The sequence below is a fragment of the Tenebrio molitor genome, chromosome 1 (assembly GCF_963966145.1).
Source record: "Tenebrio molitor chromosome 1, icTenMoli1.1, whole genome shotgun sequence".
NCBI lineage: Eukaryota > Metazoa > Arthropoda > Insecta > Coleoptera > Tenebrionidae > Tenebrio > Tenebrio molitor.
Genome location: NC_091046.1, coordinates 36,701,622 through 36,762,569, shown reverse-complemented (window position 1 = coordinate 36,762,569; position 60,948 = coordinate 36,701,622). Strand labels below are relative to the sequence as shown.

The 60,948-nt window shown below is 33.1% G+C and overlaps 1 protein-coding gene across 1 annotated transcript; it reads right to left on the bottom strand.

The window, feature by feature from the left end:
- Positions 1-15,349: 15,349 nt before the first annotated feature.
- LOC138127896 (uncharacterized) lies at positions 15,350-16,296 on the bottom strand. Its single transcript, XM_069044041.1, has 3 exons — positions 16,086-16,296; positions 15,790-15,956; positions 15,350-15,730 (listed from the first exon to the last, which is right to left on the bottom strand). Exons 1-3 carry the CDS (start codon positions 16,294-16,296, stop codon positions 15,350-15,352), a joined length of 759 nt encoding a protein of 252 aa, XP_068900142.1.
- Positions 16,297-60,948: the final 44,652 nt, after the last annotated feature.

Here is a 60,948-nt window from a genome sequence, read left to right as displayed (position 1 = left end):
AATTTATATACTTTACAAAATTGCCGCCGGAACATTAATTTTATTGCCGTTGAATTATAAGTAAATCTATGGGATTAATTGTACAGATAACGTATGCTTTCTATTTCCACATCTGTTATTTTTTAGCCTTGACAAAAAGTGTGCAAATAAAATACACCTTTTACAATAATTTATTAATGACCAGTTGAACAATTCTTTTAAATCTAATACAAATTTATGAAATAACCAGATTTTCTAACTTGTTAAGCAAGATTTTCCTTTATTTCAATCCGGAAACGAATGATTTACACAGGGATTACTGTTTTTCACACAATAACTGATAATGATATTTCCTACTATTGAAAAACTCAATTTTCAACATAAATCGAGTGTAAATAAGAAAATCGCAACTGTCTGGAAATGTCAATAATAAAAGTTATCGGAAGTAAGATCCGATAGGAAGATACGAGAAAGTATATTGCATTGCACACAGCAGCAATTTTTGATGGACCTTCGGTTTTGTTTGAAGTGTAATGTCGCGTTTGTGGGCCAAAATTAGAGTCGAATATTGTAAACATTTTTTACAACAAAGAAACAACAAGAAATGAATCTAGCTGTGATAAATAGCAATTTATTAGACGAGTTTTATAAGACACTATTTTGTCGCACGCGTTTTTTACAGCACGACGAGCGCAGCGAGCAAACAAGTGCGACAAAATGGGTTATAAAACGAGTGTAATACAATATTTCACTATTTTGCCCCTATTTTAAATTTTAAATTATAAAAAAGTTCAAAACATAATGACAATTTGTATTTGGCAAATACATGGTGTCCCTAAAAAAAAAAGACGAGTCCATAGCTCCCTTATTTATCGAAGGATTTTAATTATATATACGCCAAATTAAATGGTTGTTAATAGGCTACAAAATGGCTTAATAAATTCACGTATAGCTCCAAGGGCTTCAAGACTAAACTGTCAAAATATGTGATACATTGTTGTTTTCAGAATTAAAATCTCTATCAGAATTACTAAAAAAAATTTGTAATCCCATTTGAAAAAAAATATTTTGACAGCCCATGGGGCTATACTTGAATTTATTAGGCCATTTTGTAGCCTATTAACAACCATTTAATTTGGTGTACAGATAATTAAAATCTTCCGATAAATAACGGAGTTATGGACTCGTCTTCTTGTTTGAGGACATCCTGTATAAAGGGTTGAAACTTGACTTGCAAGTTTTGAATATAAAGTGTCGTGAAGTACAGTGATCACGCAGCAAACTACTCACTGTGAGTCATTGCCAATATTAAAATTGCAAGTAAATGTTCCTGAAACCGGTATCGAAAAGAGCTTCTTTTCGAAATCCGTTTGAGTGTTATAACTACTGGGTTAAAGGTGCAAAATAGAAAAAACATTATTATTTCTGTTGCAAAAACTCAAATGCACAAATAAAATAAATTTCACCATAAGAAGATATTTATAGTTACCTATTTATGGTACGAGTGTGTTATGTTGGCTATAAATCACGTGAGAAAAAGTTTAAAATAATTTTCTCAAGTGACTTATACAGGGTGATCCAATATTTTTTTTAAATGCTCTAGCAACTTTATTTCTTGTCCGATTTCAATAAGCGATACCTATATCAAATGAAAAGGCGTTTAAGGGACTATGAACTGCCATATAAAATTTATTTTTTAAAGAAGCAATTTAAGTGGGTTGATATTTAACTTTCTTATTTTAAATTGTGACATATGTTTTTCATTACTTTCGTATCCCACCTCCACCCGGTGGCACGGCAATTTTGCCGGAGTACATACACTATTACGGATAATACTATCAAGTCACTATTTTTCTAAACATTGCTGTATAAAAATATTATTTGTTTTTTGAAAAGTTATGAAGAAATAAAAATGTTTAATAAATAATAATTGACACATTTTAATGAAAAAGCGAATAAAATCAAGTTGCTTTCTACAGCATTTGTTACGCAAAGAATTTGACAAGTTGTTAAAATTGTATTTCCTCGTAATCGTGAGTAAAAATGAATACCTTTGAAGAAATGACCGACATGCTACAAGCGTATTTTGAGTGTGAAAAATATGCACAGGCCGCTGAATTGTCAAATTCTTTGTGTAACAAATACTCTAGCTGACAGGTCTCACAAAGCAACTTGATTTTAATCGCTTTTTCATTAAAATGTCATTTTTATTTCTTAATTTTTTTTCAAAAAACAAATAATATTTTTGTACAGCAATGTTTAGAAAAATAGTGACTTTAAAAGTAAGTAATAAAAAACATATGTCACTATTTAAAATAAGAAAGTTAAATATCACCCCACTTAAACTGCTTCTTTAAAAAATAAATATTATATGGCAGTTCATGGTCCCTTAAACGCCTTTTCATTTGATATATCGCTTGTTAAAATCGGACAAGAAATAAAGTTGCTAGAGCATTTTAAAAAAAATTTGGACCACCCTGTAGAACATAACATATAAGTGACATACAAAATTTTATCCAGCAACTTCAACAATTGCAAATAAATGTAAATGTAACTCAACAGTGAGTTACAGTTAAAATTCACACGGGAGTTATGACACACCCGCGACTTATAGACCACTTTACTGGTCTGAAATGAGAACAATTATTATAACTCTGGAAGAGCAGAAAATAATTAAAAACGCCTCAAAACCAAAGTTTATTATATGCGTCATTTTACTGAAAATCAAATCGGTGACTCTTAATTTATAAATTAAAATCATTAAGAAATAAAATTTAAATCGGTATCTGTCTTGTCTAAAAAATAAAGGACTTGATTAAAATCGAAGACTTCTTAGGTCTTGTAATTTTTTCGATAATAATATAATAAGACTTTGTTTTTTAATCGGATAACAAAAACTTTTTGGTGATAAGTTCAATAGAATTAAAAATTCCTAAAATACTACTTAGTCCAATCAATAGGGAGTTTTACCTTGCAAAAGGTACAGAAAAGTTTATACTTTCTTCTATCAGGCATATTATTAATATTGTTGAGTTTGCGACCTTGGGGGGTTGCCGCTCGCCCCGCCATACTGGAGAATAGGGGTGCAAAATCACATTTTTGCGAGAATTCAACGCACGTGTCAAAGAACCAATGAACGTTAAGAATTGTACTGAATAACAGCCAATTACGAGCGAGTTTTTTTGATTATTCTGTAGGTACAAAATAAATAGGCGATTATTCTGCATCTAACTCTTCAATTGTCACCAAATCAACAAATTTGCTTTTGAAAGTTTAAATTTGTCATTATGCAAGCAAATAGATGGGGGTCTACTTCAGTGGCAGAAATTTATATCCCACCTCCACCCGGCGGCACGGCAATTTTGCCGGAGTACATACACTATTACGGATAATACTATCAAGTCACTATGTTGTATTACTATCAAGTAATAGTGCAGTGCTTATCAACATAATTACCGGCGTCTCGTCTCCGCATTTTGACTTTGTTGTGTATTATGTTCTGTGTCAATGTTAAGGAACTTCCTCACGATGTGACATGAGTATAATAATATACCTTTTTGAATTTCAACTACCAATGTGTTATCTAAATCCAGAATTTTTAAATTTTTAAAAAGAGATTGCGGTACTATTCCCGTTGCTGAAATTACAAGTGGTAAAATCGAAATTTTTTCTAAACACCAAAGATTTCTCATAGCAACGGAGAGCTCTAAATATTTATTAATTTTTGTGTTATATGTCTTTGTTATATTATGTGAATTTGGAACAGCTATATCTAAAAGATATGCTTGCTTTTGTTGTTTATTTAAAATTATAATGTCTGGTCTGTTATGCTTAATATGAATGTCAGTTAAAATTGTTCTATCAAAATATAACTTCTAATTGTCTAAATGTCATTTTCCAAACAACTTTCTGGTGTATAACTATAATGTGGTTGTGTATTCTTTAATAAATTGAATTTAACAGCTAAATTCATGTGTATAATTTTAGCGAATATATCGTGACGTTTTTTATATTCGCTTTGAGCCAAAACGGTGCAAGAAGAAATGATGTGTTCAATTGTTTCCCCTTCAGTTCCGCAAATCCTACATTTATCAATTATCGATTGTAAACCGCATATGTGTTTTTTATAATTTCTTGTATTTATAACACGATCTTGTATTGCAAATATAAAACCCTCCGTCTCAGGGTGAATATTTGATTTCTTAAGCCATGCATGAGAGGCCTGAATATTAACTTCTGGTTGTTCCAGTTCTTTAAAGTATCTCCCATGTAAGGACTTCTGTTTTATATTTGCTATAGTGTCAGGTATATTTGGCTTAACAATATCTGAAATTATATTATCACTTAAATTTAAAGGTGTGTAGCCTTTATCGGCTGAAACCAAAGCATTAAAAAAGGTGTTATCACGAGCTCTATTGAGGAAATAATTTTTTAGTGAAACAATTTGATTATGTAGCAGTATTTCTAGATTTGAAAAACCCCTACCACCGTTTTCGCGTGGTAAATTAATTCTTTCAATAGCAGATTTTGGATGGTGTTTACTAAATTTTGTAAAAAGAACTCTAGTTTTAATGTTTAGGTTCTGTAAATTAGTTTTGGACCATTTTATAACACCGAAAGAATAGGTCAGTAATGGAACAGCATATGTATTAACTGCTTTAATTAAATTATTACCGTTTAATTTTGATTTTAAAATAGATTTAATTCTTAAATAAAATTGCTTTTCTAAATTTTCTTTTATAATTGAGTGTTGAATATGATTTGATTGATTAATACCTAAATATTTATAAAATTCTCCTTTATTTAAATTTTTAATGATTTCTCCTTCTTGAGTTATACTGGGTGCCCCAAAATTCGCGGAACAACTTAGCAGTACGTTGTTAAGTAGTAATTAAAATATCAGGTAAAAATGTTTAAAAAAATCAATCTTCGTTTTTGTCGAAGATATGGACCTATTCGTTACACTAAATGTGGCAACATTTAAAAACATTCTATGTATCCCAATAGTCTGCAAATATTTCATTTTTGTTGTATCCATGGAAATGGGGGAGAAAAATCAAAGCCATGTTGCCGTACGTTATTTTAGGTAAAACGGACATAAAATTACTATTTGGAAATGCTGGAAGTAATGAAGAAAATAATTGCAAACCTGATCACAATCGTTCAAAATTATTATGCCAATGGCTAGGAAAAGACAAATAATGGAAATCTTTTTTAATATTTAAAATAAATGAAATTAAAACTGCACCTTTTGAGCCCCCATATCTTCAAATTTAAGAGGTATAGAATTTTTTAATTATTTTTCTCATTATTTTCTAACATGAGTTGACATTGCCCCATTGAGTTGTTCCGCGAATTTTGGGGCACCCAGTATATTCTAAATGTTCGTAATGACCGCGACATATTGATTGCATTTTACACTTATCAATACCAAAACTCATCCCAATATCATTTGAGAAATTTTCAGTTATTGTTAGTAAAGATAAAATGTGATTCTTTTTTGATGCATAAAGTTTTATGTCATCCATATAAAGAAGGTGATTTAATTTGGATAGTGTGCTATTACTATTGTTGATATAATTAATAATTAATAAATAAATAATATTATATTATAACATAATTACATAAACAATTTTGTTTTATAATACAAAAATTTCCGATAATATTGCGGAATCTGGAAAAGTGCCCCGAATGCTTGCAGCGTTTCCACGTTGAATGGCAAGGGAAATCCTCTCGAAAAGGAATTTCTTTGATTTTGAATCGCCTGATTCCGCGATAAGTCGGTTTCCGATGACATTAAAGAAATCGATGGCTTCTTTGCACCAAGGGCCTAAGGTTTCAAATGCTAAACCTTTAAACACGTAGTTTGACGAAATGATTGAACTATATTGATATTTGGAAATACAACTCGTGCTACGCTTCGCTTCGCACTCGTTATATTTCCAAAATCATAGCAACTCGTAAAATTCAGTCGAAATATAATGGGCAATGTCCATGTCACTCGTTATATTACTACTGATTATTTCATGCGAGATACCTCTATCTAAGTTATAGAAAATGTAGAGCATACAATTCTCTACATTTTTTGTTCTTTATGTTTTTTTGTCAGATCAATAGTTTCATAGTTACAGCGTGTAGAAATCGAGAATTTTTTTTATTTTTGTACTTTTTACTCTTTTCCACACCACCACACAGGTAGAGCAATAGGGTGCGTTTTTTTTTTGACGTGGTGTCCCCAGTGGGCATAGTCCACGATGCAGTAGAAGTTTACTGTTTTACTCTTTTTGATCTCTTTGTAACCTAGACGGACCCGAATGATCTGGATCGAAGGGTATACGAGTAGATGAGCTGAATACATCAGAGTTTATGAATTCGGGAATTCCTCTTGAGAATTTTCCTCTTGTTCCTCAGGGTCATCATCATCATCAAGATCATCTGGCGTTTGCCAAAATAGAAATTCATTGATTTCAGGTATTTGTTCGGCTTGATCTTTAGATTCTGGAACGTCTGTGATTATTTCATTATCCGTGCGAGATACGTATATCTAACTAATTACAAAAAATGTAGAACATACAATTCTCTACAATTTTTGTTCTTTGCGTTTTTTTTTTGTCAGAACAATAGTTTCGTAGTTACAGCCTGTAGAAATCGAGCATTTATTGTTTGTCCGCCTACGGGTATATCGGATCCTGATGATGATGATGATGATGATGATGACCCTGAGGAACAAGAGGAAAATTCTCAAGAGGAATTCCCGAATTCATAAACTCTGGTGAATTCAGCTCATCTATACCGATCGATCCAGATTATTTGGATCCGTGTACGTTACAAAGAGATCAAAAAAAGTAAAACAGTAAACTTCTACTGCATCGTGGACTATGCCCACCGGGGACACTACGTAAAAAAAAAACGCACCCTATTGCTCTACCTCTGTGGGGGTGTGGAAAAGAATAAAAAGTACAAAAATAATAGAAATTCTCGATTTTTACACGCTGTAACTACGAAACTATTGATCTGACAAAAAAACATAAAGAACAAAAAATGTAGAGAATTGTACGCTCTATATTTTCTATAATAACTTAGATAGACGTATCTCGCACGGATAATGAAATAATCGCAGAAATGTGATTTTCCACCCTTATTCTGCAGTATGGCGGGGCGAGCGCCAACCCCCCCAAGGTCGCAAACTCGGCAATATTAATAACATGCCTAATAGAAGATACCTGCCAAGTATAAACTTTTCTGTACCTTTTGCAAGGTGGAGCCATTTTTATGTCTTTATTGACTGGACTAACTCTTATAAGTAGTAAATAATCATTTATAACACCACGAGTAGTCCAAATTATGTCGATTATTTTTCAAACTGGTCACGAATTATCATTTGTGCTTGGGAATGAATCCACGAGTGCGTCAGCACGAGTGAGATTTCCAAGCACAATTGAATGAGTGAAACCCTACGGTGAAACCAGTTTGAAAAATAGTCTACATAATTTGGACTACGAGTTGTAATCGCAGGACTATTCCATGAACCAACTTTGGCAATTTGGCAGCAAATCGGAAGAAGAAATTAACGCAGAAATCGAAGAAAATGTTCCCAACAACACAAAAAAGACACGTGAGTCGATTTGGAAGCAATTCTCAAGGCTGCATTCATTTGTTAAAAATCATCGCTGGGATCACTAGTGGTATTACCGATACCATCGTAACAAATGTGTAAAATTGTGTTTTTATTGGTCCATTTTTAACAAATGACAGGTGAATAGTCATAGTTTTATGTATTTGAAAATATTTCATATCACAAACAGTACAGGTTCATATGGATGTTAGTTGTTAGAAATGCATGTAAGTATTTACGTAGTGTATGTTCAAAATAGTGTTGTTTGAATTTATACATATCTATTTGAGGAAATTTGTATCATTTGTAAAATTTACGAACTAAATATCTAGAATAAACACAATTCCTACAGAATAATTGTAGTTTCTTTTTCTGACGAGAAGTGATCATAAAATACAAACTTTACACAAAACTGAACCAAGAGAATATTATTTGCATGAGATTAAACTGAGGTTTGCTTTATAAAATCATTTGTTTTAATAAAAGCGTAATTACTCAGAGATTGCCTAACGCAAAATTGTGCAAAGTTTTAGTTTTATGTATTTTCTTACCACCACTTGCTCTGGTATTCACCTACAAAACTGTCTAGCCACATCACTTTCATGGAGATAATTAAATTTTAACACTATTAAGATTATTAAATAAAGCATCTCTTCTCAGCTCAGAGATAGATCTGGTAGTCCATAATAAATTTATTTTAGCATCTTACACCAAAATAACTTAATTCGGAGCAAAAATATAAACAATACCTATTATCTTAGAATCTCATTAATTTTATATATATAACGGGTGTAGAATGGATTTTGGTACATAGGCACTTTATGCGTAAAAGCAAAAATCCTCGAATATTGGCTCCTCTAATTATTTTAGAACAAAACCTTAAATACAAAAGTTATAGAGTTTTCAAAATGGTTCCAAATTATTATTTTTTTCGTTTTTTAACATCTTCCGAAAGTACACAATAATGGAAAAAAGAATTGAAGAATTTGTTAAAGTAGCAATATCTGTGAAGTGTAACTGAGATGATAACCAAAGATGACAATGTGTAATATTCGACATCAAACTTGGAATTTGTCGCTCTGGATAGAATGCAGGAAATTTTATTTGCATGTCTCTAAAAGACAATCCGGACTAATACCATTTTACGAAGTTAACTTTTTCTTGTTTGTTAAAAGTGTTCATTCTTTCAGGAATCAGAAACTCGTTACGTTTGTTAAAAAATGAACTTTATTGTTGTCGGGAGTCTTGGGCTATTACTATTTTATCGATAGATTTTTAATATTTAATTTTTCTTGTCTAACAGAACCAGGTGTTAGAAAATAATGAGAAGGATTTAGGTACAATTTTTTTACTCTACAACTTCTGTATTTAAGATTTTGTTGGAAAATAATTAGGGGAGCCAATATCCGAGGATTTTTACTATTACACGTATAGTGCCTATGTCCCAAAATTCATTCTACACCCTGTATGTAATACTGTTCCAGACGAGGCTTTACTTTTAATTTAAAAATTAATTAATGATAAAAACTAAATATACAGGGTGATTTTGAAAGTTGTGCAGATATTTTAATCACGAGCTACTGGCTTCATGTAGAACTCGGAAAAAATATTTAAAAAATTCTATGTCAAAAAATAAAATGACATAAATTTTTTGAGCTACAATTTTTTTAAATTGCTTTTAGTTTTCTACGTTGTCCTACAACCTCGTAGGTAAAATTTCGGCACATTTTAAAAATACACCCTGTATACCTATCATGTTTATATAGCATGTACACCAATGCGAAGTAACCTATAGGAAATATGCTTTAAAACAAGGAAACTGCATTCGTGTACGTTTTATAAAATATGATATACAGGGAGTATTTTTAAAATGTGCCGAAATTTTACATACGAGGTTGTTTGACAACGTAGAAGACTAAAAGCAATTAAAAAAAATTGTAGCTCAAAAAATAAAAATCATTTTATCTTTTGACAGAATTTTTTAAACATTTTTTCCGAGTTATACATGAAGCCAGTAGCTCGTGATTAAAATATCTGCACAACTTTCAAAATCACCCTGTATAATTAAATTTTTTTAAAAAACAATTGTCAAAACATTGTCATGTTAGTATAAGCCAAACAGTGATTTTCATGATAATACGGTTAGTCACACAGAGTGTCACATTTTTTTAATGCATAGACAACAAAGCAAACCTGTAGAACGCAAACTCCTATGCATTTTCCCCGTTTTTTTGGAAACGCACCCACCACAAGCCGTCAGGGGACGCTGCCATTTTTTAAAAATCATAGATATTTAAGGGGAAGATACAGCCATTTTATATTTGTTTCCATATGTTTCCATACATCTGCACTTGAATAGAGAAGTACCTCGTATTCATCTAGTTGACTGATAATTGAGAAACGTCATCATGACAAATTAAGTGTGAATTATTTTCTGCTTTAAAGATGAAGACCTGTATTGTATGTTCCACTCCTTACAATTCTTCAAATAAAGAAATATCCTTTCATGGATATACAATACACCTAACTCATGGAAAACGCTAGAAATAATATATTTGTTAATTACATGCGTGCGACTGAAATAGAAACAAAAGGTACGTCTTGTCCCCAGTACTTGACCTATTGCTGTATCTTCTCCTTATACAGGGTGATTCTGAAATAAGTTTGGAAAAAAAAACGGTAATTGGTGATGATGAGAAGAAGTCATAGACAAAAAAATTTTCTTATAAAAGTTTTTTCGTTTTCGAGATACAAATCATTGAAAATTTGGTCAAAATTGCTAGTACGCTGCTGAGTTAAAGGTGATTACCTGATTATCTTGGTAGTTTAGCAACTATAACAATCAAAGATAAAAGGTGCCCATCAGTCACAAACGTAACATTACTCCTTTCGATCATTTCCGTACAAACATTTACAAAGCAGTGTGCTTACACCTACAAGGGTATTGTACAGTTGATGTAACAATGGTTGCTAATGAAGTGAACAAATTCGGACAAATTTTCCCAATTCATAGGCGTTGAAAATACAAGGATATAGGGTAATTTCCATCCTTTTGATTTCACCTCCAGAAGTCGTTTACGCAGAATTAATTTGTGTCAAGGATACTCTACTTTTTTTTCCAAACTTATTTCAGAATCACCCTGTATATCTATGATAAAAATAAAAATCGCGGAAACTTATGTCAAAATTTAAAAAAATATATTTTGACATACCTATCAAGTCATAAATAATAAATTTACTATTATGAGACTTTGCAGCGTGCAAAGGTATTATAAACCATGGAGCTTTCCAGTCCAGATTTACTTCCAGTAAGTAAAAAAATATTGATAATTATATTTTAACTGAAAACTATACTCGAAATGTTTTGGATATGGATTGTCAAACTCAAGGTCGCTTAAAACTTATGATTGAACTGTACATTAGTGAGATCTGTCATAAATTCCAATAACCTTATTGGCGCGCCTAGTTACTTTTGCTGGTAGTGCCAACTGAACGACAAGTCCCCAATCAACATCCATAACGTTCCGATTGTACTATACAAATTAGTCAGTTCTACCAACCTTAAAAAAACTATTGGAATTTGGGTTCTATAGGTTTACTGTGTTGTCTATGTTTTAATGTAACTGAGCCTGCGCGCTGACGAGCGAGAGTTTATTTAAAATTCGAAAAGCTTTCTGCTGATTTCTCATTCAATTTATTTTGAAAATGAATTCGCGGAAGAAAGGTACGGGAAGTTAAGTGAACATAACCTTAACTATGATTTGGTGTCAAATTGTTATGCAGCTGGTCCATATGCGCACATTTTAGGGTGGTACAGAGTGGTTTTTTACTTAATTCTGACACTGACAATTATTTATTAAAAAGTTTTCACTATATATCAAGGCGGTCTCTATTAAATAGAGACCGCCTTGATTATATACTTGTTTATATTCGTTATTGAAAAAAATGTATGGCGTAGAGATAGTGATTAAACCTTAATATGTAATACTTACTGACTGTCCCGGCACCTCCACCAATAGGGCAATGCTGTTTCAAATAAAAGAATGTGATTAAGCTACGTTTGAAGTGGTTATCGATGTTGTTAAAATGTAAATCAACTCGGAACATTCAAATTTGCTTATCAAAATGCTTATTGGCTGGGGTTAAAGAGCTAAAAATATTTTAATTTTGACTCCCCCCATGTTTAATCAGTAATCACATACCTATTTCTCATACACTTGTACAGGGTGACTGACGAAAAACCTTTGACGCTGTATCTTACTTATTCTTCATCCGATTTGAATAAATGACACATCAAATGAAATAGTTCGAAAAACACTTCATTATTATTCTATTCGATATTTTTTTCGACATCTATTTTTTGACAGACGATAGCCAACTTTTTTTTCAAATTACACTCTATATTTTTTTTATTCGTTCTTATAAAGAATCTCCTTCTGAATATTCTTACATTAAAAGAAAAAACAAAAAATTTATTTTAATTGAAAAATATTTAAATCAAAAATCAAGTAATCAAATTTGTAAACAATACAAAATCTATTCTAATTGCTCAAAATTTCCTCAATGCTGTTGCAGACACTGTCGATACCTTCTAGAAATGCCCACCTTTGCATTCAGTAAAAAATTTCGGGGCTTTTCCTGACATACTCGCACTAGCTTTTTTCTTAACTTTTTTGGGTACCTGATGGGGTCAAATAAACATTGTCTCGAAAGTTTCGAATGAATGTAAAGAAATCCAACGGATTCAAATCTGGGGATCTAGCGGGCCATCGAATAGCTCCATGAGCACCCATTCGTCGTTCACCAAAATGATATAAATGATTTAAAAATACAAAATTCATGCATGCATTATGTGGTATGGTGCCGTCCTGATGAAACACGACTTTTCTCAACACTGCTAATGGTATTTCATCCAGAAAATTGCTTATTTCGTTTGATAATAAATAATATGATATTTTGTTTGATTGAGACTGCTAATTTTGTTTGATTGAGACTGCTATCAATAAAAAAGGGACTCACTAGTCCATTCTATCTCCAAAAATGCCACACCACACGTTAAAACTAAATCGTCTTTGGTAATTTTCTTCCACAGCAACATTATTATTATCAAACTGTTTTGACAAATGAATACTCAGAGCTTACTTAGTCATTTCGAGCATTTAGAACAAACTTCTCTCTTGTTTATTTTGGTCACTTGATTTTTAAATTTTGTACATTTACTCTTTAATTTCTGGACTTTTGTTTAATGAATGGGTATAGTTCTTTGGATTTTTATATTTAGAAGACAAATCTCTACAATACTGAATAAAAAAAAATGTACAGTTCTATTTGAAAAAATGAAGCTGATGTTAATCTGTCAAAAATTGGACGCAATATATTTTTTTTATTTAGTTGGTATTGACTTTTTTTCAAAATTATTTCATTTGATGTGTCATTTATTCAAATCGGATAAAAAATAAGCAAGATACAGCATCAAAGGTTTTTCGTCAGTCACCCTGTATATACATAATTGCTAATTAATTGATTTGGTTTATAATGTGATATTATTGTAATTGTTGAAACATCAAATGTCGTATTTGATGTAAGAGACGAAACACTTTTGTCATTATTTTATCCAAAACAGACATTTCTTAATTTTTACTCTTTTTGTTTTGCAATTTACTTAATAACCATACCGATTTCATCAAAAAATTAAAAGTGTACGTTGAAAATAAAAGAAATGTTGACTCAAATGGGTAATGGTACGATTTATTCCTATACTTTCTCTTTACCATAAAATACAAACGATTTTCATGCAAATTTAAAACATAAACTAAAAGCAATGCGCAAAATATGATTTGTTTTGTTTTTCTCTCTTTATATTCATACTCATTCCCATTAGCCGCTTCTTCGTACTAACATTTTTATAACTTATAATTAGTTATAGTATATCCTTATAAGAAGTAACTATTTTACCCCACGCGAAAAGCTTAAAACAAGACAAAATTTTATCTAAAACTTGATTGTGTTTTGAGTGATTACTTTTCCGTTCCGAAACTATTTAACAAAAGATAAATATAATTTTTCTGTGAGTGAATAATTTCAGATTGTTTCATATTCAACACTAAAATACACGAGAAAAATATTTACCTTGACGAAATACTTCTATGATTCTCTTATTTTCGGGTATACTCTTGTCAAAAACAAAGTTACTAAGTTACTGTGGTTGGTTTAATCAAAAACAACAATACATGTTAAGCACCCTTTTCATATTAACGTGAGAAATAGACTTTCATTAATTTACAACCGATTGGCGGTAAATTAATAAGAGTACTTAGAAAAGAAAATAGAAGTGAATTGAACACTTACTGGTTGACTGGCGCCATTCTATACACGGAAAAGTTAAAGTGTATCCAATTAGACATGGACTAAATGAACAAAATCAATACGGCTGAAATGGTCAATTATGTCTAGTGCCATTAGACGTAATTGTTTAAACACAGATGCGAAACTTTACATTAATGTCAGGAAAAAAATAATCTAATGAAGACAATTATAAGGGATGAAGTAATTACGTAATTTGAAATGAGAGTCGAATATTGAGATGAGGAAAATTAATTCGTCGGGTGCGAAACGTTTAGGTTTTGTACCCGTACTAGAAAAGGGATAACTAAACTCAGAATCGGTTATGATTGATTTATAAAATAGCGCTATTAGGTACATTATATCACAGAAGAATGATATTTATATAAATTGCAAATATATATTTTATTTGTGTGTTTTTTCAATCAATTCTGTATTCTGTGGAGAGCACCCCGCTTGTTTACAAGGAGGTTATGTTTTTGGGGGCTCTTCTCTATTGTCTCTTTCTGAAGTCAACAAGACTAAAAGCTACGCCGTAAATGACTGCAATACGCTCGAATTTTGGTAAATATAAAATTGATCGATGACATCAAAGACCAAATATTGTTTCCAGGACGAAGATTATTTTTATTACTAACTAACTCAAACATTCTGCAAAAGGGTCACACATGAGGAGCTCCAATCGTATTATTATTATTATTATTTGGACAAGTTGACTAACAGGATGTCCCAATTACAGGTCAACCAAGTAAAAGACAAAGCAAAAAAAAAAGAAACAAAACGATCAAACCACCAAACAGTCATTAAGAATCACTGGTTTACACGGTTTATATACCTTAGCTGAAAATTGTAATAATTTCTTGTAGATTTTGGGACACTGAGTTCAGAAAAAATATTCAAAAAATTCTATCACGTGAGGTTAAAGAACTATTTAATCATTAACAATAATAATACAAGAGTAATTCCAAAATCAACAAAATTAAAAATGACCTATTTTACTTTGTTTCTTATCATTTTCTGCATCAGTTTCCCTTATAACAGACCAACAGTAATCCCCAAACATACACCTACGGACAATTGATTGGCCCCAAAATGTTAAAAATCAATTAAATAATTGTTTAAGTTAATTTTGTCTAGTTCGAGTAAAAAAAATACCTTGAAAAGAATCAGGCTTTTTAATGTAAAGTAACTACATATTTACAACATGTGATAAACTATAATTCATATTGACAGCAAAAATTTTAAATTTTTTGGTCGTATTTTTACCGGACAATTGATTGGCCCCAAACAGACTTTCAGTACTTTGTGGCATAACCCCTGGCATTTAATACGGCTTGGCAACGCCTCGGCATTGATTTAACCAAATTTTCAATCTTAGCCCTGGGTAAGTTGCTCCATAATTCTTGGACGGCCTCAAAAAGTCCATTTTTTTGTTTTGTATTCTTTGCCTTTTAAAGCACGTTCAATTTCACCCCATAGGTTTTCAATGGGGTTCAAATCAGGCGATTGAGCTGGCCAAAGTAGAACTTGGATATCGCTACTATTTATCCAATTTTTCACACTTTTTGCAGTGTGTTTTGGATCGTTGTCTTGTTGAAACTGCCAATTTTCCGGAAGATTCTCTTGCGCATGTGGAAGCATCACTGTTTCTAAAATTTCTTTGTACTGAAACTGATCCATTTTATCAGTAATACGATGTAAAGGACCTAGTCCATGCCAGGAAAAACACCCCCACACCATAATATTACCACCTCCAAACTTGACTGTTGCTGTTGTGTACCGTTTGTTGTAACGCTGATTAATTGGACGCCGAACGTACCCTTTACCGTCATCAGAGTACAGGTTAAACTTACTCTCATCAGACCAAAGTATGTTTTTCCACTCTTCAAGTGTCCATGCAAGGTGTTCCCTTGCAAATTGGAGCCGCAGAAGACGATTCTTTTGCGAAATAAAGGGTTTTTTTGCTGGTCTTCTTCCGAGTAGGCCAGCTTCAGCGAGGCGGCGCTGGATAGTCCGACAACTAATGTCAAGGAGGTTTAGTTCTTGGCGGATTTGAGGAGCTGTAGCACGGCAGTTCTTTTTTGATGTCTTTACTATTTGATTATCAGTTCTGAAACATTTATTTTAATGACACCAAAACAAAAATTACCTTTTATCAGTTGCTCGCCCGTTTTAAGAATTCGCGGATTTCTTAAGCGCCGAATTATTTTTGACACGGTACTGCGATGCATTTTCACATGTTGCGCGATTTTTTCCATGGTCCACTTTTCTTCTTCACGCAAGCGAAGGATTAAAGATTCAATTTCTTTACCTACTCGTGGTGGTGCCATTATTGTTAGCTTCAAACAAGTGGTAACCATGGTTACCAACAACTAACATACTCACTTGATCAAAAAATATAAGTCGCTAAATTTAACTCAATTACTTCCTTGCTAAGACAACATGTATTGTATTGGGGCCAATCAATTGTCCGGTCAAAATAAGACCAACAAATGCAAAAAATGTATTGTCAATGCGAATTATAGTTTATGACGTGTTATAAATAGTTACTTTACTTTAAAAAGCCTGATACTTTTCAGGGTATTTTATTCTTTTTACTTCAACTGGATAAAGTCAACCCAAACAATTATTTGCATATTTTTAGCATTTTGGGGCCAATCAATTGTCCACTACTGTAATTTCATCCCAAAAGCCTTTGTGCCGATCTCTAAAAAATTTCACATCGTGATGAAACCGCTCGCCCTGCTCGTCACTCGTGCTACCTACAAGTAAGTTTTCAGGAAAGAAGTCCAAATGCGAATGAAGGAAATGTATTTTAAGAGACATATTTACACCCATCTGGTGATAATTTTGCAATAATTCAGGGACAATTTCCCGATATTAGTCATCTTTTTTATTTCTTAAAAATCCTTTGGCAAAATTTTTAAAGGTTATCCAAGCACTTTTTTCTTTCAAAGACTCTCAGGATGGGGTAGGATTTCTGAATGTAGAATCGACTTTGTGACAGACAGAACATCAGGACAAAGAATTTTATGTTTGTTTTTAAAATTTATACCTGAAGTCCGTATCATGCATAAATAACAGTTGTTTTCGTGATTCACGGGTTCTCGCCAAAATACTGGAACTCCAAATCCAAGAAATTTTTTTTTCTCCAGATACTCTTCATATTAGAGTTATCCTGTAGCTTTCACAAAAAACGTGTGAAACCCATTTGTTCTCTTGATTTGTTATTGCAAAACCAAATTAATGCAGATATCCAGATTTCAGTGCTTCTGTTATAGGTTTTCCTTTTTTTGCAAATATAAATTGTCCACAAACGCAACAAAAACGATCAGAAGGTAATTTACACGATCTACTATTAGACATTTTGTACAATTTAGGACACTTTCTGATACCAGATGTCTTAAAACAATGAACTTTAAATCGCAGGTATTCGTGGAGAGAAGCAGAAATATTATCTTTTTTAGCAAAAAACTGTGAGGCGATAAAAAGATTTTGACTATCATTTGTGTTTTATAGAAGGCAACTAAACATAAAAATAAGGTTTTGATAAAAGGTATATAAAAAAAATAATTATTTGTAAACTAGTGGAATCAACAGACCTATTCCAACCCATACCAAGCAACTAGCATCCTATTGCAGGTCTCTAATGAGAGAATTGAAATAGCACCTCTTAAGAGCATCGATGCCACAACAAAATATATCCACCATACCCTTACAATTCGTACAAGAACTAGAGTAAATGTTCGAAATGTCTACATTCAGCTTCCAAACATAAGGTTACTATAATGGAAATTTTTTACAATAAAAACCTTGTCATGTTGGTATGAGCCAAACAGTGATTTTCATGACAATACGATTAGTCACACTGTGTCAACATTTTTTTAATGTAACTGAGCCTGCGCCCTGACGAGCGAGAGTTTATTCCAAATTCGAAAAAGATTTTTCCTAATTTCTCATTAAATTTGTTTTGAAATTGAATTCATGGAAGAAAGGTACTGGAAGTGAAGTGAACCATTAAGGTTCATGATTTGGTGTACAGCTGATCCATATACGCACATTTTAGGGTGGTACAGTGTGGTTTTTTACTTAATTTTGACACTGATCATTGTTTATTAAAAAAATTTCACTATATTCGCTTAATGTTTTCAAATGACCTGACTTTCATTTTTCACGGTGAGAAGGATTTCCAAATTATACAGGGTGTTTTCATGTTTTGTTATCTAATCAGACTTGATGAGCTTATTATTGCATACTTACCAGTAGATTATCCAATGGTGTGGTGATTTAATAAAGGCTGGATTTACTGGGCAATAACTTACGGTGACTGGAGGCATAGCGTGATTATTATTAGGATCAAAGAGGTAATTACAGAGTCTCTTAAAAAGACTATCAATGTGCTGATATCTGTATTCATGTTTGTTATCATTCAAACTAATTCAAACATACGAAAAAATGAAGTACATAAACAGAGCTTTTTTTATTTGTCATAAATTAAGAGCAATAAAATATTTCACAGCTTACATCATTCAATGTATTCCTAATGCTAAATAACGTTTTCTAATATTATGTAAACATACGAGTTGGAATTTTAACTTCTTCACTTGCAATGGGTTTAGGGTAGGTTAGAAAGATTATAATAATGAAGATTTACCACTATGAGCACTTCATTCCAGAAACAATATGCATATTCGGCCTCGCTTTTTAATAAGTAGCAGGTAGACCATCCTGCAACAAAATACGACCTCCCTATTGGTTAGTGGAGTAAAGTACCGTGTGAGCAACAATTACTGTTTGAGTTGGCAATAAATTCTGGTGTCTTTTGGTGATTTTTATGTCATGTTCCAAGGCGAAAACCATTTTATTAATAAAATATTACAAAAACCAATACGTATAAATTTTAAATGTATGCCAGCTGTCAATAACGTCATTAAACAAATCAAAATAGGTACAATTCACAGTCTTGAAAATTTCATGTAAATTTTTGTGTTGCTAACTGAAACAGTTATTGTTGCTCACCCGGTACTAAAGGGATGTGGTAGGGGTGTTACTTATTAGCGCAAAGAATACCCCCTACCGATGATTGACTTATACTCTGTAGCTACTGATATTTGACCTAGATGCAGGTTCTTCATCCACTGCCTGAATTACAGCTACATATTTCATTTTCAGGATTAGTGGCTGTCTTTTGACGGGATCTTTTGTGTGAAGGATAGTTTCGTATACAATTTTTCGTGTTCGTTTCCTGGGATATATAACCGGAAAATGGTATCGGGCCTTCAAATAAATATATATTTAGAGTAGGAGTAGGCGACATTCTAATTCTGTTAACAGTGTAAAGTAATTTTTGTAGGTAACCAATTATTCTCCGGAGTTACACAGGTTACATAGTAAGCTTTTTCCCAATTTCATATTGTCATATTCTGTGGAGGGGGAATAGGGAGAATGCACTACAAAAATTACAAATATTTTCTAACCTAATTTTATTTTGTTAAAAGTGTCAGACCTTACTTGTGTCATTTTCTGCGCTGGAAAAATGTTGCAAACAATTGAATTTCCATAGGTTGCTCTAAATATAAATTTATTTGAAGGCCCGTTATACAGGGTTATTCACGAGAGGGGTATTTCTGAATTTCTTTTTACGGCAACCCATTATACAACATTGCAACAATACGAGTATCTTGATTTAAAATTTTGAAAATAATTATAATGAATCCACGATGGCTCTTAGTTCTGTCTCTTTGACGTTAAAGCAAAAAATCTTTGTCAATAACGACGAAAAGACTGACATGCTCCTCATTTATGGAGAGTGCGGAAAGAATTCGTCTGTCGCCGCTGCGGATATTTAGAAGCCGATGGTAGACACTTCGAACACCTTTTACACTAAATTAATTTGTTCATTTATTTGTCGAATTTTGATTAAATACAGGTTATCTGTCAATCTGACATTTCTCACAAATCTATCCAACTTACTTTGATTTCCAATTTAAAAGAAATAACACATTTGATTTAGTAGTTACTGCCATTGGTATTGTTGGTTGCGGCAAAATAAAAATTCAGTACCTCTCTCCTGAATAACCCTGTATGTATAACTAAATATACAGTGAGCGGCAAAAGTATGGAATAAATTCATTAAAAATTAAACAAAATTATTTTCAAAAAAATCTTTGGATAGGTCAATTTTAGTTTATAAAAATAAATATTTTAATACAAAATAAAATTCCAAGCAGTCATTTGTTTTCGAGTTATGACGTCATCGATAGTTTTTTTAAATAGAAACCCAATAGTTTTTTTCTTGATTCTGATAGCCCTTTTAATCGTCTAAACGTCAGTATAAAAATTTTTAGTAATGACCGGCAACATACTAAAAAATGTTGCAGGAACATGTTGCCAATTGTTGCCTTGGTGTAAGACCGCTGTTATGTGACTAAACCTGTATATCGGGTGTGTCAAAAAGGACGGGCAGCCGTTTTAGTAGCATCGCATAGCATAACATAGACCCCGATTTTCAAAAACTGTTCTGCACCTTTCAGTTAAAGAAAAAACTCTGAGAAAGTGAAAATGTAAATGGCAGCAACGCAATAGGTAACTAAAAATACCGTATGTATTATAGTTGTTATGATTACATCTTTTTTTCTCTTCTCTCAGTCCTTAGTCAAAATGCCTAATAACATTGACACTGGGATGCCTTCCGTTTATCCGTTATGAAAACGCATGGTGTACTCGTATGTCTGTGCAGCTAAATGCCGCGTCATTTTCTGCCGCACCAACAGCTAAATACATACATCAATTTGAAAACTGTCATAATTTCATGGACATTTATTTTATAAAGGTGATTTGTTTTTCTTTGCTATGATATGTTAGCAATGTTGCCGCGTCTGAAAACTACTGCCCCACACCAAATTTCATCATATATATAAGACTGACGAAGGACGAAGAAACGGATTTTCAACGTATTCGTGAAAGGAATTTTTGGATATCTGTTTAGGACACATATAATTATGTTTCCGCATCAATAACAGGATCATTGAGTTTTACAGGCAATTTAGTTGTAACTTCCAAAAGCTCTTGCGCGTTAACGAAAGGCCAAACGCAAAAAAAATTTCTTCATGTTCCACGATTACTCTAAATTGTGTACCTTCTTTGGAGTCCGACCTTTTTGACACACCCGATATAGGTACTATCAAAATCGAGTGTTTCCTCCTCGGGTTAAATCCAAATTTTCCTCAATCTTCCTCTTTCTCTTACTTCGGAAATAAATTTGTAGTGATTACAGAAACCGTGGCATGATTTTTGCTAAGTGCATTAGCGTTGAGCCGTTATAAACCTCTAACCTTCAATTTCCATTTTTTTTTGTGACATATTTTTCTACTTAAATACATTAGAGTCACTTAATTTTTTGAAATCATTTTCAACGTCTTTACTTTGAACGTAATTCCTTCTACGCTCGTTCTCAATAAATTAAGTGTCGCAAAAAGGTTTTTCCTTTAAAAGTACATAAATAGTCGTGTCAAAGAAAAGTCAGCTTTTTGTACGCATTGTACATTAGCGTCGTTGTAATGTGTAGCTAAAGTCAACACTAAGCAATTAAAATAAATTTACAACATCTTTTAGCTTGTTCTGTTTATTTTTAAAATATTAATTTTCGTTTATTCATTCAGTTCAATATAAAAACAACACGCTTGTTTATAAGCAAGTGCTCAATACTCAACAAACAATTCTTCGACGGTATACCTTTTGAAACATTCAGCAAATTGAATTTGATCAATATTAGCCACTTTACGGAATAACAGTTTATCATCTGCAAGAGAACTCGCAAAGGTAAATATTTCAGCCCGACGTTCGAACATAAAATATGGAATTTAAAAAAAAGTCCTTGGGAAAACGGAAGAATTTGCATTGTAAACAAAAGTATGTACATTTCTTTCGTGCATTTTGTAGTTGTGCATTCATTATACCTACTGGGTGTCCGGGTGGCGGATTATCAAAGAGGACATTCTTTTTATATCTAGTTAAATTTTAAGTTTCAGTTATCTGAACACAACAATTGTCAATCAACAATATTGTGTTATAGAGACACGTGATTTGAATACTGCAAACTTGATTTACCGAAACACTGCTCCAATTTGTGCTGGTTTCATTTATATTAGTGCCCTTCGACCTGCATGATTGAAACTGGATCGTAATATTATGTTAAATTCTTTAACAACTCGATAATATTGATATCAATTTATTGAGCAAACTAAAAATCTACTTTTGTGAAGTTTTTTGTTGCTTGGATAAATTTCACATTGGGGAGGACAAGAGGTTTGTTTTAGACGTAGCTTGTGTGAGAGATATCTTTCCAATCATTTCTCTTGTGTATTCAAGGTACGCAAGATAAACACTTTCACATTATTTTGTCACTTTCCAAATAGCTTTACTAATAAATTCACTGTCAGCCAGCTTCATGGAAAAGTTTCAACGGTAGAACTAAATTACCATAAATTAATAATCTCAATGAACGATAAAACAGGTTCGTGATGCCAATATCAGCAACTCTAAACTTTTCTATTAAGTGACTTTAATTAAATTTAACGCACCTGCCATTTAAAGCTCAAATGTGTAGTATGTTATAAATCAAACGCGCAACATGAATGTTTGTAGATGACGTTCTGTATTGATTTTTAAAGTTTGCAAAAAATTCTAAAAAGAGATATTTTACCGGTTCAAATTTGCAATAAATCATTTTTAATTTATCACACGTGTAGGTCAGAGCAGTTTAAAAAATCACTTCTGTGGTAACAAGAACGAAATAAACCTTACAAACAAAACATTTTGTTTACGCTAGATGACTAAATTTGAATAACGTAGCATAAATAGAAAAACTGATAGCAGCTTCTTATCTAAGGAATATATTTGTTACACACACGTGAAATGTAGTATAGATTTACAACTGCAGATCTAGGATAGACAATAGTAATTAACGTTATAAGTCCGGGAACTCATAGTTTACAGTATGAGTGAGATGTTTAAGGACGAGGCGACGAAGGAGTCGAGTCTTGAAACTCGAAACGAATACTGTAAAAAGAGTTCACGGACGAATGTCGTTGTGTATTTTATTTCATCCTGCCTCAAATTTCGTTTGAAAGAAACATTGAAATTAATTTCAAAATAATTTAACAAATGCTCCAAATCTAGTCACATTTTTGGAACATGATTAGCAACTGCTGTTTGGCAATTGTTTATTTTGTTGATTTTGTTGAAATAATTTGGTGCGTCAAAATGACTTCTAAAGCAAATCCTCCAGAAATTGTAAGAAAATCTGCAGAAGCCTTTGCTGAATTAATACCTAGCAAGAGTAGCAAGTCTGGTGAAAGGTATCAAAAACAATTCAGCCATTTTTGTAAATGGAAATCAGAAAATAATGTGAAGAAAATTACCTACGGAAGAGGTTATGCTGGCTAGCCTATTTTTTAGATTTGGTTTAAATGGTTGTATTATTTTATTTGTGAACTAACGTTTTTAGTCTGAGAAAGTAAGTGCATCATCTTCTTTGTGGCCGAAATAGTTAAATTGTTAATTGGTATTTAGATCTAGTTTTAAATAAAACATTCCTTAAACCTGAATAATTGTTATTGCGATTTGTGCGATTGTTACTTTTGTGTTTCCAATAGCAACACTTAACCGGCGTCCGGCCGTTTTTTGCGCTTTCCCGAATTCAAACTGATGACGTAAAGTATTGAAATTTGACACAGGATGAAATAAAAAAAAATACATCTTTTTATTAATAAATATGGACGTGTACCTACATACTAAACAGCGTTCACGTTGTTTTGGCATAACGGGAGGCTATGACTTATTTTTGTGACGTTGGACACACTGTTTGATTTTCGTCAAAATAAACATAACATGCTGTTGAATTTCCCGCGATGGCGCGATGTTGGTATTCTTCTATTGCAAACTAGTAAAACTGACAACAATGCACTAGACATTGACGCTATTTATAACCTCAAATTTAGTTAGTTTAGTAAAATATTTTCTCTCTGAGAATATTTTAAATTATTTAGTTAAAAGAACTTATTTTTTAGTAGACCTAGGGCCAGTTTACTGAAGCGAAATTAAGTTAATTGTAATCAAATGCGAGATTAACTGAACACGTGATCAGATTGAACCAATCCAAGTATCAAACTCATGGGTTAATCGAGCATTAAAATTTAATTCGAATTAAATATTTAATTCTCTTTCTATAAACTGGCCCCTAAACTCAAAATAAGAAAAATATTAACAGATTTCTTTTTTAATTCGACATGTGTCAAATTTTGTACGGTCGATGGACAAATAAAACTGGGACACTTAAAATTTAATCTATGTAAATTAGACTATTGTCAATATATTTGTCAGTGTCTATATAATATGTCATGCTCAAGTTAACCTATTTGTGATAAAGCCGTAATTAAAATTATGATGTCATTTTTGTCCCAATTTTATTTGTCCATCGACTGTACATACATTTTGAATATTTTTCTTAAGCGAGGAAATATCTTAAATAAATAAAAGATTTTTTTTTAATGAAACATCTCTACCGGCAGAAGACATTATGAAATATTATAACATCTTCGTGTTTAGCTAGAACAGATTAGGATTTTGTATATTTTGCATACTTGATACTTGTACCTTATCTAAAAAATTGAAAATAAAATAAATTTTGTTAGCTATATGCCAGTACATAAGTACATGCGTAACCAGTTATACTGGGTGCCCCAAAATTCACGGAACAACGTAGTAGTACGTTGTTAAGTAGTCATTAAGAGATCAGGTAAAAATGTTTATAAAAATCAATCTTCTTTTTTGTAAAAGATATGGGCCTATTCGTCACTCTAAATGTGGCAAGATTTAGAAACATTCCATGCATCCCAATAGTCTGCAAATATTTCATTTTTATTGTATCCATGGAAATGAAAAGGAAAAATCAATGCCATTTACGCTTTTAAGGTAAAACGAACATAAAACTACTATGTACTTGGAAATGCTGGAAATAATGAAGAAAATAATTGCAAACCTGATCACAATCGTTTAGAATTATTAGGCCACTGGTTAGTAAAAGACAAATAGTCAAAATCTTTTTTAATATTTAAAATAAATGAGATGAAAGCTGCACCTTTTGGGCCTCCATATCTTCAAATGTAAGAGGTATAGAATTTTTAAATTATTTTTCTACTTATTCTCTAACATGAGTTGACATGTCTCATTGAGTTGTTCCGTGAATTTTTGGGCACCCAGTATAAACAAATTGTTAATTGCCATACAATTCTGTACAAAACATCTAATTTTTATGAGAAGCACGGTGTACAATAATTATTCATGAGACAATTAATTAAATTTTCACTGAAAAACATGGCAACTTTTTCTCATGACAAATGGAGAATAATATCAGTTAAATAAATATTACATAACTGACTGTAATATAATCAACCGTACTGCAGATGAATTTAGAAAAGTGTCTTTGGGTGTGTTCCAATTATTGTAAGTAACTTTACATATTTTTTCAGAATGTCTCCTATTTTATGCTTTTGCAATTCTGCATCTAATAATACAGATAATGAAGCCGAAACCTGTTGGTGAATTTTCTCGAACACCTAATGTTCATTACCAAATAATGTTGTCTTAAACATTCTATGAAACTTTCTGTCGTACATGTAATTCTAAAACTTTGTTTAAATGTGTAACGATTTGACGGGAGAATGCTTTGACGGAATAATGGATTCAAAAGCATTACGCAACTAATTGCTCTCTAATAAGATCAGAAACACCGAAAATGGCACATAAGCTCTCTGAATTATCATTTCACTTTAACGAAACGGTAACTGATACCACAGAATAAAATAGTTTATCACTGCTATAATAATTCTCTTTTGGTTTGTTTTTATCTTTAATAAATTGGTAGATATTCCGTGAAAAATAAAATATAACGATGCGATAAGCCTATCTAAAAACCACTGGATTGCATCTACAAGTACAGATAAAGCAATTTATTGATTTGGACAATGCTTCGCACATCTGGTAGCTCTTTCGTGTAGCGGCTTTTATTGCAAGCGTTTTGAAAATAAATATGGCATAACACATTTGGGGAGGGGGTTCAATAATTGTCTGGAAGAAAACTGTTCATCAACGAATGATTTATTGATATTAACATATGTGAAATTGGTGTTGTTTTTTTTTGTCAATAGGAATTTTGATTGTTGATTGTTTAGTGAAACTGGGATTCTTTTAATGGGTAACACATCTATAGAAGGGACTTGTCGCTGTTAGGAACTTTTTATATTCAACTTTCACGGTTAAGACAATTGAAAACTGTGGCAACAATAAAAATATCATATATTTTTTTTAAAAGACAATTTAAATTTTAAAAAATGAAAAAATCAAAATAAAACTTGTAATGTCAAACCAGAAGCATTTTTATTAGCCTTGATCAGGATTTTTTTATGAATGAATAAAACTGGAGCTTCACTTCCTTTATGAGGCAAAAGTTTAACGTCAAAAATTTTATTTAACCACCCCGCAGGAAAAAGTTTTTTCGTGTTCGTTTCTTGGGATATACTCGTATAACCGGGAAAGTGGTATATAACTAAATATATAAACTTTCCCGGTTATATACCTAACTTAACATCTGTCAAAGATAATCTCAAAATTTACAATAAATTAATGTTTTTTAAGAGTTTGCCCAAACGAACACGAAAAATGTCATTCAATATTCATGCGCTGACGGCTCGTGCTTCAAATTTCGGCCTCATACCTGAAAAGTGATCTGACAGCGCTACTCATATGAAAATAACTATTGAGACCCGCTAGAATGTTTTTTGGTGACTCTTTACCGCATAAATAGAATGTAACAAAGAAGTATAATAATAAATTAATTTCCAAATTATACTTTGCTATCGAGGAAAAAAGGAGACACAGAGATGTTGGTGCTCCATCAGCAGAATGTTTCGATTCACAAGAGCTACATTTCTCAGATTTTTGTCACACTTATTTTCCCTTCGATTAATCAGTGATAATGTAGAGAATGAGTGACAAACGAATTTTTGTCTCAATGTCTCAGTATCGTTACAACAAATGTATTGATGCCTTAGGGCTTAGGGAGACCATGTTGAGAAATAAAATTGTTTGGATGTTCGAAACCTTTCACTTCTACTTCAGGAACAGTGAAAGATTGATTCAGAAAAGACTTTTTCATAATCTATATGTTGTGTTAGTGATCCGATCTTATTTGACAAAGCAGATTACTTCTTCAACAGAGTTTGATAGGAATATTTTATTTGTTTTCGAAACTTTGCATCGAGGTCCAATATTTTAAAATTTCTTGCACACACAAGCACATCGAAGCTTCGACACCAATACATTTAATTCATAAGTCGTATAATAGTGTACAGTACGGATAACTCTTAAAGGGACATTTACGAAGTAACATTATGGTATGAGTATATGACCAACAGGTAAAATCTGAGTTCTGCTGTAAACTTACATAAGTCTAATAATAAACGTCATTTACAAATTATTATCTCTGCCACGTTTTCTTTTGTTTTTTAAACATTATTTGACAATTATTCGTCCAGTTCAGCCACACGGACATTTCCAAAACTGACTCGATTACAACTTTTTTTCGAGCATACATCAGTAAACATAATACTCGATTGTAGCAGAATTTTATATTTGGATGTATATTTTGTGTTTTTATAAATCACAGAAGCTCTCTCACTTGTTGTAATATTCCAAATTCGTATTGTCGAGTGTTGTCTTTTGTTCTGCAGGCTATTTTACATAAAAAGTTTTTATCTCCAGCGTTTGATATTCCTGCTAAATATGTGCAAAAAACCGATATCCAAGGTTGCGAACAATCTGAAACGGCAGGATTTCTCTGCTTATTACATACAGGGTGATTCATATAGTTTCATAAATATTTTAACCAGCGGCAGATTCCTGTCTCAAAAGGCTCTTGACAATAAAATTTTGAGGCATACGTCAAAAATTGGCAAAAATTACCATATCGATTTTTTTCAGTATTAGTAAATGCCATTCTTCGCTAAATTATTCCACTTTGTCAATGTCCAATTGTCAAAGTGACGTTTCAAAATGTTTGATTTAGATTTTTCTTACTGAGAATGGTACTGAGATGGTGAATGGAAGTATTCTGTAGAGCACTGCGTTTATGATTTTCAAAATGCATTCCTGAATTTTCCTGTGGATTACCAAAAAGTGATCCAACAAATTTATGAATGTGTGGCGAAATTTCGTAATGTTGGAACTGTTGGTCGACAAGCCGGTAGCGGAACGCCCAAAAAAAGAACTCCTGAGATTGTGGCAGATGTTGCAGCAAGAAAGGAACAGTCTCCTAAAAACCTCTCCGCAGGTTAGCCCAAGAGATATATGGAACTTGTCACAAAATAGTAAAACACAATTTAAATCTTCATTCCTATAAAATTACCGTCGTTCAAGAGCTGCTCCCACGAGATTTTCCTACGCGAATCAGTGGTCTTGAATCATCTAAATAACAACAAAATCTTCATGATGACGAACTTCTACATGGGTATGTACAGTGAATTTTTTTTATCGATATGGTGTAAACTTTATTTCGTGTTAATTTCAAACATTTTAATCCCTATATTATTAAAGGATTTCCCAATTCGGAAGATAAAAATCCAGGAAAACAATTTTATTTAATGAAACCTAAATTGTAAATTTTAAACTAAAGAGGTGGACTAATATTTTGCTGTTTTAAATGCTCAAACTGTCTGCTAAAAGCCGCAAACAGTAACTTAATCGGTCTCTAAAATGACCCAATAATAAAATTATTAATATTATAATAAATAAAAATGGTAGAAAATTACGTAAGCTACAAGTGTGCGAAAAATCATTTTGAAATTAACAGTAGAAAAACACGAAATAAAGTTTACATCATGTAAATCCCTATTATATGGTTCATCGATAAAAAAATTCACTCATGCCCCAACAAAAAACAATCAAACAATGTTGTTTGTTAGATGTGTTCAACGCTTAACTTTCCGTTGAAAATAAACGAATGAAATCAATAAAAAATCGCGATCAAGATATTTGGATGGCCGCAGAACAAGTGAGGTCATCGTTATTCCCTGCAAAATCGGGCTTGTGTTAGTGTTAAAATTGTGAAGCATCATCTTCAATCTCGTCTACATCTGCTAGTGGCATACGGACTTCGATTAATTCAAGGTGTGTCCCATAACATTAAACATTAATTGTACCAATTATAAAAAAGTTGAAAAATAAAGTTTAGATCTACGTTGCTATAGTTATTTAGTCATTCATAACGGCCTCTCCCGCTCATAAAGCACGATTTATAGTTCCGTATACATATAGCATATCATAAACATAACATAACTTTTAAAATTCAATTTATAGTTCATGACAAAACGTGATATGAATGTTGACTTTTTAAGTGCCAAACAATTATCAAATATGTTTTGTGAAGACGAGGTTTTAGAAGCTACTGCTTGTGCTGTGGTTTTACACGAGATACCTAGGTCGTAATAAAGAAAAAGGAAGAAACCACGAAAAAAACGAGTTACAAAAACACGGATAAATCAGCTACTCCAAATCATTTCCTTCTTCACACCGTCCTCAAAGTCTTTGGAAGACTTATCGTACAGTGCTTTAAACCTTTCAACACACTGTACGATTAGAATTTCCTTTACATTTTCCACCTTTTCAATAATGTTTTTAAATTGAATTTATTGACAGCATACTGTTACGATTTAAATCGCCGCGCGCTTGTAAATCTTCGCGATTTCTCTAGAATGTTCTAGAAGCCATCGCGACAAAAACGTACACGGGCTTCCGCCGAAAAATCTGCGCATAGAGGGGGCGGAAGCTATAAATCGTGGGAACGAGGGGAAAACGAGGAAGTTCACGGCTGTTCGCAGTGTTGTTAGTGCCTGGGGGAGTCAAGGGGACAGTGATCCAGTGGGGGTCGTTGGAGAGGATTCGTCCAAGTACCACCGCCCCAAATGGCCAAGCGGATCAAGGACTTCACTACGGAAGGTCTCCGGACCGAACGCCTTGCGGATCAAGATCTCATCAGGTCCTGCCCGTCCAGGTCGTCCCCGGACTCACCGGAAGGTCCCGGGTCTACCCTACAGCTAAGTCCGGCCGGAGTAGTGGTGATCCTTCATTTCTCTAGGCCGTGACTTCCACAATTATTCATTTGGGTGTACAACCTGTTAACCAACATACCAAATTATTTGACGGATAGATTAACTTTCCACGTTTGCTATCACCTCTCATTTTTTATTGCATTTCATTTCATTTATATTCAATGACCGACTCATTGAAAACATTTTATTACTCATTTCGTCATTGTCTCATTGGCAGTTGTATATAATCCATTTTTGAATTAAATTTTAATTTTTCGTTAAGGGCGGACACTTTTTATACACGGCTTCACCGTATCAGCTGGGAGTGACCTCGTCAGCATCGAGCTATCGGCAAGCACCACAATTTCTTGCGACGTTTCTTCATCGGGCTGATAAAGTTCAACGACTCCAGTTGTCGATCGGCAGTAAATAAAGGAAGAGCTCGATATCCTACCCTCACCGGAGGGCGGTGTAATCGTTCTAGTTTCCGAAAAAGGGTTCGGCCTTCCACCCCCTTATAATTTCGTGACTTGCTGTCAACGGTGTCGGAAGATTGGCTCGTTGGGTTCACGTCAAACAGGGAAGCTAATAGTATAATTACTAATTAGTTATATTTTGTCTGTGATAAAGTAGGAGAAAATTAGATAGCATTGTGTAAGGTTTCTTTTTCAGATCGTGGAGTTTTCTTTTTGCAGATTGTATCATTTCGTTAAGTTGTGTTAGATAAGAATTGTACATTTCTAGGTTTCATTTCATTTTATCGTAATCTTGTCTTGTAACAACAATTTCACGTGACCGTCTGTAAATAAAAACCTTTCTCCACGAATTTGTTGTGTATCATTTACCGTACCCCGGGCAGTTCTCACCATTTTTCAGCCTCAGTCGACGATACTCGTGGTTCACAATGTAAACCGAGTCAAAGCCCACGACCTGCTGGATTTGTAACCGGTAACAGGGTTGCCCAGTTTCGGGGGGGGTAATTTATAACGTAACAATACCTACACGTAACCGTTTCTATGGAAAAATATTAAAATTCCGTAACTTTCATGGTACCTAACATAATAATTGATTGGCCAATTCATATGTAAACGGATACTGACTTATGTTATGTTAACTAACGGATCTATAAATCAATACATTTGATTCAATAGGATTCAATTTTGATATGTTATGTCATACATACATGTTACGGAACTATAAATCGGTCCTAACGGCCGGCCTTAACGGACTCCGGCCGTTACGAGGTTGTTTACATGGTGACAAAAAATCCGGAAAGCCACCTTTAACAACTAGATATTACAAAAAATTAATATAGCCCGTTTTGCAAAGCGTTACTATGACTATGACTAGTATAAACAACGCTGTGAACAAAATCCGAAATAATTATCCGCCTGTCAACCCGTTTTAATTTGGATAGATTTTGTAAATACGTTTTGCAATAAAGATTCTTGATTAAACCTTCTTTATATACTTCAGCTTTCAATATCTCACATTCAGACACGAATTTATTATAATTTGAGGTAGGAATTTCAAAAGATTTAGCTAGTTTACTTGACAGCCGCTCATCAGCGGAGATAATAACTTCACTGGCGCTCCTCAGCGGAGATAATAACTTCACGGACGCTGGTCAGCTCGTTAGATGCCATGATAATGAAGTGACACTTTAGCATTATCAGTGAAGCAGTACAAAAACTTTTCAATCATGGTGTTCGTGTTTATAGACCAGTTGGTGAACGATTTTCTGAACAATATGTTCATAAAATTAAGCGCAGTGGACGTTTTTCTGTGAATGCTTGGGGTGGGTGAGTTCCCGTGGAACGGGAATATGTGTTATAGTGGAAGAACGATTGACAGCTTTAGTTTATAGAGATATTCTGGAGCAAGCACTGTTACCTTCAGTTCTACCTGTTTTTGGAAATAATTTTCTATTCCAACAGGATAATTGTTCCATTCATACAGCGCATCTAATAAGAGAGCTAATGAAGCTAATGAAGTAACCACATTAGACTGGCCAGCGACAAGTCCAGACCTCGACCCCATCGAAAATATTTGGTGTATCATGGCCTCAAAACCGTCAAGAATTAATTCAAAGTATCTCGGATACATGGGGGCAAATATCTGTGGACTGTGTACAACGCACAGGTCTGTCAATGCCGTGGAGACTCCAAATGGTCATAGATGCCAACGGTGATACAATAAAATATTAACTTTATTGTATTTGAATTTTTCCATTTTTTAAATTTCTTATTTTATACGACACTGACTTTTTTTGCCGGCCACTGTACACTGCTGTGCAGAAAAATCTCATACAGCTATTTTTCGCTATGTTAAGTCGGTCTAGATTGGTTTTGACATTTTATTTGTCAATGTCAAACAACTGTTTCATTTTGTGTACGCGATTTTTCTGCACAGCAGTGTAAAATGATGCATCTTGATCTTTCACATTTAATTTTGGTGAGATTATATTTTGTAATACATACAGGGCAAGTCACATAAGGCTTATTTCTGAATGTATTTTGTACGCAACCAAACATACTAATGACGTTGATCACTTGTTCCGTTTATAATGTGATTTAATTTAGTAATCAACGTAGGTATGTAATTTGGCTAAAAATGTCAAAATGACAGTTGATGAATTAAATTTTTGATTTCATTAATGAGAAGAGGATAACGTATATCTGATTCCTACACTCAGTTGAATACAAAACCTCTTAATCTGACGAAAGTTGTAGCGATTTTAGGTTAGATGTGCTTTTTATGTTGCAAGCATTAAATGCACACCAAGACATTATTGGCTACGTCATTTGCAAAAATGTAATCTTCTTGGATAACCTGCTGGCTTCAATTCCTGCACTGCTGTGACACGGTAGGGATAAAGTGTAAATTCTTGTGTAACATTGTGTGGGTTGTTCCAACAGAGAGATTAATTTGCTGACTCAATTGTTGGATAGATGTTTTTGGAGCATTAAATTTAATTAAAGTTCAATTCCACAGAAAACGAAACTCAACTAAAAAAAAAGAGGTTACACTCACAAAACACAACTGGCATCTGTCAAAGAAGGCATCATCCCTTTTTCGCTCTCTTCTTTCATCAAAAAGTCGTAGCCAACTTGATGAACTTTTCATTTGAAGACGTTATGTTTATTAATCTCATAATTATAACTTTCATTTTTAAATCTGGTCTGTCTTTTCTAAATTGATTGACAGTTTCTGTTGTAACAAAATGGTTTTTGGTATTTTAATTTTATTCATAGATTTTAAAGTAAGCTGAATATGTTCCAATTTTTTGACAGAAAAAAGCATTCAATCAGATCCAGCGTGAAAAAAAGAAATCATGGCCACCCCTTATGAATGGAATTACGTCATTTTTACAACTTTAAAAATAATTATTTATTCAGAGCAACATTTGTTTTTTAATTTAAAACTAATGTTCTTAATAGGTATAGTAATTTATCGAATAGGTAGATACTTTCCATGATTTAAATTTTGGTAAGTACACTAGTTGGCTGTACGAACTGTTTGATTTACCAAAAGCAAAAACACCGAATAGAAGCAGGAGGTAATTTGTACCGATTATTCTGTATATTGACATCCAGCAAAGTAAAATAAATTGTGAATAAATTTGTTGTTTACGAATAAATAATTAGATTTATTTATAAAATGTACCTATGTCACTTGCTCGATGCTCGTAATGCATACAATTGAATGTAATTGTTGGAATGTAAAGTAGCTGCGGATGCGTTTGTGAAAAACGTGACCTGTATAACTCGGAAAGTTTTTTCAGTACAAACGAGTACATACATGCAACAATTCAACGACCAATAAAATTTGGCCTTATCTTTGTGATGAATGCGGAAACGTTATTTGGTCTTTGATGTCAAAGATATCAAAAACATTTCTGCATGATAAATGAGAACGCGTTGTTTTATTTTTCTATAGTTCAGCAGTGATGCTGAAGAAAACATGCACCCCTGACCCTTTACCATTAATTAATCATGTGATTTCTTAACTTATCTTAAATTTTAACCAACTTTTACACTGTTAACATCTGTATCATTTATCACTATCACCAGCATAAATATACCGATGAATTGTGTGAGTTTTAAAACTAAAACTAAATGGTAAAATAAATCACAATTCGGTTCAACACTACTAGATGTGAAATGAAAATATTTCGTTTGATAAAATTTAAAGCAAAAATGCCACACCACACGTTTACACCAAATCGTCTTTTGAAATTTTATTCCACAACAAGATTATTTCCTCGCCTTCGGTGACGATGGTTGTTTCGATTATGTAATAGTTATTTACATTACCAGATGCGTAAGTGAACTTTTTTTGGCGAGGAGGTAGTTCAAGGGCCAAGGCGGCAGCCGAGGTCCGTGAAACCTCTGAGGTTAAAGAAGAAACTTACGCATCGTGTATTATATTAAATTTTTCCTACTACGAAACACCAACATTTTATAATACATATTAATAGTACCGTGCGATCGAAAATAAAAAAATCGAGATAGCCATGATTAATCCACTTCAGTTGGCAGCACGTAAAAATTTAATTGAAATGTCATTACAATGGTAATCGTCATTATTAATTATTGACTATTAAAATTTGCTATTACAATACTTTAGAGCAACAAATTTTCATTGTCCAGTGTTTCTTCAGCGATAGAGAAAGGCTTGGTCGAGTTTTTGATAAATTTCAACAAAAGTTTCCGGACTTTCAAGGCAACTTAACCAACAACTTGCCCAGAAAGTCTGCAAATGCGTAAACATGTTTTTGGAAACAGGTAGTGTTCTGCGCAAAAAAGGCAGTAGACGACCGACAAAAAGATCAGCTGAAAATATTGAAGAGGGTGAACAAAGAATTATTGCAGAGATTAACCCAAGAAACTAGCCTATCATTTGGTACAGTTCAGCTTATCCTTAAAAAAGATTTGCACTTTTTTCTGTATCGTGTGTCTGTTGTGCATGAAATTACTCCTTGACAATAAGAGCCCCCACAACCGACAACAACCTCTCGGGATAATAATAGGTATGTTCCTACACAATATTCCAAATTAATTTCTGACAAGTTTCCAACTTTACTGATGCGCGTGCGCCAAATTTGACAAATTTGCAACTCGTTCGGGATTTTCCGATGGAACAGCAAACTACCGAGGTAGACCGAACACAGTTGATCACGGAACGGATATTCGCGGTTCTTTTTTGGTTTTCAGTAGGTATTTCAATTTTCATTTGTAGGTTTTAGAAAACGTGTCCAAAACGTAACCTACATATCTTTATTCCAACAACCACAATATTCGCACAACACAACCACAAGACAGCAATCAAAATATTGAGATGATTGAGGTTATATTTTGAGTATTTTGACAAGATAAAGGCAAGGGAAAGGTTGGGGAACGTACATACGCGTATGTCTCACTCACACACAAGAATGCGCATGCGTCGGATACAAAATTTCGGGATTTGTCAGAAACTTTTTCGACTAGTTATGAACTAGGTTGAAGTTTTGTTGGAACAAGGGATTTTTAATTCATGGATTTGTGCTGGAAGCTGTTGGAACGCTCAAAACTTCACTGCGCAGAATCCTGACAGTTGCGGATAGTTTCGGATTTCTGTAGGAACAAACTTATTGATTGTCGATGATCGTTGGATCGATTTATAAACAAACAAGCAGCGTGCGCGTGCTCCGTGCTCACCGTTGACGTTAAATAAAGGTGGGGGAGTTTTAAATCTCATTGTTTAATGTCACACAAAATTCTTTATGAAAATCAAGATTTCAACATTCTCAAAATCACTAACCTAACTTTTAAGACTGACATCTGTTAATTGAAATCTCACGAATTGCCAACTGAAATGTTTGGTCAACGTCTACTCTATTTTTTTTTTCGATCCCACTCTAAGGTTAGGAAATGCATTATAACAGAATCGAGATTCTGTTATGGCACTTCCTAACCGTATATCCCATAACGTTTTTCGCACAATCGCTTATATGAAAAAAAATGGCTTTGAAGTAATTTTTTTGACAGGAATATTTTTAAGACATTAATGTCATTAATCTCATTAATGACTTACCTCAGTAGGTATCGGTGTCGTTATTTACTTACAGCATTAGGGTTGTTAAGTTCAACTTTCAGATTGTGTCAACAACAATTGTAAGTAGCTATAACAACACAATTGCGCGAAAAAGAATAGAAAAAACCGTGCCGTGTCACGAGCGTGCCTTGGATCTTGGAAGCAACAACCGTAGCAACAGCTTTTACAAAAATTTAATTTTCGTCTTCAAACGGCGCAAACTGTATAAGTGCGTGTAATCCGTAATATTAGTTTGATAGTTTGTGGTTATTGGTATTTATTGAACAAACCTTGCCGCAAAATATGGAATGTGACGGAATTGCAAGAGCCGCTGGAATTGCGTTAGGCTCATTGTTGCCTGTCAAATCGGGTGAGCGATATAACCTAACTTTCCAACAATTTATAAATCACAATAAATGTGAATAGTAGATTAATTTTCCTTTGTTGTATTTGAATGTTTTCAATTTGACTAATTAAACTACATATTATAAAATGTGTTGCTGTTTTCCATTTGATGATTTGGGGACCTCGAACAAAAATGATCACAAAATTAAAGTTCGTTTTTTCTTTAAAACAATTGTCAAAGTGTTGTCATGTTGGTATGAGCCACTAGTTATTTGATGGTTTTTAGATTATGTAAAAATGCGCTTGCGCTACTGAATATGTTCAGTTGTATGTTTCAGCGTATGTTTCAGCGTTGTTTGTAATGATTCGGGTGCATGTGGTTACCTTTTAAAAAATTTTGAACAGTAATTTCTGATTGATTCAGGATGTCGGCCACATTTCTAACACTTCTCGTTCCATCTTCCGTAAATGATTGAAGTACGACTCCTTCCGTATCAGGATCAGGAGTGCGAACCGTGCGGTCAACACCACCAATTCGTTTTCTATCGGTCACCAAAGAACCAGTGGTTCTTGTTCTGTTTACTAAACCCCTTTAGAATCCGTGCCACTTTCCTCCGGGGTTGGTAATTTCAGCATCATTACGAGATTAAGATACAGGTAAATTCGCCACCACCGTTTAATGGCATGCTAAGCCTACCAGTAATTTCGCCACTGTACTTCCCGGAATTAATCTACATTCTACACCTACCTGCCCATAAGGACGGCGCCGGCGGACGGCCGACATAAATATTTCTGTGTCTGAGACAGGAAAACAAGTAAATGCATGTATATGGAAAAACAATTTATTATTTAAGATTACAATGGAAAGATTAATTCTTTATTATTATGTCGTTTTATCATATTATTTATAAATTTTTGTCTGTCTCTGACATGCTTATTATGAATTTTTGCTACCAAATGTAGACTTTGTATTTTCACATAAGTGTCTATTTGAAATTCTTTCAGTTTTTCTAAAAACACAAATAAAGTTGGGTCAGGTGTCAGCTAGTGACTTAAATCGACCCTTATTGGATATGACCCTCAATAAAAATGTATTGAAAAAATTAGTGGCGAAATTACCGATGGGATTTTACTCAACTGAGATGCGCAAAAGATTAAGGTAATTGCTGGTGGCGAGATTACCTGTCCCCCTTTCCTCTTAGATTATCATCATTTCAGTGTTTTTTCGGAAGTGAATATTTCTTACTGTGTTGCTGTCCAAGAATCGATACTTTTCAAAAGTACATACTAATCAATGTCACTTTGACATGTATAAGACGTTTGCTCAGTTGACCAGACAAATATCGACTTTTTAACATTAATTTTGTTTTATTATAACAATAGTACACCGAACAATTCACCTGATACACCTTACTAATCATTCTTCTGTGATTGGCCATCTTAAAATTGTTGTAATTTAAAAACTAAATGGTTTAAGAAAAAAAATCTTGAAAACCCTATATCAGATGGAAGAACAGAATTTGTGATTTACGGCTGACGCGCGAGTTCTGGGACACCGATAACCACTTTTCACGTTATGTACCTCGGCAATCGAACACGAAATAGTATATTGTGATACAAGTTTATAAGGAAGCCTGTAAAGCACGCGCGACGAGTTTAATTTTAAGAGCCCTTATAAACGTGTATCATACGCTATTTTTTATTATACCTGCACTGCAATCTGAAAATTATGCCAAAAAAAGTAAATTGAAATACCTTTTCCGAAGTAATCTGTGTCATTAATCGTTGATATAAAAATGGTCAATTGTTGTTGTTTCGTTGCCATGTATATTTGTTATAAATTGTGTATAAATGTGTATATATCATTGTTCAAAATGTAGGTGAATTTGTTGTTACCTAAGCGACCCTTAAAGCTTTAGGGTGCTATTCACAGACAATTTTTTAGTAATCCTATAGTCGCTACTACTAAGGAATTAATTTAAACACAAGCTAGCAGCGATTACCATGTATCTAATTTTTCATTATTCAGGATCGAGTATTAAAGTCTGGTTACATTTAATTCAACGATAGTCAACAAACGACGTTGCCGTTGCTCTACAAATGTCAAAGTGACAAATAAATGTGAAAGTTAGTGATTATTTATTACAATTGGAGATTATTAAGATGGGAGAACAACACGAAAAACGATTAAGAACGTCCAACTGGTCCCAAGAAGAGAAAGACATGCTTATAAATTGCATAAATAAAAGACTACCTGTGATAGAAAATAAGACAACGGACACGAATAATAATGCCCGAAAATTGCGAGCTTGGAAAGAAATCCATGAGGAATTCACAGCAATGTTTAATAATAAGGACAGAAATATAACGAGATTAAAAGAACAATGGCGAAGAATGAAGCAGATGGCAAAGAAAAATGTTTCCAAAGTAAAAACCTACAGACAGAAAACAGGCGGTGGACCTCCATTTGGAAACAGAGAATGCTGTAACTGAGTTGGATTGGGCTATATCAGATATGATTCCCCATGAATTTGAAAAAGATGAAAACATCTTCGATTCCGATAATATAAATCCAGAGGAATCACCGTCTAGTCAAAGTAATCCTGTGCTGATAATCGTACCACCAGCGACAACGCAAAGCGACTCAGAAATATTTACAGCTGATGCAGAAGTTACTGAATTAAGTCCAAACAATGGTGAAACAGTTGTGTCCGAAATGCCTAACACTGTTACAACTAAAACTAGGAAAAAAGGTAAAAAGCGTAGGCAGCAATTTATGAATGAAATGAGTTCCTATGAGAAAGAAATTTTAAAACTACAAAGAGAAAAGGTGATGGAAGAAATGCAACACAAAAGAGAACTTTTTAAATTGCAAATAAACAATGAAAAAGATTCGCATGAATTGAAAATACAAATGCAAAAGGAACTTCATGAAATAGAGAAAGAAAAGAAGTTGTTGGAATTGAAAGTCATTAATGAGAAAATAAAAATTATATGAATTTTCTCTAGATGTGTAAATATAATAAATAATAGATACATTTGTTTAGTTTTGTTTATATTGTGTCTACATTTAGACAAAAAAGTAGGTACTCCATTTTAATCAGAAATGCCTGCGAATGAACTGTTGACGAAATACAATTCCTCTTCTGTTTTGTTGTGGCATTAGTTGAGCGGGTTGTTCTAGTCGTCTAATATTATCATCGTCGTCGTGGTCTTCATCTTCAAATCCATTCCATTCTATTGATAAATTATGTAACACACAGCATGCTACAATAACAGCTTTTGCGGTTTCTAAATTAGTGTTAAGTTTCTGGAATAGACACAAAAACTTTTTTTTAATCTTCCAAAACTACGTTCTATAATATTTCGTGTAAGAATATGTGCTCTATTGTATCGTTCTTCTTGTCTAGTTGCTGGATTAAGCACAGGAGTAAGTAAATAAGGAGTACAGCCGTAACCACTGTCTCCGATAAGAAGACCTCTGAATTCATTGTTTTCAAATCTTTGTTTTAAAATGCTTTCATTAAAAATTCGAGCATCGTGTGCACTGCCTCTCCATCGTGCTACTACATCACATACTTTTCCTAGGTGGTCTACAACTACCTGTGTATTGATTGAGTACCACCCTTTACGATTAATATAAATCTGCGCTAAAGGCCCACCAGGGTTACGAATTGGAATATGAGTACCATCGATGTTCTTCAGCTTCGGTTCGAGGCATTCTTATGTAAGTTGCCCGTCGTCGAGCAAATATTCTGCTAACCTAATAATAATTAGAGATAGATTACTTTCTCCAAAATATTACATTAAAACAATATCTTCTTACTTTTTTTATAATTCTACTTATGGTAGGTTGACTCAAACCATGCAAGTCGGCAGTATCATCTTGAATTTGCCCTCTGGCAAAATACCGGAGTGCACACATCAACTGCAATTTACCATCTACGGGATTACCACGATCATTTTCAATAAGAAATTCATTTCCAAGCAGTCCATATAAATTTTCTACTTGAGCCTTTGTAAAGCGATACCGATTTTTGAATTCCCTATCTGTATACTTTTGAAAAGGATTCTCACGAGCCCTATATATTCTGGGATTCCTAATTTGTCCCATGTCTAATGCGTCTCTTATTCCAGCTAAATCTTGAATTGCTTCGATCATAGCTTAAACTTTGAACGCAAAACTTATAAAACCCTGAAATACAAGTGTCAAATAATGCTAATCAGCTGCAAAACTACCTCCTTAGTTATGACTAAATTTTGATATCACATGGTTTAAAATAAAACAATGCTAACGTGTGACTAAATTTTAGCTAGCCGAAAAATCATCTCTGAATGACAATTTCACAAATTTTTATTTAACCAACAGTTAGTTATAAGATAGTACAGATTTAAAATGTTTCTGAATAGCACCCTACGTGTTTTAAAGGCCCTTTTTGTAATTTGCCTCCATTTTGATTCTCTAATAGACATATTAACGAACGCGACGTCATCATCTGGGATGTCCTTATAGCCATTATTTCACGGAACATTTTACGAAAATTTTTAGGTTGGCAAAACTTGATTCGTCATGCGTGTCAGTTTAAATTACAAAATGTGCAAAGAATTATTTATCAGGATTTATCAAGCAACAAATTCGCGACCGTATTTTTGGGAATTTCACGTATTTCAGCGGGCGTACATGAAAGATTATCTTTCATATTCGTGTTTTGTGACAGAATTTGGATAAAACAAAGGGCGACTTTGAAGACTTGATCAAATTTTCACTTTTAAAATTAAGACATTACCAACCGCCACGAAAATCCCTAAATCGAGGAAAGTAAACATTTTTGTTTAAAAACGGCTTAAAAAGAGCAAATTACAAAAAATAGTATAAAAAACTCGTTCCATAAGACCTTGAAGCACTCATTCTTTAAAATAACTCGTGGCTAGGCCACTCGTTTTTTAATCTTGAATTCGTGCTTCAAGACTGGTCTTATGAAACTTGTCTTTTAATATACTATTTTCGCACGCATTTTAGTGTCAAAAACAGGGATTATGATTCAGTTATAATAAAAAATATTTTGCACCTATAACACAGTCAGTATAACAGGGGTTTCGAAAAGGAGCTCTTTTCGATACATAATGAGTTGTTGCTACGTGATCACTGCACTTCACGATACTTTAAATTCAAAACTTACAGTTGTTCGTCTATTTACCAGCGTTATCAACCCTTATATGTGCCAAATATAATTTTCCTAGGATTTTGTTTAGAACTTTTTTTAAATTTAAGGGGCAAAATAGAAAAAATATTGTATTATACTCGTTTTATAAGCCATTTTGTTGCACTAGTTTGCTTTCTAGCACTCGTCGCTGCGCTCCTCGTGCTTTAAAAAACGCGTGCCACAAAATAGTGTCTTATAAAACTCGTATAATTAATTACTATTTTGCCTTCTGCGATGGAAACTTTGTAAATACGCATTGTTCACATGAAACTTTGTTTTTACGGCGACTGTGCGACGGTGAATTTTTCCCACATACTATGTGGCAAAGTAAATAATCCTTGTTTTTAAACTTTAGAAACGTAGAAGAAATACACAATTTTAAATTAATGAAGCTAAGTTTCAGGAGAACAATATGTATACATTTTGAATTCAATTAGTTTTAGAAAATAAAATCTAAAAGAAATCTAAATAGCAGCGCCATCTGTCGGTTGTACCTTACATTTGATTATTCTTGTGTGGTTTTTTTAACATTTTAAATAAAAAAAAACGTCGGTCAAAAAGCATTATACATACCTTGTGTGTGAAACATTTTGCGCGTCGTGTTTCAAATTAAACTTCGCGCTCCGAAATGTAACTTCTCACACTCGATTGTAAAATAATAGCTATTCAATTTACTTTTTTTGTTATGATGTATGACACACGTTTATAAGGAAGGGCCTCCGCTACGCCTCGTGCTCTTAAACTCGCGCGTGCTTCCTTATAAACTTGTATCATAATTATATAATTGTATACTACAGGGTAATTCTAAATAATTGTAGTCCAAGTAGAGGTAAAAACTGAATGTAAAATGTATTGTTGCCGCTCCGTATAAAAAACATCAAAGTGATGTGAATAAGTGAGTACGGTGTGTACTCACTTATTCACATCACTTTGATGAACGGTGTGTTCACAGACAGGAGTTAAATTGGGTGCAAAACAGCTCAACATTTTTGGATTCAATCATTAATTTACAAAAAATAAATAAAACTCTCATCACCGCACTTTTCACCTAAAAAAAAATTCACATGAAAACGGCAAAAATTTCATAACATGGCCATGGCCTGCTTCGACTGCAATCATTTAGAATTTTAGAATATCCCTGTATTTAGCCGGCATGAGACCTAAGTTTTTAATTTTATATGTATTTATAATGGCTTATTCTTAATGTATTTTACACAATCTTCATTTTTCAGTAGTGTGATGTGATCGACTAGCAACTATAAAATTTTATTTATGGAATAATCGGTAACCAGTAAAGTGGAAAGATGGCATATAAAGTACACATAAAATTCAATTTTTTTTACGACTTACAAAGTATGAAAATATTGTACTTACGTCATACGTGAGATAAATTTATTTTCAGCAAAATAAAAATCGTAACAAAATTTAATGGTAGATACCTCTACCTCAGAGCTCAAAATATTTATCTCTTCTACTTTCTAACAAAATTGTAATTACATACTGAGTAAACTCACGAATCTCATATTAATAAAATATTTTCAACAAAACAGGAGATAAAGGACGACTTAGGAAAACAAAGCTATTGAAACAATATGGCATGCCGTAGCTTTAACAGTTAACACGAATGATGAAAAGAAATGTTTGTCGGAACTCCAACAAAAAGGGGTTGGTATAGTAAACTTAGTCACCATTTTCTTCTTTTTCATTTCAAAAAATGATTCTATCACGAATATTTTGTATTCTCAAGTGAAATACAGCGTGATCAACAATGACTGAGTCTGTTGGCAATGAAACAATTGAAAAGTACTGGTGTTTTTTATCTCGTAATTCGCACTGACTGAGACGACATTAAAAACATTTTTGGTTATGCCGGTTACGTTTATGCTCTTACAAAAATGAACCTTTGATTGTAATTTTCAAATTTGCCAAATTTCATTGTTACCAACAGACTCAGTCATTCTTGATCAATGATCACACCGTAGTTATTTGTATCACAAGGCTAGAAAATGCCATTTTGCAAGTGCAAGCACGGTTTGTGGGGCAGAGGCGCCAGGTGTCAAATTGTTATACAGCTGGTCCATATGTGCACATTTTAGGGTGGTACAGAGTGGTTTTTTATTTAATTTTGACATTGACAATGGTTTATTAAAAAAATTTCACTATAGGTAGGGAAATGCTAGTTTCCAGACGATTTAGACGAATGAAAACACTAGTCTACAAATTTTGACTTTAAAAAAGTATTCTTCGCGTAAAGTACTTTTTTTTTATTAATCTTCATAATGCTGAATACAAAACTTATAATATCGGGTGTATTATGAAAAATCTTTGGTGCTGACTTTTACTTATCAACTCGTATTCAGCATAGGTAGACAGGCAAAAATTAGTTAAAATTATTCAGAATATTTTTCCATTGTAGACCAGTGAAATTCAAGGTTTCTAGACGGATGCCGAAAAACTAGTTTTTTAAATAAAATTTACCTTAAATGTCACAAGAAATCTAAGAAATCACCAAACCTATTATATCATTTAATTCTAAAAAAAATAAACTTTTTAACGATGCCCCATTTAAAAAAAATCAAGTTGGCTTTGTGCTGGAATTTTTTAAATGAGGTTAAATGAGACAGGTTTTTCATTGTTAATTTGTGTATTTATTGTTTAATTTTTTTTTTTAACTGTTAAAATGTTAAAATACCACTAGTTGTAAGTTTAATAAAGAGTTCCAAATTCCATAAAATGAGGTTTAGTGACAATGCCAATAAATTAATATAATTCACTATTCTCATGTAATTTTCAAACGTTATTATATTTTCTTCAATATCCCTTAATTTTGCTACGAAGCGTATTTTGATTCACAAATATTTAGATTCGCAAATGTTTGCAAACATTATTCCGTTCATTTGCAGATTTTTGTTAAATTAAATAAATTTCTAATTTATGTGATATACGAGTATGTTGATGATACTTGTTGCCTAGTGAAATCTATAAACAAATTATTTAATGGTCTGAAAAGTACTGTTTGTGACACAGACTGCGATTCTATTTGGATGCAAAGGATTACACTTACGTTTGGACAGTAATTTGCTTGCAGATTTAATTAAAACGTAATTACACTACCTAGAAATTGCAATTAAACTTTTAATTAAATATCATTGACCAAGATTGTGATACATTGGATTTTTCAGTTTTTCATTACTGATCATGATTAAATGTTCCCAGTTTGAATGGTTTTAAGGGTGCATTTTATAAACAAAAGTTAAACTTGATATTTTTAAATTTCTGTAGGTACGCATAGTTTTTCCGTGCAAACAAAAAATGTCATTGTTGGTACAAACTATACAATTAGTCTTTAGAACAATAAGTTGATACATTTTTTTGTTGAATTTTACTTCACTCTGGCTGTTTTACAAACCATTAATTAATCTAATAATCAGTTTTTCCACGACTACGAGAACAAGAGATAATATGGATTTCTATTTTATAACGAGTGAAACAGTTAACAAACTGTTTTTTTTTTGTTCGACACTGTCAGAATTTGAGGATTTTCTCCAGTGTGAACGGATTTTGATAAATGTCACAACTTGTCAAAACGAAACGTCAAGCTAATTTTAAAGATTTTAAGCGATTTGGAGCCTTTAAGGGGCTCGTCGAACCAAAAAACGTTGTATTCAACTCGTTCGTGTGTAAATTGGGCCTTTTCTGGCACTCGTGGGCCTTTAAAACGCTCGTTTCACCCACTCATGACCAAAAAAGCCCAATTTACACACGAACTCGTTAAATAAACTACTTGTCTTGTGACACACCTTTTTACCGCGAATTTAGGCAGTTAAAAAGTCGGGTTACATGTCGCCATGTTGCTATAGAAACGACATCAATAAAACAATTCATTTTGAAAAAAATTGTAGAAATGTCGGAAGAATAGTATGTACGATGTTTCAGTTCCGTATACTCATCCAGAGTTATAAATTGTGTAGTATCGAATTTGAAACCTGAAAAATCGAAACGGCAATTTGAAAAACGTTACAGTGACTTTAGAGACTGGTGTAACAAGAAGAATATAAAAACGGTGTCGGAAAACGTTGTATTGGCTTACTTACTGGAATTTATTTATTGTGCAAGGTAAGTGTTAAGTTATGTTATGATAAGTTGCATCATCTGCCCCTTTTTAGGTCATTTTATGTTACGCAAAATTGGTAGTAAAAATGCACTTCGCTCTCACCCTCATGGTGTCGTTGGTAGTACCTTGCGACTAAAGTCCTTGCGACACTACCCTCCCTTACAGCCCCCATTGAGCAAACGTTCCCGCCGACACCACACCATCGAGGAGACGCCAACCGACGCCTACAAAAGATCAACACCCAGCCAGAAGATTTGCTTCTGCATCAGGGACTCAACTTCTCTAACCTCTCTCCTAGATACACTGTTTACTTTTTGTGACTTGTATTTAGTTAGTTAATTTGCTAGAAATAAACAGCGATTATATTGATTCCCACATGCTTACTTTTACGGCCGTCGTCAAGGCAACGGCTGCGAAATCCAATTTCGCTGCCTGCTCTAGGCACGCCAAGTGCTCATTTCGCGTACGCTTGCACACAAATGAATTTACTGTAGGTTAAATGGAGCACTCTTAAACAGCTTATTTTTTTTTAAATTAAATCATATAATTGGTTTAGTGATTTCTTCGATAGAAAAAAAATTAATAAACATACCTATTGTTCAAAGAAAAAATAGCAGATTTCATTTATTTGTCAAAGTAGAGCAAAGTATAATTAATCAACGTAAGTACATAACATTTTTGATTTACAATAAAAAAAAATCCGATAATAATGCGGAATCTGGAAAGGTGCCCCGAATGCTTGTAGCGTTTCCACGTTGAATAGCAAGGGAAATCCTTTCGAAAAGGATTTTCTTTGATTTTGAACCTCTGATTCCGCAATAAGTCGGTTTCCGATGACGTTAATGAAATCGATGGCTTCTTTGCACCAAGGGCCTAAGGTTTCAAGGCTTAAAGCTTTAAATATGTAATTTGACGAAATAATTGATGAACTATATTTGCTATGTTTACGTTTGCAAGTCATTTCAGCGGCAAAACCTGAAACTTCAGAAGTTTTCAAAACGTAACTGTCTGCAAGTGTATCTACAATAGTAACGTCCCAAACTAAAGGTTGACCTTTAATCCATGGTACTAAAGTCATCCCATCTGGGCGTTTTCCATCATCCTGAGACAGTCCGTTTGGTTCTAAAGTTGAATTCACATGAATAGAAGTCAAAGACCTGTTGATAATAGAATTAATTTCAGTGTGTCTGGAAAATCTACCACTGCTTTTTGAACAGCTTAGACCGTGGATGTCAATTTCGTCAACTTTCCCATTGCATTTGCAAATATGAGGTGTACAAATATTTCAATCCAATCTTAAATCAATACAAACTTGGAAGGAAGTGTTATCTAAAAGAGTACCAATATTAAGAGAAGGTATTGCATGTAACCAAGATCCTGATTCTCTGCATTGCAAAGACTTAAAACGAGCCAAATCTCTAGGTAAATTAAAGATTAAATCATTGGCAATTATTCGTTTGATATTGATATTATCCCAATTCTTCTGAAATTGTCGAATTGTTAGTCTTTCGTTCTCATTTTCTAGATCCCAGACTACTAAAGCTTCATCATAATGGTGAATAATAAGCTCATTATCCTTTGAATTTAGTAATTGAGAAACAAGCTTTTTAACACCATGAATTGAAGATAGGAAAGCAGGGAGGCAAATATCGGAAATGCGACGAATTCCCAGCCCACCAAATCTTATCGGTAAAGTGGACTGACACCATTGTAAATCAGTTAAACGCAAATTAAGTATTCTCTCTAAAGAAGACTTTAAAGAAGAATCAATTGAATTAACACAATTAGAAAATTTCCAAAATGGAGTTGTTCTTAATAAAAAAATTAAATTTTGGTATGAAAAGGCAGTTCTTGATTAAAGTATAAGCCACGTGTTTGCTAAGGAGTTCAGCTTTGTTTAAAAGATTTTCAACGGTAATTATAGTATTTCCGACAGTGTTTTTGAAACCTTTCTTATCGTATTGATCTTTTTGTTTATATAGTCGAAGAAAAAAGTAGTCTACAGTAAAGTTTTAATTATTCTTCGTAAAAAGACAAACTTCATATTGAAATTACTGTGTTTATAGCAATACATGAAAGTAGAAACATAATTTTAAAACATTATGAAATTTGCGGGCAAAGCCGCGGGTAAAAGCTAGTACTTAATAACTAATAAGCAAGCTACTTCTCTTATTTATATTCTCAAGCAGATGTTTCAATGAGAAATGAAATATGTAATCGAAATCTGCTGCCATAGGTTTGGTTTTCTCTAATTTTTGACGGATTTTAAATGCTGCTTCATTTGCGTGTTTTGATTTTATTTTAATTAAATTTTATTTAAAGATTCTGTCTAACAAATCACTAAACCTGTTATATCATTTAATTTAAAAAAAATAGGCTTTTTAATGATGCCCCATTTAATCCATGTTGTCATTTAAAAAAAATCAAGTTGGCTTTGTATTTTGAAAACTTAGGAATATTTTTTTTATTTTTAATTTGATAAGTAGCTTTTAATGAGTCGTAAGTGCTTTTAAATTTTCAGGACGGAGCCGGTTCCATACATAATCGCAATCCTGTATACCGTGGAAGTTTCTATCTTAAGCGCCCTCTGCTAGTGAGAGGTTACATTAACTGCTCACTTACAGAAAACATTTAATAACAACAAAATTGTTAGCAAAGTTTCCAAAGTGTTTTTCTTTAATTGAAGAAATGTTTCACAAAAGATCCGTTCCCGTTCCTAATTTGTTTGAAATTTTCTAGATGGTACTTTATGAACGCTCCAACGGCTCCAACTTATTCATTTTCTTGTGGGGAATAATTTTATTACAGTGTTTTTCTTTTGGTTTTCCTCTTTTGTCAATTGTATTTCACTATTTCTCAAAACTATTTCCTATCTCTATTAAGTGTCGAAGTGACGTAAATTATTTACGACACTTAAAAGAGGAAAACCAAAAGAAAAACAGTGTACTGATAAAATAACTTCTTCACCATGTAAAATTTTATTTAACAGGAAGAAAACAATTATATTACTTACAAAGCGTGGCTACAAAAAAGATTTTTAATATGAAACAATAAAATGCGTTCTAAAATTTATTTCTTAATTATTTATGGTTTAAAAAGAACTTAAACTTGAACTTCTAAATATCGATTAGAAAAGCTGTCGCCAAAATACTAAGGGTAAAGAGAGAGTGTTAATTTAATTTATTTTGTATTGTTACATTTGTTGCATGTTTTATTTGTACGGTACGTAGCAAAATGATAAGTAAGATAATAGATAATTTAATTTATAAGAAGTGAATTTTTTAAGGTAAATTCTTGGAGTTCAATTTAATTCTTCGACGCGTTAAATATCATAACGCCACAAAAAATATAGTGATAGTAATAAAATAAACTTGTTGCCCGATACAATTGTTGTTGTAGACAACCCATAGAAATCGATTCGACAGAGCCGTCATAGCATTCCCATATCTAAACGGCTAACTAAAGAAATTAATGTTATTTCATTCTGAGAAAAGCCTACACAATATAGTTTCTCATTTGGTAGGTAAACGTTCCGAAAAAAAAGTAAATTCGTATCTCGTGGGGCTTAAGTAATTAACAATCTCGCCTAGGCGAAACCGAAATGATTATAACCAAGGCCTTTAGTTGACGTAATTAGGAATTTTTATAGCCTCTGATATCTCTATAGTCGGTGTCAGAGCAAAGGCGTGGACGGCGTAGCACTCGGTGTAGCATGAAAGAACGGCATTGGTCGAGCAGGTGGCCAGGTGCACGATGCTCAGCCCCTCGACTGATTTGTTACCTGTCACCTTGGATCATCACCGCATGATGCTCATTGATGTCTCTATCTCGATTTCTAATTTAACCATAACTAAATTATAATTACCGGACCTATCCACAACAATATTCAACTAAATAAGGATACCAGAAAAACCCACGCGTTGCCAGAAGCATCTTACATAAGTTACAACTAATATCAAAGCTAGCTTTCTAGGAATTTTTAATTCTTTAGGATACAACCAATTAGGGCTGAGTTAACAGACGGACAACCATGCGAGGTGACCCAACCGGCTTCGGGCTACTTCTAACAATATTGTGTTCGTTATAATTTGACAACTAAGCACGGATCACTTTTGCTGCTATCTTGTTAGATGATAGAAAAAGTTTACAATCTAGTGGAGTTATTGGTCTACGAAAATCTAAATGACTTCTTACACCGTGCGATCAAAAATCCAATTTGGCCATAAACACTAAAATTCCGTTCGTAGATTAGTTCGTACGAATACAATGGTTAAAATAGAAATGGATCAGGTTTGTCGGTACGGTAACACTTTAATCGTTATCGTTATTTCGATTTCATTCCGCTACAATCCAACATTATTAAAAAAAAAGAAAAACAAAGTTCCCGTAAGCTTTGGCCCACTTTCAGTTTGACAATTAGGTACAATCATACGAATCAATCTACGAAACAACTTTCGTTTTCAACCACTAATTACTGTTCTAAATTTCTGTTCTATTTATATTTAAATTTTTTTGTGTTGCAGGTCGATGTGTGTGATTCGGATGTCACACGTTCTAGAAGTTAGAGCCTTCACGTCGCATTGTAGTTAAAGATGGCGTGTATCTACAAGTTTATGCTTTACCGACCCTAGATAAGACAGATATAGGAGCATAGTAGAAGTCGTATTTCTGTGGCATAATAATATCGCATTACAACACAGGATGCACGCATTTTCTTCTTTACTAAGTGTGGCTACTGCAATAAACGTAATGTAAACCGGTACAACCTACGCGTCACAGAAGCGGTTAAATGTAGATATCATCTAATCTGGAAGCTCTAAAGTCGACTGTCTTCTAAGCCCGACTTGACCCCACAATGTCTGATCTACGTGATTTACATACTTTTTACCATGCAATAAATTACTTTTTCAAACAGTGTAAGTGCTAACAGGGTTGCCGGTTCACTATTTTCTAAGAATTTTATAAAGAGTGGAGGTAAAATAGTTTGATGATAAATGGTCAGGTAACCGAGTGAATCAAAATAATCCCTTAAAACAGGTAGATATAGAACAGGAAGTGTGAGTTCTATGAAACACAAAAAAAAAGAATAGAAAAAGACGGTGAAAAGAAAAAAGCTGAGCATGAAGGATATATTTAATACGTGTATGAGAAATTGGCAAATTGACAGAATGGAATTATGGAATAGTATAAAGACCAAAAACATGATTAAAATAAATATGTGAAACATTTTTAAAAAATACACCTGCAAGGCATAAAGTATTTTTTTTAAATTTAAGAAACGTGACACCTGTTTTTGAAGATAACGTGCAGAATTTCTTCTAATAAATGAATACATTTACAAATAACTACTGAAATTTTGATCTATTTGAACACTAAAAATTATAAGGGAAAAAACAAAATAGAAAAACTAAGGGCCAGTTTACAGAAGCGAAATCAAATTCGAGATTAACTGAACACGTGACCAGATTGAACCAATCGAAGTTGCGGATTCATGGGTTAATCGCGAATTAAAATTTAATTCGAATTAAATATTTAATTCTCTTTCTATAAACTGGCCCTAAAAGATACATTTTTGAAAAGATTATGTTAATATGGTACTTTCCCTCCACCACCCGGCGGCACGGCAATTTTGCCGGAGTACATACACTATTACGGATATTACTATCAAGTAATAGTGCAGTGCTGATCAACATAATTACTGACGTCTCGCCTCCACATTTTGACTTTGTTGTGTTTTATTATGTTCTGTGTCAATGTTAAGGAACTTCCTCACGATATGACATCAGTATAATAATATACCTACCAATGTGTTCCCTAAATCCAGAATTTTTAAATTTTTAAAAAGAGATTGCGGTACTATTCCCGTTGCTGAAATTATAAGTGGTAAAATCGAAATTTTTTCTAAACACCAACTATGTATATGTCTGTGTTATATTATGTGAATTTGGAACAGTATGTATTATTATTATATTATTAAATATTAATTTGATAGAAAATTTTAATGAAAAAAATAATGTAAGCTTTAATGTATATCTGGTTGCCTACTTCGCAAAAGCATATTTATGAAAAAATAATTAAAATGAACTAATTTATGTCTTTGGATTCATTACAAATGGTACTCAATATTTTTCAGTTAAACAATAATGTGGAATCAATATTATGCAAAATGAAGCCCTCAATACTTGAGCAACTTCTGAACAATTTAGCGCTTAATGCACACATTCAGTTATTGTCCGTAATGTATTCCACCGATTTCAAGAATTCAGGAATTTAAATGTATTGTTCATTTTGTTGCTCTTCTCCACATTAACTTTATTACAATTTTATTATCATTATCAGCAAATAATTTTTGACATGAGAAACATAATGAAGCAGCACTCAAACTTGAGCAAAGATTGTTGTAAGTCATTTTTCTATTTCCATCATGATTATTGATTATACGTCGTAACAGTCTTTATTAAATTAAATTTCTCATAGAAAAAAAGTGATAGTAGAGACAAACAACAGTAAAATTAAAAACACGATCATTAATCTAGCTGAGCCACACCTTAAAAGGATGAAATAAAATGTGTGTTAATCTGTTAATCTAAAATCATACGTATTTAGATACAATTAACGAAATACATAATAACGTAAAGCAAGCAGCTAATTAAGAATGATATATTTATTTTGAATTAGCTAGGATTTTCAGTTATGTGTAAGTGGCGATATAGTAATTTGTCTTAATAACACTTATGCACATCAATTATTAAATTTGTAGTATGCTAAGTGAGAAATAGCGGTCGGGAGGATAAAAATAAAACACCAAATAAGTAATTGCCAATACGAAGCATCGTCTTCATCTCATTCCGAATTAATGTATAGCAAATGCACCGTGATGTGTGTCCAAGTAGCAGCACCAACACGCAAAATTGTGAGCCTCTAATTATATTTCCCGCCGCTCATCGATATCTTTTATCTGAACCGCAAGATCAATTCAAAACGTGTGGCAAACAGCCCACCTACAAAACAAACCCTTTGTGTGTTGTGCACTTGAACGAAACCAAATAATACTAAATCGCTCTATTTCCAAGAACATCCAGATAAAAAAGAACTGTTTTTCATGTACGGCAATAATTAAACAATAAAATTATAAGCTCCTCTACGAGCCGGCGTTATCCTTGAACCGACGCGCCTGTAAAGCGGCCGCATGATATCGGTAACAACTTAATTTATGGTTAAAAGTCTTCGTCGATGGTTAAAAGAAAGCTTTTTTGTCGCTACTACGGCCTACTTATCTAACAGATACCTAAGATGATAGTCATATCCTGCCAGGCCCAATTCACTAAAAAACTTACGCTCCTACAATCAACCTGTCATTGGCGTGTTCCAAACCACAAGATTTGGCGTCAGTTAAAACACAAAAATATAGAGGTGTTCAGAACACAGGACTGGACTGGCCCAGTTGCAAATTACACCAAATTTACACTTTTTAAGTCGCGAGAACAAACACGATTTCAAGAGTGAGCCCTTATCGAATGGATGAAGTAAAAACACTGAAAGGGTTGGACAATGTGGTTTATTGTTAGGACTTGACTCACAAAATTAAAATGTCACGCTGTTATAAAAATTATATAAAATTATTTCTAAATAAAGACAAGTTATTTTCAAACACGCGACTAAGCAATCCAAATGTCGCTGCACAGTTGAAGCTACTTATTTTTTTGCAGCGAATTCATTTATCTTTAGAATGATGGCAGAAAAATTGGAATTATGGAATTGCTCAATAATTGCAAAAGCTATAGACGTTGACCATATGTCAATAAGTCCTGTAATACTTGTAGTTAAAGACTATAATTTCTCAATTTATTTGCAGTGATGTTAAAAGTTTTGCAATTATTATAACTTGAGAAAGATTTGGGACAATTTAACAATTAGTATCGAGACATCATTTAACCTGGAAAACAATGCTGAATAAATTTCTTTTTAAACGAGTGGTATAACGAATTGCCAAGGAAAAAACTTCACAGGGGTAATTTCAGCTGACCATAAAATAGCATAAAATTTGAACGTCTAGAGTTTTTACAATTATTGAGTCATCCCAAATTTTCTATCGTCATTTTAAAGATAATTTTATTCACTATAAAACCTATATCAGAAATTGAAAATCTGTCCATTAGTTTACCAACAGGCAACTTCAATTGTGTGGCGACATTTCATTGCGTGTTGTATTGCGCTATCGAGCATTCTTATGGCGTTATCACGAAAGTATTAGTCCTACAGAAATTTAGCATGTGAATAAATGTATTCTCAATTTAATAAGCTATAAAATATATAATACGTTATTTTCGCGTAGGATTAACATAAACCAGTATTATCTGAATAAAACATTTCTTTTGACATTTCACCCCCTCGTGGACCTACATCACTGTGCCTCTTAATCTACAGGGTATCTATAAATGATTGTCTGGTCCAGCTTGCTATGAAAACATGTCAAATTTTAAATGTGCCGCTTTACGTAGAATAAATTCGTCGCTGAATGTCACATTTTCAGGTTAGGTTGTTGGGTAAATCTTACCCTCACAAATTTTGTTTAGCTCTAAAATCTGAAATATTTGCAATTTGTATTGAAAAATACAGATTTTTGATGTTTACTGACTGTTATAAAACACATAAGGAACGAAAACTGGATTGAAAAGCGCCAATAAAATGCCATTAATGTTAGAACGTACAGTTAATAATAAATTAAATTGGGCATCTGTTTCAAAAAGGCGGCACAGTAATATTTTTTCCAAAGCTGGCTTGACTAAACTAGTATAGAAACATGTTTCGAATTTTCTCCATCATGTCTGCTGGACAACTGACTCTATTGTGGATTTTTGTTTGTTTGCCGAATTGTTTATTATGTGTTTATCTACACATCAGTAGTAGTTTATAATTCGTTGGTTTTTCTTCGTATGTGTTTTAAATAAAACATTTCTGTATGTTTTACGTATTTTAATATTAATACATAATTAATAAATTACGTCCTTGTTATTAATACAAAGATTCGCATTTTGTTTAATTTATTCGTTTTACTTTTCTCAATTGAAAATTTGAAAGGACCCAATTTTTGAGACCGGCTCTGGGTACAGGTAGCTTCGCCACCTCGTAGTCTGTGAACTTTCGGCGCTTATAAATAATGTCGACCGCAGACGTGTATTTTTTCCGCCATTCAGAAGAAAAAAGTACGTTAAAAATAGCCACCCAGTTTGTTTCTGCCAAGATTCGAATCAGTCCTTTCCAAATTCATTATAATTGTCGGGAAACGGGGGGTAATGAGAGGCGGACGCTTTCTGCTTGTAAATCACCGAAGAGGTTTGCCGAATAAATCGGCAATTATTCAGGCCTCACGTCAACATATATTATTGAATATAATTGAGTCATTTTCGTAGATTGCATCAAACATGAACCGACCATCATTTAGCGTCCGACAACTTAACAACCGAGGTACAGTTTTAGGTGAGCCTTTTATTTTTTAAAATACCGGTCGCCCCGGTATTTTATTAAAATTTGTACGTTGCGTGTCCAAAATTGAATAAAGGTCGTTATACCGCGGAGGCATAAAAAATAATTACCACATCAATAACAATGAATAACTTATTGTTCTCCTTTTTGATCGGATAGGTATTTTGATGGCTTGCTCCCAAAACGGTTTTATTGCCATCACATAAAAAGTGGGACAGTTGAGCTGTTTCGTTGGTCAATACGCGGGTGATAAAACAATTTCGACCAAAACAGAAACTTTTGCATCAAACTTATTTATTAAATTAAATTAGTTATCTGCACATTAAAAATTCTTTTTCACTATCGTCCACGAATGGAACAATTTTGTTGTTAATTATCGTCCATCTAGTGCCAAGTTCTAATGTTTTGATTTTTTTCTAATCTTGTTATTTTTGTAATCCAGAAACATAAGAAGCGCAGGCTGAACTCATTTCATTTTGTTCTCTAATACGTTATTTGAAAAATACGAGAAAACCTATCCTATCTTATAAGACATATAGTCCATTTTTCAATTATCGTCCGATGAGGTTAGATCAAGAAATCGACATGCCCTGTGTCTGCTTTTGACATTTGACAGCGGCGTATGGTGCAACCAATTATTTGAAAATGTATGTAGGCAACATGAGACAGATGTCATTACAAACTTCAATTTTTGAGATTTCAAGTTGTGTTATTTCGTGCTTTTTTGGTTTTTCTTTACATTTTGTCTTTCAGTTCTTTTCAGAACTCTTTTGATAACTAAGTATTTATCAAATGTAATAGGTAAGATATATTAAAAATTGTTGAAAACAACACTAAACAACCAGGTTTGGATTGTCTTTCTTTCTTCCTAGATTTTGTTTCGTGTTATTTTTGGCAAGATTAATTCCAGAATACAAACTTTAGCGTAATTATTTATTTATAATAATTAAAACCAATTTGAGAATTTGACAGGAATAGCGTGAAATTTTAATTACTTTTGACAGATGACAGAGCAGATGAAAGCAAGCGCTCTGATTGGCTGAACACGTACGTTAGATGTACCTGGGAATTAATCGATGTAATGAAATATAAAATATATTGAAAGAAATTTACTTTATTATAGTGAAAATAATGTAAGAAGTCCCATGTCAAAAGTGACACTGGCGCTAATATTTCTGTAAGTACACTCAAACCAAAAAATTTAATTTTATAGTAATAGTGTGGCTATTTTTTTGCACATTAAATAATGTCTGTGTTGAACATTTATGTATAAATTTCTAAAGTTTCTTACCTTTTTGACATCCTGCAAAAATGAAAATTTAGAGTTTGGATTGGTTTGAATTGTTCAAATGAATGACAACCCTTAAATGCAGATTTGTTCTTTTGAATGTAGTTTCAAATTTTTGCTCACTACCATAGAAACATTCAGTAGCTCGCATTTTTGCCGCGGGACTTCTTACATTATTTTTACTATAATGAAGTGATTCTTACTTTATTAAAATGTGACGTTGGGGTCAAGCTTTTCAACAATTTTATTGAAAAAAACCTTTCAATATATTATTAACAAACATTTTGTTGACACTGGACATAGCAGGAAAAAATTGTAATCCTTGATAATGGAAAGAAATTTTAAAATGACATCAACTACCAGAATTTACTAAGGTACGAATTTACTGTAGGTACTTATTTTCACATATTATATCCCAAGTGCAAAATTTTTATCGGAAATTTTTTTGCTAATGAACGAAAACATCCATAAATGAGGTCAGAAGACAATAATTGGTCTTCTGACCGAATAATTTATGGATGTTTGAGTTCATTAACAAAAAAATTTCCGATATTAAAATTTTGCACGAGGGGTATACGGCTGATTATTTCCTGAATAAAATGAAACCAAACGCATTATTTCCAATCCTTTTTATTCAAAATAATAAAAAAAATCAGGTACCGAAATTTTTTATCAGATTATTGCACATGTGCATTTTAGAGAAATTTTTTCGGGTTATTTTTTGATTTCTTGTTTTGATTGGTCAATATTTGTCACGCAATTGGTTGCTAAACACATGAAGGAAATAATCAGTTATAATACCACGAGTAGTCAAAGATTGTCGAATATTTTTGTAGTGGTATCACGAATGGTCATTCGCTTTATGAACACCATGAGTGCGTAGCACGAATGGTGTTCAAAAGCGTAATGACCATAAGTGATACCATCGGAAAAATATTCTACTATCTTTGACTACGAGTTGTATTCAACAGACTATTCAATGAACCAAATCAATGATTAAAATAAAAATTTTCAAAGCTAGTTCGCAAATCTGCGTTACACATGATTTCATTGCTCAGTTAACTTCGTAAGAAAGTAATAATTTCTTTGAATAAAAATAATAATCAAGGTTTGTTTAAAATATTCGCCTCGACCACTAGTGGAATAGTCAGTTATATTTTCACGAGTGGAATATTCGCTGGAATTTTCTGTTGCTAGGCTACGAAAGTACATGTCTGCTCTTTTATTGCTTAATATTTGAAAAATAACAGGTGAATTGAATAGTCACTAATATTTTTTAGTCGTATCGAATGTGTAAATAAAAATCTGATATAGTGCTTTGAAAAATGTTATCGTGTGATACAATACATTTCAGATCAAGAATGCTTTCTTTGGAATGTCATTTGCTGCTCCGTTTAAATACATTGATCTGCAATTTATTCGCTCACACGACATATGTTACATTTGTCTAAGTAACAAACAATTGTAAGGTTGATCTTGCGTGGGTTGCGAAAATAATTTTCTGTCATAAATGTCTTTGTTCCGTAGAATAAATCATTTTGCAATATTAGACTTTAGATTGTACAATTCACATTAGCACAATCTTCTTGGAGAACTATTTTTCAAAAAATGGAAGGTATCCTTTATCGGTACATCGAGTAAGTCCCTGTTTCTATATTTCACTAACCTGTAAGACGATCTTTCCTTTTGATGTATTCTTTCACAACTTAAATGTTGCCTTATCCGTATTTTTAAAATCTAACTCAAGAGGAATTTGAGAAAGATTTGAACCCGTTTAAGATTTCAATGTTCATCGTTTAATTTTGGTTCCTTTTAAATACTGCAGTAAATGGAGTCTTTTTGTACGTCCATCACATGTTGATACCAACATCCTACTAAGAATTTGCTTTAGCTTTTTAAAAATAATGACGTAAACAACATTAAGCCGCAGTATGAGAGGATCGGTTGTCGTGAAGCAACCTTTAAATTAAGCCTGGCTCTTAATTGCTGTTCCCGACTTGTGAATATTGGTGCCTGGTGGGTGTCTAGTCGGTTTGAGGTAATAAAAATACAAATTAGTTTCTTGTATCGTCCGCGAGCAGGTAACGTGAAATTAAAAGAACCCACCTCGGCTTTTTAGGGGTCCGAGATAATTTTCGAACCCAATTCGCTTCTTTACGAGTTTCTTGTTAGTCGAATTTTTTGTGGTCTCTTTGTTATTAGATCAGCAAACATAATTTTTTTAATTTGTCTAATAGTTAATTTCTGCGGTCGAGTCCATCAAACGAAACTAATAAAACTCAAAGAAAATCAGTTCATTTGTCGTGAATCTTGTTAGAGCTCCGTGGGATATTTATAAAACGAAAACTGTTGCCAACTGTCAAAACAAAACCAGATTTTCTTAATGGCATCTAAATAATTACAGGAAATTAATAATGGGAAATGACATATCGCGCTCCCTGCCATCACACATCAAAGGCCGTCTTCACGTTTCAAAATAACTTCGTCAAAAGGAGAGAGCCGCGTTCAAATAAACGCCGCTAATTGGGGTAAATAGGTCAGATTAGTTTTCGGGCAGGCTGTAATTGGCGAAAAAGTGGATGGTCGGATTTTTTAAGAGATAGATCTGTTAAGTCACATGCATATGCGCGTGTTGAAGCCAGATGCGGCCGGAGCCAAATATACAATAATGACTTCCTGTGGAGAGACAATTATATACCTCAGCCAGGATCAGTTCGGATACAAATGGAAATGATGATTTAGCAGATAATGGACTATTATCGAGATTGCAAATGGGGATGCAAAATTATAGGCGTGGGATTGACCAAATTGCGCAAAAGAAAAACACCAAATTGATTCGTCGTTCCCGGTATTTATGCAAAATAGAAGTGGATACTGATTAAGTAATGCATCGGGGATATTTACATAATAATTCTATTTTAACTGATTATTCAATCTTTCTACGTGCCTCCGGAATACAAATGCGACTGGAATAAAACGCGATTTTCGACCAGCAATAATGGTTCTTATAAATTAAAGAATGGTTATTAAAATTTGAACATTCTTCCGGACACCAACATTTAAGCTTGTTTTATGAATTTAAAACTTCTTGGTACTTAAGAAGATGAAAGGGCGGTGGCCGAAATCGCCTCGGGTGGCGAGTGCAAGCTACCAGACAACAGAAATTACGCCTTATTTCTGCCTTCTTGCAAATTTGCTAGTGCTACTGTGCTCCTCCCGTACAGTACCATCGTAATAAATTACAAAAAACATATTACATATTATATTGCCAGTGCATACTGATTAGCCAAATGTGCATTGCATATTTCTGCAATCAGAAATTCTAATTTTCAAACTGTAATTGAATTTCTAACTAACTAAACATATCTTCTGATTGTTCTGATTATGCCGTTGATTGTATTTTCTTATTAAAATAGGTAGAGTACTTTCAAGTCGAGAAATACATGGGCGGTCCTGTGATTTACGCGACAACTTAGGCTGGACATCATGTGGTATGTACTTTTCACTTCGAGAGTGCTCTAAGTTGCAGGTTACATTTCCTACAAGTCAATTTTCCAAAATATGATTATAAAAAATATAAGAATGTTAAAATTAAAATAAACAAGAGCATGTGCTATATAATTCTGACGTAATTAAAAGTAAAACTAGAATATGAGATTGTGAATTATATATCTACTCGTAGAAAAAAGACGAAATATACAACAATAAAGATAATGAATAAACGATAGTTAGCTAATAAAATTGAAAGCGATAAAAATGTAATAACTAGTTATGTACGGAACAATACTGAACTGGAAAATGATAGCATTTTATTGCGTTGTTATATGAAAACCACACTTTTCAGTCTTGTGGTATGATTCTGAATAATAAATATTGTGTTGTTGTTTGCGAATAGGTTCACAGGTTGGATTAATTTGTTTGTGTGCGGCCTGTTGTTTCTCTCAGTTAAACGTGACGTTTTAATCAGCTTCGCAAAGTTCATTTAAGAATTTTCTTTCATTTAATAAACATTTTCTCGACTTGCCCTTACATCTTCCTTGAAAACGTATTACTCGTGTTAGTGACATGCGTTAGTTGGTGAGGAAACCAGCATTCAACTCTTCTTCAAAGAGGAATTGGTTCGTTGTGGTTGTAGCTGGAGCATTGTCACTAAAAGTGCAAGAGCGAGGCAAAAAATTAATCTGAAAATCCGGGACCCTCGATGACTGGACGGCCCTGTTTAGAAATAATCTCCTAATCCCAGAGTGTTCGTGGTCGACTTTGGTTGTTTCCCTCTCACAGCTACACACACACTACGCGATCCCCATATCGACACCATGTTGTTAATATATAATCCTCCTGACAGCTGGCTCACT

Coding starts and splice junctions, on each gene's coding strand:
- LOC138127896 (XM_069044041.1), bottom strand. CDS start 16,296: ATGGTTACCACTTGTTTGAAGCTAACAATAATGGCACCACCACGAGTA. Junction 15,957..16,085: donor GGGCGAGCAACTGATAAAAG/GTAATTTTTGTT, acceptor CCTTGACATTAG/TTGTCGGACTATCCAGCGCC. Junction 15,731..15,789: donor CATACTTTGGTCTGATGAGA/GTAAGTTTAACC, acceptor CCAATTAATCAG/CGTTACAACAAACGGTACAC.